This window comes from Panicum virgatum, chromosome 3N (assembly GCF_016808335.1).
Source record: "Panicum virgatum strain AP13 chromosome 3N, P.virgatum_v5, whole genome shotgun sequence".
Classification (NCBI taxonomy): domain Eukaryota; kingdom Viridiplantae; phylum Streptophyta; class Magnoliopsida; order Poales; family Poaceae; genus Panicum; species Panicum virgatum.
In genome coordinates, this window is record NC_053147.1 from 37,209,544 (window position 1) to 37,280,951 (window position 71,408).

The following is a 71,408-nucleotide window of genomic DNA, read 5'->3' on the forward strand; positions in this document are numbered from 1 at the left end:
GACAGTCTTGCTATCAGCTTCCAGTGGCCAAGAGGTTGTTATCAGTGCAGTAGAGCCATCTGGATTTCTTCATCAGATGGAGGCTAGACCCACGGACGGTATTCGCGTGGTGTCTGAATTCCCGGATGTCTTTCCGGATGATCTGCCAGGTATGCCGCCAGAACGCGCCATTGAGTTTTGTATTGATCTCTTGCCTGGCACAGCTCCTATTGCAAAGCGGCCCTACCGTATGGCACCTATAGAGCATGAGGAAGTCAAGAAGACTATTGATGAGTTGCTAGCCAAGGGCTATATCCGTCGCAGCTTCTCTCCTTGGGCTTTCCCATTATTGCTGGTAGATAAGAAGGATGGCTCGAAGAGGATGTGTGTCGATTATCGGGAGCTGAATGCAGTTACTATCAAGAACAAGCATCCACTGCCCCGTATTGAGGATCTCTTCGATCTGCTTCGAGGTGCTCGTATATTCTCGAAGATCGATCTTCGTTCGGGTTATTTTCAGCTGAGGATCCGTCCTGGGGATATTCCGAAGACGGCATTCACCTGCAAATACGGGCTATATGAGTATACGGTCATGTCCTTCGGCTTGACTAATGCCCCGGCTTTCTTCATGCATCTGATGAACATGATTTTCATGGACTATCTGGATATCTTTGTGGTGATTTTCATTGATGATATTCTGATCTTTTCCAAGACAGAAGAAGAGCATGAGGAGCATCTGAGACTCGTATTGTAGAGATTGAGAGAGCTTCAGCTGTATGCCAAGTTCAGCAAGTGCGAGTTCTGGATTGATGAGGTTCCATTCCTCGGACATGTTATCTCTCAGGGAGGCATTGCTGTTGATCCGAGCAAGGTGAAGGATGTGCTAGAGTGGGAGACACCGCAGACAGTAAAGGAAGTCAGGTCTTTCTTGGGCTTAGCTGGATATTATCGGAGGTTCATTGAGAATTTCTCCAAGATCGCGAAGCCTTTGACTTCTTTGCTGGAGAAGAATGTGGCTTTTGTATGGACTGATGAGCGCCAGATGGCCTTTGATGAGCTGAAGAAGAGGTTGACTACGCGCCAGTCCTGACTCTGCCAGACCAGACGAAGAGGTTCACGGTATATTGTGATGCTTCGAAGGATGGTCTTGGGTGTGTTCTGATGCAGGAGGGCAGAGTGATTGCTTATGCTTCACGACAGTTACGTCGGCATGAGCTGAATTATCCCACTCATGATCTTGAGTTAGCTGCAGTTGTGCATGCTCTGAAGATTTGGAGGCATTACTTGTATGGACAGCGGTGTGATATCTACACTGATCACAAGAGCCTCAAGTACATTTTCACGCAGAATGAGCTGAACATGCGGCAGAGAAGATGGCTAGAGTTAGTCAAGAATTATGACTTGGAGATTCACTATCATCCGGGCAAGGCCAATGTTGTAGCAGATGCTTTGAGCAGGAGAAGTTATGTCAACATGGCCGTGGCTCTCCAGATGCCTCCAGAGTTATGCGAGGAGTTTGAGCAGTTGAGTCTGGGCTTCTTGCATCATACCTCCAGTGCAGCATTTGAGGCAGTACCGACTCTAGAGTCAGAGATCAGGCAGCATCAGAAAGATGATGAGAAGCTGCAGGATATCCGTGAGTTGCTCAAGAAGGGCAAGGCTCCTCATTTCAGAGAGGATGATCAGGGTACTTTGTGGTACAAGAACCGGATCTGTGTGCCAGATGTGCATGATCTCCAGAAGTTGATTCTGAGTGAGGCCCATGATACAGCTTATTCTATTCATCCGGGCAGCATGAAGATGTACTATGATATGAAGGAACATTTCTGGTGGTATGGTATGAAGCGTTCAGTGGCAGAGTACGTGGCTATTTGTGACACCTGTCAGCGTGTCAAGGCTGAGCATCAGAGGCCAGCAGGTCTATTGCAGCCTTTGAAGATTCCAGAGTGGAAATGGGAAGAAATCACTATGGACTTCATTGTTGGATTGCCTCGTACTCAGAAAGGGTACAACTCCATTTGGGTAGTAGTGGATCATCTGACGAAAGTTGCTCACTTCATTCCAGTGAACACTACTTACTCCGGTGCTAGACTTGCAGAGTTGTACATCTCTCGGATTGTCTGCTTGCATGGTGTGCCCAAGAAGATCATATCTGATAGAGGGTCTCAGTTCACTTCTCGGTTCTGGGAGCAGCTCCATGATTCGTTGGATACGAAGCTGCGTTTCAGTACGGCTTATCACCCTCAGACAGATGGGCAGACAGAGAGAACCAACCAAGTGTTGGAGGATATGCTAAGAGCTTGTGCCATTCAGTACGGTACTAGTTGGGATAAGTGCCTGTCATATGCTGAGTTCTCATATAACAACAGCTATCAGGCCAGTCTGAAGAAGTCCCCCTTTGAGGCATTGTATGGCAGAAAGTGCAGGACTCCTCTCTATTGGGATCAGATTGGTGAGAAGCAGCTCTTTGGCCCTGAGATCATAGATGATGCAGAGCAGATGGTTCAGGCTGTGCGAGAAAATCTGAGGATTGCACAGAGCAGACAGAAGAGCTATGCAGATGGCAAACGGAGAGACCTGACTTTCAGTGTCGGTGACTATGTGTACCTGAAGGTGTCTCCGATGAGAGGAATCCGCAGATTCAATGTCAAAGGGAAGTTAGCACCTCGGTATGTGGGGCCATTCAAGGTGCTAGAGCGGAAAGGCGAAGTTGCTTATCGCCTGGAGTTACCTCTCAGCCTTTCAGGAGTTCATGATGTCTTCCATATATCTCAGCTGAAGAGGTGTTTGCGAGTACCCGAGGAGCAGGCACCCCTGGATGGAGTCAATGTGCAGGAAGATCTGACTTATACTGAGCATACGGTGAAGATTCTGGAGACATCAGAGAGGGTCACTCAGAACAAGCGCATCAAGATGTGCAGAGTTCAGTGGAGTCATCACAGTGAAGCTGAGGCTACATGGGAGCGAGAAGATAAGCTGAAGAAGACATATCCAGATCTCTTTGCTAGCCAGCCCAGCTAAATCTCGGGGACGAGATTTCTTTAAGGGGGTAGGGTCTGTAACACCCCAATTTAAATTTCAGCATTTATTAATAAATTTAAATGGCTTTATTCAAATTTCTAAGGTTTATTGTGTTTAGTTGGCATTTAATCTAATTTTTGTTCCTTAAGTAATTAAAATTTATCATAGGTTTAATTTTTGGTGTTGCATTCATGCTGGAGCATCTCTTTTAATTGTTTGAGTGTTAGAGTGGAATTCAAATTCAAGTTTGAATTCAACTAGTTTTGGTTGAGTTTAAATAGGAATTAGAATTAGAAAAGAGAAGGAAAATAGAAAACCCCAACCCAACTTGAAACCCGGCCCAAAGCCAACCACCAACCCAGCCCAGCTCCTCTCCCTTCCGTGCGTGGCCCAAACTCCCCGTGCGGCCCAGCCCGCCTACGCCCCGCGCTCCTCCCTCTCACTCCGCGCTCACCCGGGCCCACCTGCTAGTCACCCAGCGCGGCCCGCTCGCCCGCACCCCGCTCGGCCTGCTCCGTTTCCCCCGGCTCAGCTCACCGCGCGCGCCGCTGAGTCTCTGCCAACCCGGGCCCACTATTCAGTCTCGTCCCCTTCCTCCGGATCCCCGCTCGCGCAACGTCCGTGCCGCAATTTTCGGCGCAGCGGCAGGGGATCTCCTTCCCCAAACTATACCCCGCGATCCCCGGCACTCGCCCTTTAATTGGCCCCCCCCTCTGACCCTCATCCATCGCACAGCGCCGCGTAACCATAGCCATCGCCTCCCCCATCGTTCCGCCGGCGCAGAAGCTCTGCTCCCCCCGGCCACGCCACACCGCCGTGCCCCTACGCCTGCAAACCACCGCAGCAGTTCCGCCGCGCGCCCAGGATCCTCGCCAGGCCCTTCTTCCACGATCTCGGCCCGTGCAGCGCCGGAATTGCCCCGGCGTACCACCGCGGGTGAGCCTCGCCGCCGATGACCCTCTGCGCCACGCCCTCGCCTGATCCTAGTACTCGGTGAGCACTCCCCGACCTCTCCTCTCTCTCTTGCACTAGGATACTTAGCCCGTAGGTCACTCCAGTTTTGGCACGGCGTGCACCGGCGCTGCACCGCCACGTGCGCCATGGCTCCGCCGTGGCGGAGCCTCTTCAGCACGGCAGCACCCCGCGTGAGCCTAGAATAGGCATGCCCCGGCACCGCGCACGCGCACGCACCAGCTCGCACCCGGATTCGAGCCTTGACTCGGTCCGAACGTGAACTCCAACGAGGTCAGTGGCCGCCGACCCGCCCTCGCCGGTGAGAACCCCTCTCCCTGTCCCGCACCGCCTCTCCGAGTGTTCCAGTGCATCACGCATGCCGTTCTCGAGCATTTGGGCTAAATTCGAGGCCAAACCATGCACAGGGGCGCCTTTTTGGCCTTCTCCGGTGAGATCGCCGCCGCGGAACTCTGTTCCGGCGAGTCGTGCCGCCCCCCCACACGTCCATCTTCCCCGGACCGTCCGATCTGAAACCCACGCTCTAGATTAGATCAGGATCTCGTTAGATCTGAACCATCCGATCCAAAACCGTCGGCCTAGATTAGAAGATACCCCTTCGCCCTGGTCTTTTTTCTAAAGAACCCCCCAGTTTTCGCGAAATCAACCCGCAGTCCGTCCAGTTCAAAATTAATTCCTGTTAGGTCCCTATTTTAACTCTTTAGCCCCTGAGCTTCTTTAAAATAGAACCCGCCGTCCTTTGTTGCTGATTTTGTGAGTTAGACCCTGGAGTTAACGTTTAATTACGTTTTACCCCTTGGTTTTTGTAGAAAACCCCCTGGAACTTAGTTTTTCTTGCAGATAAGCCCCTGAACCTTGTTTTAGGCCTAGTTTATGCGTTTTAGCTCCATTTTTAGCGTTCTTTATATCCACGCGATCGTTGTAACAAGTAGAACAGTTTAGGCTTAGTTTTTCTTGCTGTTTTTGTGTATTGATGTATTGTTTCCTAGTTTTTGTTAGTGTTTGCTTGTATGCTTATTATCGTGCATTGTTTTGGCCATGTGTTCGTGAGTAGACGTTGATCCATCTGAGGAGCCCCAGTACCAGTACCCAGAGCAGCCGTCTTCCGAGCACTTTGAGCAGCAGCAGGAGCAGTACGAGGAAGGCAAGTATAACATGAACACCACCTATCACCTTTAATTATAATTTCGTACTGCATTTTAATATTGTATGCCTATAAGGACATTCCTAGCCACTTTATATCCTTTATATATACCTTTGGGTTGCATTTTGGTTAGTTGTGCTAGGTGCCGCGCTATAACACATAATGGTCCTTTTTAATTAATTTGATTAATGGTTTACTTGAACTTAATTCTGAGAGTGACCCTCTGTGCTTCGTGCTTGAGTGGCTCACGTCTCGTTAAAATCTGGTTTTTTGTAGAAACATGGTTTAGGGGGCCAGCACGGTGCTTAGTGCTTGGTTGGCCACTCTCAATAAGGACCAGTTCATAGAGCGTCAACCTGGGACAACAGCGCTACCACAAGGCTAGAATGGGATAGACTTGGCGTAATAATTAGATCTTTTTGGTTTGGAGTAACTTACCTGCGGGGCAGGGGCGGTAAGCTTCTATGGCCCTCATGCTGAGTGGCCTCGTCTGTGCTTTGTGTCTTGACGCCCACTAGACCTGCTCCATAGTCGCCGATCCACCCTCGCGGTTACTCGCTACCAACGAGATTCTTTGTAAAGGCCTCGTAGTGAGTCGCTAGTCATGTCACCTAAGGAAGTGTGATGAACCTCTAGCGTAGCTCACGACTTGTGGGTAAAGTTGTGCAACCTCTGCAGAGTGTAAAACTGGTATACTAGCCGTGCTCACGGTTATGAGCGGCCCAGATCCTCCTTTTGATTAGTGGGGTTGTCTCCTTCCGACGAGGGAGGTGCCTCTCGGGGTTACCTTGGTGGTTTCGGTTTGGTTCTCAGTAGTAACTTGTTTAATTCTGATTAATTACTATGTAACTGGGTTAATGGTAATTCATCAACTCGTAGTAAATAGCTTTAATAAAATTTTGCCAAGACTTAAAAGCTAATGCAGTCAGTCAGCCAACCTTAGAGCCTCATAGTTTGTGTTATACTTGTTGAGTACAAGTTGTGTACTCACTCTTGCCTCTTCTCTACTTTTTCCTCTTGGCTACGCTACTGCTGCTCAGTTCCTGCCGACACGAGGGAGTTCGTCCAGCGCTACCAGGACTATGAGGACTTCTAGGTGTTCGTCTCCCAGTCGACGTCCCTGTGGCGCCCTGCTCAGCTTCGGAGAGCTTTTATCGTACTTGTACTTCGCTTCCGCTGTATCAGACATTTATGTCATTAATGTAATAAATAACATTCGTTTTCGCTTTGTTATGTCTTTTACGTGATATGTGCTATGATATGCTGTTCATTCTGTTGTATATACGTGTGACTTGATCCTGGCACGTATATGATTGCTCGGTTTATGTTCTTTTATAAACCGGGTGTTACAGTTCTCACCCCCTCCCCTTGTATTTATAGGAGGGAGCCACTGGCCTCTTCCCCGAGAAATGAGCCAAACCACCATTGGGGACTGACCACACCTCGCCACATGTCATCTGAGAGGTGGTGGGGCCCGTGGGCCGCTACCACTTGGTCGGGCGACCGTGTTGGTCGGTCGACCGTGGGCTGGGCCTGTTTGGCCTAGTTTTCGGTCAGGTTGCTACTTAGTGGACCCCCATGTGATATACATGTGCAAGGGCCTGTCTTGAGGTGGTTTGGTAGCTCGGGTAGGCCCGTAGATCCTCGTGAACGCATCTGATTCGTCGATAACTTGTTGCTTCGGATCAACTACGTGCCACCTTGCTTTTGGGGCTGCGTTCTCCTCTCATTTCCAAGCATAAGCAACCTGCACATAAATGTATACCAACACTCTGTGGAATTTGTTAGTAATAACTCCTATCACTAGTGTTGATGCTCGTCTTTCATACGCTCATGCAGGAGCTGATGGCTTGCTCTGATGGTCGGGTTTGTATCTTGATGCTTGAAGCCTATTTTACCTGTATTTCTGCCTGAATTCCAATGTAGCAATATTTCTAAGAGGAAATGTGGAATTGGCTCTTTCTAGATAACATATGTAGGTATGAGACTTTATTCTCATGATTTCAAGATCCAATTGAACCTTGAAATGAGACATTAGCGAGCGTCAACAAGGGGATGGAGAACCCGCGGAGAGTCTTCTCAGCCATAGCCTCAAGAACAAGTGGTGCTTCCGAACTGGGTTCCTGTGCCGGGAGAATAGCGAGAGGAGGAACGACGCGAGGTTGTGCCCTTCTCACGAGCTACTCTAGATTGTCCGTGTAGTTTTCCGGCAGGGAGAAACCGATCATACACTACCCCTGTCTTCTTTCAAATCAAAAATAAAAGAAGACATAAAGTGACATTAGCCTGAAAGAGCAGTGACTATATCTTGAGTACAAAGCCTAGATTAACATTAGCACAATATCTTTGTTCACATGCCATCCCCGGCAATGGTGCCAGAAATGCTTGTTGGCATTTCTTAACATCGCTACTAGGTTTTGCGTTCCCGGCAAAGGCGCCAGAAATGCTTTTGGAATTTCTTGATGTAATCACTAGGAACGGGGGTGTTAATCCCATCCCTAGCGGCTGCACCAAGAAACGCCACTCCCATGGTATAGTCTATACAATTACAGAAGGATCTGCAAGCGCACGGATATACCGTTGTAGCATTTCACCCGGAGAGTAAGGGTATCGTGATTTATATTTTCCCTAAGGATGGCAGTGGCAAAGGTATTGTACTTAACATTAATCATGACATTGTGCCTCAAGCAATAGGCAGAGCTTTGACAGGGATAAGCCATGATAAAAGATAAGCAAGGGTAATGTGACACAGGCACACAACCACACCCAAGGAGAAAGGAAAAAAAGATAGAAAGAACAAAAGAAAGAACTAATCTACCCCATGTTAAGTCAGCTGGAGCTTAGGCTAGGTTAGGTGTCCTAGTGCTTCTATCCAAAGCTAAGGTCATGTTAGGACATGGTTAGGGCTGCAGGTGCTAGAAAAATGGGATAGCTGTGAGAAGGTCCCGCACCAGAGTACATCCAATCCCGTTACATCTTTGCATAAACTCCTACACCGAATCCGAACGTCGGGGAATACACTAATCGCAACACAGTTGTTACGACGGACAGACATGGCTATCACCACCTGTCGTCTACCCCAGTCACACCGTGGAGCATGGTCATATCCGAAAGATTCAGCATACCCGAGCACCACGCTCATGTATGAAGTCACTACCCTAGCGTCCCCGGGTCTCCCACCCTTCGGATAGACAAGTAAAACGCTTGAGAAAGCCCGAAAGCATAACGAACATCTATCCATACCTAGATCATCTGGCCTAACCAAATCTGTAGTACAACTCATGAACGAACTAAGCATGGACTGATAAACTATCAAGATAGTAAAGCAACCATGGCACAACTCTATATTATGAATAGAAAGCTGACAAGTCGAATACAAAGCCATACAAGGAGCCGAGGATTGCTCAACGACCCCGAGGATGACTTGCTTCGCTAAAGAAGAACTAGCCTAGCTCCACTACCTAGCTAAGATAGCAAGAGAGAGCCTCCTTGGAATGAGAGGTGCAATAGTGTGTGTGTGTGTGTGTGGAGAGAGAGAGAGAGGCCATATTTATAGTCTTGGGGGTCGGTTCCCGCCAAGTGCACATATGGAAGGTGATCAGGAGGCATGGCAGCTACTCTTCCTCAAAGTGCACTTGGACGGGAGGCCAGCCAGGTTCGGCCGACCCAGGGGGTCGGCCGGCCCCACCTGGCTGCCTCTTGTCCTCATCCTCTTTTAGCAGGCTAACATGTGGGCCCTGATCTGTTTCCTTGTATGCATATTGCGTGGCGCGCCCGTTTGCTCTGCTAGATGGGCCCTCCTTGTAAGGGTGTGACGTTGGATATATTATGCGTAGTTGTGTGGCGTCTTCTGCGTGTTTTCATCTTATTCCGCTCTTGCTCATCTAAAATAGTTAATCTCCAAAATAACTGTGGAACTAGGTCAGTGATACAACATATGCGAGTAAGGCGTATGATTTTCCTTTATTATTGAGTTTAGTTGACGGTCAAATTTGGCACTTAACCACCGTCAACAGCGTGCGCTGGCACTTGGCTTGGGCCGAGGCCGCGACACGGCCATGGCGCGCGCGGTGCTCCGGCGAACTGGAGCTCAGCGGCACCAGGCTACATCAAGGGTTTTGAGCGATGATGGGCTTCTGCAGAAACAAGGGAATGGGGATGGTCATTTGGCCGATTCCTACAGAAGGGTCATCGGTGGCGACGTCGCTCACCGGCAGCAAAGATGGTGGAAGACGGCAGAACGGCGCTGGTGACCTACCGGTTCTTATTGGGGAGGACAGGTCGAGGCAGGGTGGTTCGCGGCCGTGACGAGGTGAAGTGTGTAGTGCCGCGCGGGAACATCAACGTCGTGGTACAGGGTGCTGGCGCGGCGTCGAGGTACGGCAACGATGGCTCTGGCTCCTTGGCGTGGCATCCTCCTCCTCCTCTCCTTCATCTCGATCAGCTCTGGCTCCTTCTCCTCCTCCTGTTCCCTTGGCGCTCTCCCTCTCTACTCTCTATTCTTGCCAGTGGCGCACAGATGGAAAAAAGGGGCAAGGCAGCTAGGGTTTTGCAAGGGCGACGGTCGTGGTCTTTATAGGTGGCGGCCGGGCAGAGTTCTGTCACAGACGCCGAGGATTGACCGGGGCAGTTTGGCAGGCGCGTGGGGCGATGTGGCACGCATCGCACGGCTGCAGGGAGGTTTAGGGTTTGGGGAGCGCGGGTGGCTGGTCAAGGGCGTGGTGTGGGATGATGTCGGCGGGAGCAGGTGTGGCCGTTTCGCTGCTCTATCGTGGAGCGGAGGCGATGGTTCACGCGGTGCGGCATGGGCCAGAGGGCAGTGGGGAAAAGAGGCGAGGCGAAGAGGAAGACAAAGGGGTCCGCTTGTCATGGGAAAGCATCGCAGGGGGTGTGGAGGCTGGGCCGACTTGGGCCACGCAGAGCAGGCCAGCGCTAGCGGGGGAAAGGGTGCAGCGGCAGCAGGACGAAAGGCTTACTGGGTTGGGTTGCCCAAGGTTGAGTAGGCCGGGTTGCAGATTTAGTTTAGGGATTGGGCTGGTCCGAGTGCAGGGCTAGGTAGGTGGGTTTGGGCTGGTTTAGGGGCAGCAGGCCAAAATGGCCAGCGATTTTGAGCTGGGCCGGATCTGGGTCTGGTAGAGTAGCAGTCTCAGGTTAGGGTTAGAGCCGGGTTAGGGCTAGGGCTCGCGCAGGAAGTTAGCATTTGAAAATAAATTTGAAGGGCACACTTCAAATTTATTTTCCACACAACTTCAAGCAAGAAAAAAAATAAATCCAAATCAAATTCGAATAAACAAGGTAGATGCAAATAAATCCAAATAACTCTGAATATTTTTACACTAGCATTTAATTCCCTTAATCGAAAACAAAATTTTAATTTACTAGGAATTTAGAAAGGGAGAATTCTTAAGTGAATTTATTACAGCACTGCCACAAAAATTTTTGAAATTCACATTTTTTGACTTTTTAACATTCCGGAAAAATCCGGAATGTTACACTAGCGTACAAGCCACGCATTTGATCAAGCACCACCCTTGAAGCACTATAAAAGGCAGCCCTCACCTCACTTGTAAAGCACGAAGAATTGAAGCAAGTCCAAGGAGAAGCGTAGCGCTCCACATATCTTTAGAAAATAGGGAGAGAGGCGAGGTGATATTCCGGAGAGGAGCCAAAGTGTCGGCCCCTCTCCAACTTTGTGCCTCCGAGGAATGAAGCTTCGGTTCAAGTAATTTCCTCTTCTTTCATTGGTAATATTGCAGCCTAGGTGTGGTGCCTAGACTTGGTTTGTTGCCTTGGGTTGTTCCACCCCACGGATCCGCAGTGGTAGGCGGTAGGTGGTGACAGCCCTGTCCGTCCTTTGTTGTCCACCATGTTCGGGTGCTTTCATAGCAGTAGTTGCAGGTTGCTGTTGGACTCCCCTCTCACCCCTTTCTAAAGTCCTTCCTCTTCCAGCCGCCGAAGCAGCTTGAGTATAAAGTCAAGTACTTTTGATAGGAGTAGTTGGCAAGACGACGTTAGACCACCTCTACCTATCTTATTTGGACGTCTTCACTCTCGTCATATCCCCTGGATAAACAAGAGTCACCACTAGTACACTTCTCATTGCTCATGGATCCGATACCCTGGAATACTCTAAGGTGAAAGCTACATCGGTATCCATATGCTTGCGGATTTATTCTGTTAGGCTAACAACCACCAACAAGTTTTCTGGCGCCATCGCCGGGGAACGGTAGCTGTACTAGTATCGATTCAAGTTCATCCATGTATCATTCCACCTTCCACATGGATTCCATGACTATCCATAATTTCTCTACTCCAGGGCCTCATTATTTTGAGCTGCAACCTTCATCTCACCCCATCCTTACGCCAGGCTATGAGATCCGCCCTAGTCTCGTAGCCATGGTTCGATCACAATCTTTTTCTGGGTGCAAGGATGAAAATACTTACACTCACCTACATGAATTCGAGCAGAACTGCTCTATCATCTCAATACCAGGCATGCACCATGAAACTGTGAAAATGGAAGCTTTTTCCATCCTCTTTGATGGGTCGTGCCAAAGAATGGTATTCCCTAACTGTAGGAATGGTAGAGGGCAATTGGAATGTTTTAAAAGAAAAGTTCTGTTTCAACTTCTTCCCCTCACATAAGATCGTGTACCTTCGCATAGAAGCTCTCTCTTTCAAGCAACAAGAGGAAGAATCTCTAGGAGCAGCATGGGCTTGTTATACCGAGCTGATTTCTATAGGACCAGACTTGAGTATACCCAAGGTTATGCACCTACAGCACTTTGCCTATGGCCTTAGAACGGATAGTGCCATCTCTCTAGACAAGGCCTCCGGGGGATCCTTTGGGCACAAAAAACCGTAAGTGAGGGAAAAGCCATCCTTCATAGGATCCTTAAGAATACCGAGTATAACGGGATATATGAAGACCCGCCTGATGAATCTCAAGAGCCTGCTAAAAGAGTAGAACCTTTTTGTCCAAGCTCCAACACCCTGCCCACAAAAGATTGCCGAACCAGAACCTCCCGCCTTAGATCCTAAACCCTTCAGCGAAGATCATCGACCTTTCTTCTTGTCCATGTTTGATGATGGTGAATCGACAGTGGACAGTGATGTCTCACCATTAATAAGATAAGAAAGTGATGCTTATGGAGAATCTGAGGTAGTGCCTCCCAATCTCGATGAAGAATCCTTGTCCGACACTAATCAAGTAAAGGAGGATTCATCATTCCACAACATGTAGGTCCAATTCTTGGAGGATAAGTTTGAATTTTCTGAGGAGGAGTTCAAAGCTCCTATCTCTCCAAGTTTCTCTAAACTCCAAGAATCATATCAATGCCTTGATCCATTTTGTGACTCCGAGGAAAAATCTATTCTTCTTGACCCAGAGCAAGCAAAGGACTTCCATATCGAAGGCATAGATCATGATACACCACATGAATACTATAAGCTAGAACATGATGTCAAAAATGTCTGCTCTATGGATACTCTTGAGGCAGCAAACTCCATGTCGGATATGGAAGTCAATGACGAGCATGAAAGTTTCATCTTGGTAGAACCACAAGATACATGCTCCTTCAAGGAGATTCCATCTCCTCCCGCCATTAACACACATGCCGAGTCCAACCATCTCATGCCCCTCTATCAGAAAATTTCAAAAGGGTGGTTGTGGATGATTTTGTCTATCATAAATATTGCATATCTCGTGGTTTTGCCCATCTCATACCAAGCTAGCTGCAACATCAAGAAGAGGCGCCCAAGGTCGAGCTTTTGCCCATAAACAAGCACTGCCAGGAGGTAACCCGTAATTTTTTAGTTTTCTCAAAAATAAAAAAATCACTTCTATTTCTAAAAAAGAGAAAAATATATAATCTTTATTTTTAAATAAAATAAAATCAAAAAAAACTTTAGGACATAATTCTAGGACTCGCTCCCTTCTGGTATTTTTGTCACTAACCTTCCAATCTAGGACTTAAATGAATGAAGAGTTGGCGCAATCGGATGAAAGACCCACTTCCAAGCTTAAATGGGGAAAGATCAAAGGAGACTACAACCTCAGGTGCTCAATTTTCGGCACCAAGTGTCGCAAAATCTGAGCGTGGGGCAGGACATAGTTTGAATGACAAGATGCTTCCATGACTTTACAAGTGAACACGAGTCTCGGTACAAATGGCAAAGCTCAGGCAAGTTGTCAATGTTGGTTTTCACTTCTCACTCTCCCAACTCCAGGTTATTTCATAATGTTCATATCATTTGTTGAAGCCTCTTCTGCATGATAAAATTAACCATGTGCCACAAACTTGATCACAACTCCGCGTCGCACATGTTGGCAAACATAAGTTTTGTTCCATAAACTAGTAATCAATTCTTGTGGGACCATCAATTTAGGAGTATCTTGCCAAAGTTGTTGAGATGTGTGATATAACAAGATAGAAGTATTTCTTTCCTTCTTAATTGAGCATTTCTTTGAGAAATTTTTTATTTTGGAAAAAAAAATCCAAAACCCTTAGTCTCACAATTCCTCAATGGTTCAAAATTCCTACTACAGCCAAAATGTTTTAAATGATCAAACCTATACATACGCCGCCAATATAGTTGAATTGAGTTTTGGCAAAACTTGTGCCCATATGGAATAGTAACATTTCAATACCAATCATTTCCACCTTTGTATTTGTCCATGATTACTATCATTCCCATGTCTGGTTATGCTAAGTCCCACATTGGATATATATATATATATATATATATATATATATATATATATATATATATATATATATATATATATATATATATATATATATCAAAACTCCAAGTATGGTTGATTAAGAGGGAGGTCATGCTTTCATTCGAGTTGTTCCACTTTTAAACCGCCGAAGGCAAGCATCATAGCCACCTCAAACCCCACAGGTATGGGAAATGTTTTGGAATAAAGCTTATGCTAGCCATTTACTTTGAGAAGTTGAGCATCAAAGTCTACCTTAGTTCTTGCTCGGCCCCATATTCTTGATCATAACCTTTGCTCGGGACGAGCAAAGATCTAAGCATGGGGGTGTGTGACGGCCATTATACGCTCATTTTGGCCGCCAACCATTGACATTAATGAGGGAACTTGAAGTAGTTTTGATATAAAGTTTTATTTATACTAATGAGTTCCATGAGTTTTGTGTCCCAACACATTTTGCAAGAAATATAGGTAATATGGTGCACAAATACCATTTTTTGGTGAAGTAGCAGTTGAGGCCATACAAATGAAGGTTCACTCAAATGTATCGGCACAAATGACACTTGGACATGGTGCAAAGGTTACTCAAATAACATATTTGACAGCACCATGTTGATGATCTCTTTGAGATGATCAAAATGGACACCTGGATCACCCAATTCGGAGTCTAGACGGAAAAGTTATGGCTCCGGGAAGGTCACCGATGTGGCCCTGTCTGGCCGACCGGCCTAACATAGGCTGGCCGGCCTGGCACCTCCCTCAAATCACTCTCCACTTAGTATCATGGCCTTGGGGACTCACCAATGGACCCCTAAACACTTGGGAGACAAGCCAAAAGTTAAGCTAAGACCGAAAGGCCCCATATGTTCCTCCAATGTGTTCCCGAAGTGGACACTCGAAGATTGGGCTGATCATCCAAGGTTGGACTGCATCTGCATGCAAAGAAACACAAAGAGAATCAATGCCAACCATTGGATGGAAGTTAACACAAGTGGAGGGATGGATGAGCTTGTTACATGGATAAAAGGGCCCACCTTCCGCATGAATAACGGCCAACCAACTCCAAACCGCCTTGCAAGAGCTACTCCACAGCGTCCATCACACAATGGCTATTGATTTGACACCTGGAGATGAAATCCCATGCTGGCCGGCCTCACCTAGGCCAGCCGGCCTCACTTTTCGGTCGATCGAACCAAATCAAGTTGGAGGTTGCTGCAACCGGCGTTGCAAGAAGGAATATTGGGCGTAATCGGAAGGTCGTCGGACTAAGGGAGGCTGGCTAGCCCCACATTTTGTCCTCTCATCTCCATCCTTTGTGTAGAAGCTAAGCTACTGAAGTACTAGCATACAAGCCACACATTTGCTCAAGCACCGCCCTTGAAGCACTATAAAAGGCAGTGCTCACCTCACTTGTAAAGCGCGGAGAATTGAAGCAAGTCCAAGGAGAAGCGTAGCGCTCCACATATCTATAGAAAATAGGGAGAGAGGCGAGGTGAGAGTCTGGAGAGGAGCCGAAGTGTCAGCCCCTCTCCAACTTTGTGCCTCCGAGGAATGAAGCTTCGGTTCGAGTAATTTCCTCTTCTTTCGTCGGTAATATTGCTTCCTCTCCTTTACTTTATTAGTACATGAATACTTGGTCTCTCTAGTTGTGGGATCCCTTATCTGCGTAAGTAGCAAGTTCTACTTATTTGAGGTTGCTCTTTATCTTAATGTGAGATAGGAGTAAGTAACTTGATAGTTTAGGCATGGTGCCTAGACTTGGTTAGTTGCCTTGGGTTGTGTTCCACCCCACGAAACCGTAGTGGTAGGCGGCAGGTGGTGACAGCCATGTCCGTCCTTCGTAGTCCATCACGTTTGGGTTCTTTCATAGCAGTAGTTGTAGGTTGCCATTGGACTCCCCTCTCACCCCTTTCTGAAGTCCTTAGTATTCCAGCCACCGAAGCAGCTAGAGTATAAAGTCAAGTATTCTTGATAGGAGTAGTTAGCAAGATGACATTAGACCACCTCAACCTATCTTATCTGGACCTCTTCACTCCTGTCATACCCCCTGGATAAACAAGAGTCATCGCTAGTACACTTCTCGTTCCTCGTGGATTCGATACCCTAGAATACTCCAAGGTGAAAACTACATCGGTATCTGTATGCTTGCGGATTTATTCTATTAGGCTAAGGACCGCCAACAAGGCATAGAGTGTACACCCGGGGTAGACCCTCCCATGTTGGTGGCGCCCTGGTTCGGCATGTGCGCCCCTGCGCCGGTATGAGTCATCATCTCTGGAGGCATCCCTAAAGATGAGGCAGAAACATAGCCAGGCGGTGTACTGAAGAGACCTCCCGACGCCATTGATGTCCTCATCGGCGTGCTAGGAGAAAACACCGGGGCCGACTAGATTGGAGAACCCACTGGCTCAAACATCAGTGGCTGGAAGAAGGGCAGCATGGGATAGAACCCTATGCCTGGCTACACCGTGCTGAGCGCCGGAGGATGTAACACCCGGTTTATAAAAGGACATAAACCGAGCAATCATATACGTGCCAGGATCAAGTCACACATATATACAACAGAATGAATAGTATATCACAGCACATATCACGAATAAGACATAATAAAGCGAATATGAATGTTATTTATTACATTAATGACAAAAATGGCTGATACAGCGGAAGCGAAGTACAAATACGAAAAAGAACTCTCCGAAGCTGAGCAGGGCGCCACAGGGACGTCGACTGGGAGACGAACACTTAGAAGTCCTTGTAGTCCTGGTAGCGCTGAGCGAACTCCCTCGTGTCGGTAGGAACTGAGCAGCAGTAGCGTATCCAAGAGGAAAAAGTAGAGAAGAGGCAAGAGTGAGTACACAACTTGTACTCAACAAGTAAAACACAAACTATGAGGCTCTAAGGTTGGCTGACTGACTGCATTAGCTTTTAAGTCTTGGCAAAACTTTATTAAAGCTATTTACTACAAGTTGATGAATTACCATAAACCCCGTTACATAGTAATTAATCAAAATTAAATATGATACTACTAAGAACCAAACCGAACCAAGCCACCCGGGGAAACCTGCCTCGTCAAAGGAAGATAACCCCACTAATCAAAAGGAGGATCTGGGCCGCTCATGACCGTGAGCACAGCTAGTATACCAGTTTTACACTCTGCAGAGGTTGCACATCTTTACCCACAAGTCGTGAGCTACGCTAGTTGTTCATCACACTTCCTTAGGTGAGATGACTAGCAAACTCACTACGAGGCCGTTACAAAGAATCTCGTTGGTAAGGCATAACCGCGAAGATGTAGATCAGCGACGATGGGGCCCACCTCACGGGGGTACAAGCACAGGTGCGCAAACCAAGCATAGACCAAGCCGGAGGAGCAGGGACCATTGAAGCTTACCACCCTTTGCCCCGCAGGTAAGTTACTCCAAACCAAAAAGACCTAATTAGTAAGCCAAGACCGTCCCATTCCAGTCTTGTGGTAGCGCTGTTGTCCCAGGTTGTCGCTCTATGAACCGGTCCTTATGAAGAGTGGCCAACCAAGCACTAAGCACCGTGCTGGCCCCCTAAACCATGTTTCTACAAAAACCATCTTTTAACGAGACGTGAGCCACTCAAACCACACAGAGGGCCACTCTCAGAATTAAGTTCAAGTAAACCATTAATCAATTTAATTAAAAAGGAACAGAATGTGTTATAGCGCAGCAACCTAGCACAACTAACCAAAATGCAACCCAAAGGTATATATAAAGGATATAAAGTGGCTAGGAAAGTCCTTATAGGCATACAGTATTAAAATGCAGTATGAAAATGTATTTAAAAGTGATAGGTTGTTCATGTTATACTTGCCTTCCTCGTACTGCTCCTGCTGTTGCTCAAAGTGGTCAAAAGACGGCTGCTCCGGGTACTGGTACTGGGGCTCCTCAACTGGATCAGCGTCTACTCACGAACACATGGCCAAAACAATGCACAACAATAAGCATACAAGCAAACACTAACAAAAACTAAGAAACAGTACATCAATACATGGAAACAGCACACTAAACTAGTCTAAAACTATTCTACGCATTACAACGATCGCGTGGACATAAAGAACGCCTAAAACGGAGTTAAAACGCATATTCTAGGCTAAAAACAAGATCCAGGGACCTATTTGTAAGAAAACTGGAGTTCCAGGGGGTTTCTGGGCAAAACAGAGGACTAAAACATAATTAAACCTTAGATCCAGGGGCTAACATGCAAAAACACCAAGGCTGGATGGCGGGTTAGATTTCTAGAAAAGTCAGGGGCTTAAACGTTAAAAACTGGGCTTATCTATAAATACTTTTACACTGCATCGGAGTGCGGGTTTATTTTAGTAAAACACAGGGGGGGTTTCTGCAAAACAGCCGACGCTGACCGTTTTCTGGGTTCTTTGACTTCGGCCCGATCAGATCTGGGCCGTTGATTTTCGATCGGACGGCCCAGGGCATTTGGGCGCGCGGGCGGCGGCGGAAACTCGCCGGAGGGCGTTCTCCGCGGCGGCGCCGCGTGGGAGCTCACCGGACATCACCGTAAATGGCGCTCCGGGGGTCAAATTGACCCAGGTTTGGATCTAGGACGCTCAGCATGTTATGCGTGGTCCACCTAGACACTCAGTTGAGTTCGGCAGGGCTCTGGACAACGCGGGCACGGGCAGCGGCGGGTCTGGCAGCGGTGCTCGACGGCGTGCGGTCACGCGCTTCTAGGGCTCAAGTCTGGCGCAAACAAGTTTGTGAGGGGCACAGTGCTAAGGCCAGTGCAGGCAGGGCCTGCGCGGAGCTGTGCTGCTCTGCGGGGTGCCCGCCACGATGGAGCGGCGGCGGGGAAACGCCAGCGGCGGTGCCCGGCCAAAAGAGTGGCCTACGGCCTAAAGCATCTAGTGCAAAACAACCAGAGCGGAGAGTGGGGAGGCCGTGCAGGGTGGTCGTCCGTGGAGACCGGCGGCGAGGTCGACATGGGGTTCGTGGAGGAGGTCGGTGCAGAGGGGTCCGGCCCTGATGATCCAATGGGAAGGTCCACGCCGGTCCTACGGAGGTACGGAGGGGTCAGAACGGGCCAAAGGGCCACTGGCGGCGAGAAAAACGAGACGGCGGCCGAACTCACCTGCATCGGATCCCGGCCAAATTACGGCGAGGACGCGGCTCGGATCGGGGCAAGATGTGCGTCTAGGGTTTGAGGGGCGGCGCGTGGGGTGGATGGGATGCGGGGGTCCGCTGGGCGGTTTAAAGGGGCTAGCGCAGGGATCTCGACGTGCGTGCCCGCGGTGAGTGCGGTGAGGATTGCGGGTGGCGGCGTGGCCGTTGCGCATGAGGAAAGCGGGAGGTGGGGGATGACAGGCGGGCCCGGCCTGTCAGCGTAGCGGGACGGTGACGCGCGGGCGGCCTGCGCTGGGCGAGCGCAGCTGCTGGGCCGGGTGCGCGGCGCTGGCGCGCTGGGCCAAGGTGGGTTGGACCGGCGTTGGGCTTTGGCAGGGAAGGGGAGAAGAGTGCGGGCCGGACTGAGGGGTGACCTGGGCTGCTGCGATCCGCGGGCCGAGTGCTGGGAAAAGGAGAGGGGTGAGCGGGCTGGGCTGAGCTGCTGGGTTGGGTTGGGTTTGGCTGGGTTTTGGGTCCGGTTTAGTTTATCTATTTTCCTTTCTCTTTTCTATTTCCTTCCCTACTCTATTTCTAACCAAACTCAAATCTATTTGAATTCAAAAGAATTTGAATTCAAACTCCTATACAATCAAACAAAATAAAACCATGCACCAGCATGAATGCAACAACAAGTTTAAACCTAGAGAAAAATTTTAATTACTTATGAAACAAAATTGGATTAAATGCAAGACTAAGCAAAATATATCCTAGAAAATTAAATAAAACAATTAAATTTATTAAAAAATGCTGAAATTTAAATTAGGGTGTTACAGAGGATGGGTGCCAATGCTTGATGTAGCAGAGGCTACCGCTCTACTTGCTGTTGCGGCTGATGACTCTGGCTGAGAGTAACACGGCCCTATGTATCTAGGTTGATAATTGCCAGTCATCATCTGATAATAAATGGCATTCTGCATTGAGTTCCTCAAGACGTTCGACTGATTGATCATGGCGTGGTGCATGGCTTGGTCGAACATGTCGTGGAATTTCACTGAGTCCTAGGTGACGGTGATCTGACGCAGCACAGGAAGGGGAGTCTTCTAGATAACCTTCCCTATCGTGGTGGCGTTGAAGGATTGGAGACACATACGCTTGTAATCTTCTATGGCCTTCTCCATTAGTTGCTTTTGCGCGTTGTCGAGATCTTCCATGGTGAAGTGGTTGATGTTCGCCGGGTCAACTTCTGAGCTATTGTCCTATTTCCTATCAACCATGTCAAAGTTGTTTGACGTGTCCCACCGGGCGTGCCAAAAGCGTGTTGACCCAAAAATCCGTTGATCGGATCACTGCACAGCCACATGTGAGGACTTCGGAGATCTGCTTCACTCTGTAGTACAGAGTCTACTTAGCATCGCGCAGTTGCTTGGCATGCCAGTCAATTTAATCTGCAATTGACAAGGGATATAAAATATCAAATACATGAACGTATTAGCTAGTGTTCCGAATCGTTCCACATGGATATTGGCTAGAGATCCAATATGGGTAAGCAATCGGCTAAGTAACAGCCAATTCAACTGTGCAAGCTGTGTTAATTGCTTAACAAGGCTTGTGAGCAACACCTAGATCTAGATTCAATCGGCTATAGTGATGAAATCATGGTAAAAGCCGATAGAGGCGTTAAACCTAGGCTGGATAACTGTGATAAAAGCTAAAAGCAAGCTAGACTAAATAGATTAATCTAACAAGAAATAGCTAATATCAATAACTTGTGAATAAACTAGATCTAAACTAAAGCGATACGCTATAAATCTAAAATATAAGATATTCGATAACTATGAGTAAAATAGATAGAGGAAGAAGTGATGCGTTGTCAACCTTTGACCTATCTACGTTACTTGACTTGGAACTTACTAACGAGTTGGAGATCGAAGCAGATGCAGCCCTGCTAGCCAGGAAGAACTCGTAAAAGGAAAAAGCTACATCAACTAGGGTTTGGCGAAGTCACCGACAGAAAAAGTAGATGCAAAAGGGTTTGTTTGATGTGTTGATGGTCTTTTACAAAAACCCTGAGGTCTGTTTTTTATAGCCGAAGCCTAGACCCCTAGTCGATCACGACGATTTACATGACTTGACTCAAAAGAAAACAAACTTTCTTCTAAACAACCATTCGGACTCAACATGATAACTTGCTAACGTAATCTATCAGCCCAACTTTTGCTCCACCGGTTGCAATGCCTTATCCGGCCCATGGGCCAAGCTTGCTTCATTTGTTCCCTTTTCTTCCTTGACATGGGCCAACTTCATTCGGCTGCCCATTCCACTAGATCGACTAGACATGTGCCAGAAAATGGTGTCAGCAAGGATTAAATTGATTGGTGTGCCTGAACCTCAATAAGCTAAGGACCAGCACTAGAGTTAAGCAGATCTCCCAGGCTGTTGTGTTGCGTGCGAGGGTTCATCGCCAGTCGATTTTTTGTGGCATCACAAATTGGAACGCCCAGTGGGACACGATTAAATTGAGCCAACCTGTCTAACGAAGAAGTCACGACGGAATGTTTGACGAAAGAATAGAAGCAACAGATGGAGCAACAAATCATTGGTTTTCAGAAGCGCGCTTTGCTTAGATTCCTTCATCATGACATGGCAAGGGCCAATTCAGGAGAAGCCAATGATGATGATATGCCTCAGGGGGCAACCCGATGACCAAGTATGACATCATCGGCATGAGCAATCGCATCGGTATCAGTGTGAGGAACCACATCAATCAGTTGCTGAAACAAGCATGAAGCTGATGGACACATTAGATCAATCGGTTGCCGAAACAAGCAAAGAATAGATGGATGCACCAGAGTTATCGGCTATTGTAGCAAGCAAAAAGTTGATAGTTTTGCTGGAGACATTCAGGGCCCCAGAGATGATGACAGTACAGCAGTTTATAATGCAAGATCATTGATTGTTGTTGTCGTCTCAATTATATCAGCATCGACCAAGAGGGTTTCAAAGGAACCAGTACAAGCAACAACAAGGTGATGATTTGGCCGATGCCATTACTAAGATGATGTGGGAACAGTTTGGGGTCAGACCTATGGAATATATTCATATGTGGATAGGGTTCCAATTCCACGTCAATACAAGGTTCCAGACTTTTTAAAATTTTCAGGGCAGGACATTATGTCTACAGTTGAACACATTAGCCGATTCTTAGCTCAATGCTGGGAGGCATCAGCTGAAAAAGCTCTGAAAATTAGATTATTTCAATTATCCTTAACTGGATTGGCTTTCACATGGTTTTCATCATTATTGCCACCAAATTATATCAGAGGATGGGCCGACCTTGAGAAGAAATTTCACCGATATTTCTTTACTGGAAACGATGAGATGAAGCTTTCAAACTTAATATGGGTTGAGCAGCAAGATGGTGAATCGGCTTCAGAATATATTCAAAGATTTTGTAGCATCCGCAGCCTATGTTATAGCCTCAGCTTAATTGATGAGCAATTAGCAGATCTTACATTCCAAGTGCTACCAACGACTATCAAAGAAAAAACTTTCGCTCAAGAGTTTGACAGCCTAGCTCATCTAATGCAGACAATATCGGGTCATGAAAGCCGATTGCAAGATATGGAGGAGGAACAATTTTGGAGTTATCAAGACCAGAAAGAAGATAATTTGGAAGCATGAGTTCTCGAACTCCAAAATTGTTAAATTTATCTCGACATTGACATTGCCGATTGGACTGTATCGGCTCTTGAAAATTCCAGATTACCTTAGTGTGCCTGCGCAGGACTAATGTGCAGGACCAAAGACCCTTTCTGTAATAGTGTGCTGACTTCTATTGATTACGTGGGCAACAAATTAAAAAAATAGTATTGGCTACCCATGTAGTGATTTTTAGTTGTTTCTCGATCAAGAAGTTTCCACATGGATATCCTACGGGCAAAGGGGGAGCCGATGGGATACATAGGCCAAGTGCAGCCAAAAGATTGATCTCTACATCTTTACCATGATCTATAAGCTACTCTACTACATATCAGCTTTTTTGATGATTAACAAGGCAAATCGGCCTTGCAACACCTCAAAGCCATGGAGATAGTTGACCGTTTTCTAGGCCGATCCAACAACACATTAAAGACATCAGCTTAAGAGACAAGCATCAGACTTCAATAACGACTAATTTCGAAGCATGAAGTATTCATACTCTGAAATTGGGAGGGGGGGGGGGCTGTGTTCGCACCAAAATTTGGTAATTTCATGGCCAATGGAGTATATGAATGGAAGCCAGTGATTTAATATCAAGGAAGGACAAGATCTGTCAAGAAAGCTTTATTAGCAAGTACACTACAAAAAGGAAATTTCATTTTGTTTAGATATTTCCTGTTAGGCAAGTTTCGTGTCAGCCCAGGGTATAAATATAAGCTCTGGCTATTGTATCAGATATCTCTCGATCAATACAACTTTCAGCGCATCACCACCCTCTCATGAGGTTTTCCCCCGATGAGTTCTTGTCTTCGCACATGGGCTGCATCGATTGAGTTCAGCCTCCATCGAGAAGTGAGATCCATCCTCTTCGCTTGCGCTGCCATGGCTAAGACTTTCTCGGTTGGGTCTGATATTCTAATCGGGTGGATGCAAGCATTGCTTATCTTGTATATCATCTCTATCTTTAATTGCATTGTGTTTAAAGATGCATCGGTTTAGTTAGGACCTTCTTAGAAAGGTTCGATCTTCTATCTTAATCGATACATCTCTACAATCGCAATGCTATTTTAAATAGATATGTTATACCTATCACACTAGACAGATTTATCGGCTCACTAAGATCAGAATATTAAATGCAGTCTCATACTGTCTCGGTTAGGTCCGATCTCCTAGATTGTGTTTAATAATCAAAGTCTTATTAAGCCGGTAGGTTCATGCTAATGTTTCATCAGAGGGTTAGCCATTATCTGGATATTGTTAGGATTGGCTTACAAGTATTACATACAAGATGATTTTAGCTGATTGCAGCAAGAGTTTTATTGATTACTTAATCATTTGGATTTAATTTCTAGCCGATATATGCTAGAATTAATATTATGTATCAACATCGGCTGAATGGTTCATACCATTATTTTTTATTAGGGTTTCCATCATATATATCGCTGATTGTTTCAAATCCTATCGACATTGGCTGATACCGCTACTTCGGCCCTTTTGCCGATCGGCTCTTTGATCATCAATTTATCTATCTTGTCAGTTGCAGGATCAAACTGACTTGCATGCCTCAAGAAGCTAAGGAGCTGCACTGAGTTAAGCAGATCTCCCAGGCTGGTGTGTTGCGCGCGAGGGATCATTGCTGGTCTATTTTTTCCAGCAACAGTATGTAATGACAAGTCTACGGTGGCTTTTGTTTCAAATACTTTTCTTGGTTATGATATTTCCAAATGAAACTCGTGAAATGGCTACCAGCTCTAATTATGTTCAACGTTGTTGAACCTTTGAAACTGAGTTTTATGGTGTATCAAATTAATATAAGCCATCCTTGTGGGGAGTATTACAAAGGAAAGTCAGCATGGACTAATTATTTATATCTCATAATCTTTATTGTTTTCCCCTGAGGTGAAGATGGGTTTATTATTCTTGTCGAGTTTACTGATATAGCCATAAACATGATAAAGATGGTGCCTAGTTTCTCGGCAACAAGCACATTATTAGCTAGTGTGCCATGAAACTCTTCTAATCCTTCATCCTTCACAAGAAATGTCTTTGCGTTGTAGATTCATTGCAGCACCTAATGCACCAAAGTATGGTTTGGCTACATATCTTTGAAAGATGCCAAGTGCAAAAACAGCTTATTAACATGCAAGCCTATCGCCAAAAAAAAAAACAAAAAAAAGCACTAACCATGCAAACAAACGTCTTGCCAAAGCACAAATGGGCTACCATCACTGTACTCCAATTGACAGATGCATTCACATTGTCACAAGCGACCATCTTCCGGAAAGTGTGCGATCATCATATGACTAGACTCTCGATATATATATATATATATATATATATATATATATATATATATATATATATATATATATATATATATATGTATGTATGTATGTATGTATGTATATATATATATATGTATGTATGTATATATATATATGTATGTATGTATATATATATGTATGTATATATATGTATGTATGTATATATATGTATGTATATATATAAGCGCTGAACGATTGATGGATGAGTGAAGGGAAGCGTGTGCGTTTCAGATCAGAAACAAAGAAGTTCATCAGTAGTAAATATATATCTCTGTGTATCTGAATACATGACTGATTGTTTAATACAAATAAACAATATTATTTGATAAACAGCATTAAATGACACACACAGAACGAATTAAAACGACAACAAAGTGAAACAATCATTCTATGCAATAGCACATCTTCTGCTTGGGTTAGCTATGAGCTCTAATAATATGTTTAGACAAACCAGCCCTACTCCACATCATTGGGTTGATGGCCACTCCTTCCTAATTTCAAAATAGTAACTCATCTCCAAGTAGCACTTGCCATCATCATCAAAAAACTATAAGAGAACACATTACATTAATGATTGATTAACCAATGATCTTGGAGCATCAAAGAGAAAGTTGGTAAATAAAAATACCTTTAATTTAGCAGAATAGGAACCTCTTGCAAAAATGCCAGCTGGAGTAGTCTCTTCTTCACCCTCGTAGATGTAGGGCTCTTGCTGGGGACTGAACGTTCCGAGCATCATCTTCTGGTTCTCCACTGCAATACAAGGAAAAAATTATTAACAACTTAGAAAGGACAATCGTAGAAAGATTGTGAAGGTTACACCCTGATCCTGTACCAGATGGTCGTGTTCTCATGTACTATCATGTTATTTTTTTGGATGGATGTACAATTTCTTTTGTTGGTTTTCACAAGTAATGTATCACATTATCATTGTTACATAACTTAAACTGATTGCACAATAGACACTACTACAGATTCAGCCTTTTGTCCCAGTTCCAAACTGGCTTTTGTCCAGGTTTTGGAACCAGGACTCGGCTTTTGTCCCGGGTGGCAAGAACCGGGACAAAATGTCCCTGACGCTAAAATTTTTTTTGTGTCCCGCGGGATTCGATCCCAAGACCTCTTGCCTAGCGCATGATTTCCTTGCCAACTCACCTAAATAGTACATGTGACTCAGTATAGAATAACTTCCTTTTGAACTATCACGTGAATGGGCCTTTTGTCCGGGTTGGTAATACCAACCGGGACAAAAGAGGCCTTTTGTCCCGGGTGGAGCCACCAACCGGGACAAAAGGCCCATGTCCCCCCTGCTGGCCCGGCTAGCCGTTGGACTCGGGACAAAAGCCACCTTTTGTCCCGGGCCCAAAGGCAGCGGGGACAAATGGCCTGGAACAAAGACCTGTTCTGTAGTAATGATAGTGAATTTTGCAATGCCTGCTAACCATGAGACATCAATAAAAATATTAAATTTCTTCAAAATGTGACTAAAGTATCAAACTGTGTGCTGCAAATTTTAGAAGACAATGATGCTCAAAAAAAAATTTAGAAGACAATGTACTTGAGAAATAGCGAGCTACTCGATCAAATAAAAAAGAAATAGCAAATTCACGCCGCTATACTGTTGGTTGTAATTTTCAGTCGAGATGAGATTCAAACAATCCTGTTATGTGATCTGTATGTGTTTATTGTTGAATTCATCAAATAGTGTGTCCACACAAAGAAGCAGATCTGATCATGATGAATTTTGTGCTAATATGCATGATGCATTTTTGGTGTATTCACCTCTTACTCCTGTCTTCCAAACAGTGTTTGTGTACTTGAGGCCCGACACAATGTTGTTGGAGACGATGAAGGAGAAACGAAAGCTGTAGGGGCTGCCATCCTTGAGTGCGAATGCATAACCCTTCTCATCTGCCTGGAATGGGATGGGCAAGACTAGATCTGGTTGGCCTGGCGATAAGATGGTTAGGTCCAACACCTTGACCTCTGGCTCCGCAGTTTCTGCACCAAAATTGTTGATGCGTTCAGGAATAATGTACCATGATAGTGTACGTATGAGGAAGAGGTGGTCGAGAAGGGGTAACAATCACCTCCAAGCTGCTCTGTATCGACTTGCCCAAGCAGTTGCTCCTTCCACCTCCTGAGGCTCTCATCATCCTACCCAAAGAAATAAAAGATAACATTTTTTTTCAAGTGACAAGAAGCATTGAAGATATGTTAACGCAGATACCTTGTCGAGCTCGAGCTGTTCCTTGAGGGGGACCTGGGGTCCAAGCACGACAGTACGCTTGTTACCTTCTTCATCCTCTTCTTCATCCTCATGGTCGATCCCCTCGTGCTTCTCCTTCTCATTCTCATTCTCTTTCTTATCATCCATGGGCTAAACACTTGCTGGCCCTCCTAACACAATCGATCTGGGCAGCTAGCTCGTGCAAAAGGATCAATATGAATGGGCAAAGTAGCACTACTTAGAGTTTTGGAGTGGGTGTGAGATGCGTTTTGATTTGTTTTTGAGCAGCATAGGGTGATGGTGCGTGGGGTATTCAGACTGGTGGAGGTGGGGAGGGAGGAAAGGTTTGTAGTGTACGAGACAGAAGCCTAGATAGGCAGCCACAGGATAAGCACCAGATGTGTGCTCAGCCGTGCCTCTCGTAAGCGCCTCTACCGGGAGACCTGGCAACCGGCCGTTGCGTGGTGCCTCCCATCACTCCTTGTGCTTTCTGTTGTGGTTTCTGAGGTTAGCACGCCTTTACCGGTACCTTTTTTAGTACCTTCATTAATTTTTCTCTTTGCAGCATTAACTAAAAATAATACATTCAGTTTTAGCTCTTCCCTTTAAATAAGGAAAATACAACTGGTGAGGAAAACAATGCATGCTTGCATGTAATTGGGATGGTGCACATTAAATGCCATTGTTGTATTATTTTTTTGAAAGATATTAGCTCAGTAATTAAATTTGTGTCATCAAGATAGTTTGGCTCATGGCCATTTCATTTCTTACTAGCCATAATAACCATAAAACAAGATTCTTGATGCATGTGTTCCGAAATTGTGTTGCATTGTACTAGGTTTTTTTGTTGTATGTATCAACTTAATTATGCAGTGGGTTTGTAGAAAGTGATTGATATTATATGTCTAGGTAGTCCATATCTTGACAGATTTCATCATACTCATTGTCACGACCGGAACAAATTGAATAGTAAAGCATATGTGCGTCAAGATGAAATTACATACATGTAGCGACAAACAATGAATAACAGAAGCAATTTCATAAATATTTCATAATTTAATTATTACAAAGTATTGAAATCGTAATGAAACAATAATGATCGTATTTGTTCTAGCAGTGAAACAACCAATCTCCATAGGTACTTGACTGGAGGAAAATATGCCTAGAACACCTAAGGTGGCTCTTGTTTTGAGCAGCATTGATTAAGAGAGAGAATACTTATGGTCGGTACTCAACAAGTGTATAAATAAATAAATGCCATGCAAGGCCTAAACAAGGAAAAATGTTAGCTAACTAACTGCAATTACCATTTTATTTGATAGCAAGTTATTAGAAACCTAATTAATACGATAATAGTCTTTTCCATCCCACAATTATGACAAAAGATACTCCTTTCGTCCTAATAAACAAGTCATTCTAGGATTCAAATTTTGTCCCTAAAAACATGTTATCTTACCCTATTTAGTCTGTGCATGCATATGTAAGAATCAATTAGTGCTAAATATGGCTAATAAATAGGGGCAAGTAAGGTTATTTAACCACTTTCTTAATCTGTCCTAAAGTTTCTAAAGTGACAGTTTTTTTTGGACGAGGGAGTAGATAAACAAGAATAAATATCTAACTTAAAGTACTGGTTCGACTAAATTATCATGTGATGGTTCAGGTTACTCTTGACCATGAGCACAACTGATATATATCGGTCTTTAAAACTCTGCATAGGTTGTACATCTTTACCACAAGTCATGATTTCCTTAATGCCCGGGTTTGTAAGGCCCATAAACATTGAGAGGCAGGATCCAGCACAAAGCCATTCCACGGGCTTCTTAATAAGCCAGTATAACTACTATAGAAAAAACTAAACTGTGACCTTAAAAGGCTCTCGGAATTGGCTACGAAAAATAACCGCCGATTAATGCTAGGCATTAATCGAGGCGATCATTTTTTATTAATCGAGGCAGTTACGACAACTGCCTCACAAAATATATTAACCGAGGCAATCACTCTTAAAATGCCCATCATAGTTAATATATGTTAACCAAAGCGATCATCCTAAAGTAATCGAGGCGGGCGTTGTGACTCAACCACCTCGGTAAATTAGGCCCAGCCCGCTAGTCCAAAAGTCCAAGTTGCGAGCACACACATATATACAAGACTTTTGGGTTTCTCACACTCATTCCTCTCCTCCCTCTCCCTTAGCCTGTCAGCTGGTGACTGCGTGCGGGGATGGAGCCCGTGCTGGCGGCGGTGCAGCTTGGAGCGGCACGTGGTGCTGGAGCAGCGGGCAAAGCCCGCGGCGGCCTGGAGCGGTTTCCTAGAGCAGCAGGGCTGGAGCGGTGATCTAGAGCGATGACGCGTGTCGGCCAGGCAGCAGCGCCACTAGTGGCGGAGGGGTTTGGCTTGGCAGGCCCATCGATGGGGTCCTTACAGCAGCATCTTGATGCAAGCTGAGTTCGTGGCATGTTATGAGGCCATCGGGCAAGCTGTATGGCTTAAGGGCTTTTGTTCCCGGACTAAGAGTGGTGGACAACATAAGTAAACCACTGATATTGTACTGCAATAATAAGGCCCTAGTTTTCTATGCTAACAACAATAAATCAAGTGGCGCTGCCAAGCACATCGAGATTAAGTATTTTGTTGTGAAGGATAGAATCCAAGATCATACTATTGAGTTAGAGCATATCAGTACTAAAGAAATGCTCGCAGATCCACTAACGAAAGGCTTATCTCACAATAATTTTCATGAGCTTATTGCCGGCATGGGATTATTGGATAGCCTGTGATCTTGGAGATAAGAGGGTCATGAGTCAACCATCTCCCATTAGGATGAGTGGTTTATGCACTGTGGACAACTGTGTTACAATAGGATTGGTTTATTATTGTAATGCACTGTCTCCTTGCATAACTCTACATTAAGTATGGCATTAGTTATCGGCCTTTAGACCAAAGGGGAGAATGTTGGAATTTTTTGTGGTCAAAAACTCTGAAAATACAAAAAATAATAAAACAAGAAAAGAAGGATAAGAACTCCAAAAGGAGGCCCGTTTAGCACCCTGATCGGGGGCCCAACCAACCCATGGTTGTGACCCCAGGCCTCCCAGGGCCACTTTAAAAGGGGGGTCCCAGAACCTTTTGTTGTGAGGTGATGAAAACCTAGCAAAAGTAAACTTAGTACCCCCTACAGCCGCCCGATCTATGGCGGCGCTAGAGTCGCCTGAAGGTCACAGCCCCTCCGCCCCCCCTGCCGTCCCTGGGTCGTGCCGCTGGAGGCCGGAAGAACGCCGATACCCGCAGTGACCTTCGTCGAGCTCGACATCGCAGGGGACGACTCCAGCGAGTACTACTACTCCAACTCCGGCGAGAACAACTACTTCGCCTACTTCGCCAACCAAGATGACCGGAGGATCTGCTACGTCTGAGATGGCACTTCTCCCTGGTCTAGATCTAAACCTCTTATATATTTTAAGGGTTGTGCTTACTTGATTAGATGTAGATCCTGTATAAGTTAAGTTCTAAGTGAAGTTTAATTCCTACAATGAATGCCAACTGCCAAATGTTTAATTACCTTAAAAGTAGACCTGGTAGCTATCACTGCTAGCTTGTCTATAAAACATGCATTAGCTGGCATGTTATTCTTTCAAACCATTATTCAGCATAAGAAATGGCTTGCAATGTGGATTTGTAGTATTAGCACCTAATGCACTAAAACTTGTTGTGCCGCAGCAGCAGCAGCCACATAGGAAAGATGGCAAGTGCAAAAATATCATCACATGCAAGCAAAATCCTTGAGCTTATTGATAGGAAGGCCAGGTTACTGTGAATGCAGAAAGTAGCTATACTCTTTATCTATCAAATTCATTCATATTATAAGCAGCAAAATGTTCTGAAACTTTAGTGATAACCCCATGACTAGAGGATAAGGAAATATATGCAGAAGAATCGATGAATGAGTAAAGGAAGTCTGTGTGTTTGAGGTTAAGAACGAAGCTCATCGATCAGTACGTAAATATATCTGAATATATATATCCACACAGTATTGATTATAGGATGTGAACAAATAATATTATGTGACAAACATCATGGTCAATTGACGAACTCCAAACAAATTAGCCGGCTGTGAGTGAATCATATTCTAGAAGCGATAGCACATCTTCTGCTTGGCTTAGCTATTAGCTCTAACATATTTCAACAAGACGGCTTCTTGCTACATCCACATCATTGGGTTCCCGGCCACTCCTTCCTAATCTCAAAGTAGTAACTCATCTCCAAGTAGCACTTGCCATCATCATCAACAAACTACAAGGGCATACGATATGATTGCTGAGTGATCACCTTAAAGCATCATTTGTAAAACTTGACAAAATATAGTTACCTTTAGTTTAGCAGAATAGGAACCTCTTGCAAACATTCCAGCAGGGGTGGTCTCTTCTTCACCCTCATAGACGTAGGGCTCTAGCTGGGGACTGAATGTCCCCAACATCATCTTCTGGTTCTCCACTGCAATAAAATGAAAAATGTCAGCAATTTCAAACGGAGGTTAGTAGCTAGAAAGAATGTGAAGGATAAAGCCATACTCCTATGTCAATGGTCATATTGTCTTGTACTCATGTTATTGTTTTTCGTTGTATAAGCAATGCAATGAGTGATATATCATGCAGCATGAGCCTTACTACCTTAATGTTTAGTAGATCACATTAATTTAAGTAGAGTTGAATTGTTTTTTGTTTCTAGTAGTAATATATGCATCAGATTATCAGCTTTCTATCTGAACTGATGACAAAATAATGCAAATCCAGGAAGAACTTCCAACCATGAGCCATAGTAAAATAGAAAGTAGTATTTAAATTTCACTGATGTCGCAAATTACTTTGTGACTGTAAGTAAATCTTGAACTAGAGAAAGAGCAGTTTTTTTCCATTCATTCTCTGTCCCTCTGAGAGAGAGAGAGAGTTCATTATTAGTGGTTTTAATGAAGTAGAAGATGGGATTGAAACATTCATTTCGATGAACAACATTGAACAGAGTACTAGCTAGTGAGATGACAGCAGATCAAATCAAATTGAGTTGATGCATGAGTAATAGTAATGCATTGAGGCATTTGTGGTGTCCATACCTCTTACTCCAGTCTTCCAGACAGTGTTCGTGTACTTGAGGCCCGACACAATGTTGTTAGACACGATGAAGGAGAATCGAAAGCTGTAGGGGCTGCCATCCTTGAGGGCAAACGCGTAGCTCTTGTCATCAGCCTGAAATGGGATTGGCAGGACCAGATCCGGCCGGCCCGGTGACAAGATGGTCAGGTTCAGAACCTTCACCTCTGGCTCCGCAGTTTCTGCATGAAAAGTTAATTGTTCCTTTGCTCAAGGTACGGTTGGACATATGTTTGATTCCATATTTAACGTCAAGAGGTTACAATCACCTCCAAGCTGTTCTGTGTTAACTTGCCCAAGGAGTTGCTCCTTCCACCTCCTCAGGCTCTCATCATCCTATACAAACATGAAGATCAAAATTTTATAATTGCTAAGAACAGAGATGAACATATATATCAGCACTCATGAGGCAATGTGCACCATTTAATATACCTTGTCGAGCTCGAGCTGCTCCTTTAGGGGAACCTGGGGTCCAAGCACGACAATGCGCTTGTTACCATCTTCATCCTCTTCTTCCTCCTCAATGTTGTTCTTGTCGTGCTTCTCCTCTTTCTCTTTCTCCTTGTCGTCCATAGCACGTGCTTGCGCTCCTGACGCGGTCGATGGGAAAGACCGTGGTGAGTTAATGGACCAATGCCAATGAACAAGAAGATGAGAGAATACTCGAAGATTGGGAGCGTGTGTGTTTCACTAAGTTTTGTATGTCTACTGCATAGGACAATTGGTGGTTCAAGGGGCGTTTGGAGTGGTGGAGGTAGGAAGGGAGGAAAGTTCCATGGCTTACTAGAGAGCAGCCCGGGCAGCCGCAAGAGGGGCAACAGGTGTGCGCATCACCAGTTCTCGCGTAAGCGTCCCCACCGGGGGCCCTGAGAGCCGGCCATTGTATCGCTTTGCTGGTTGCACCTTGGAATGGTGGTTTCTATGGTAGCACGGTTTTTCCGTTACCTTTCTTTCTTACCTTCAGTGTCCCTTGAATATTTCCTTGTACTTCTATATGTTCCCATGCAGTCTTGGCTCAAAACTAATGCATGCATGCTGCACTAGCTCTTTCCTTGATTAGGAAAAAAGATGATTATTGGGTGATAATTGCATGCATGTAGCTTATTTCGGATAAATCTCATAAAATGTCAACGTCACTATGTATTAACCCTCTCATGAAGCATCTCCTTTCCAACCATTCGGATCATTAAGTTTCTTTTTTTTTCAAAGGGCAGGCTGCCGAGGAGCATCATTGAGTTTCTAATGATGATATTTCTGAAACAAGGCAGATAATAGACATATTTCAAAATTGTTTAACATGTACTAGCTTATTTTATGTTGTATACATAATAGCAAAATATGTATTGTGTGTACAAATCTATATGTTATATGATTATGTAGTAACTTGTTTTGTATAGCACACATTATCTCAATAAATTTCCTAAATTAAAGAAAATTTCATGATTCATAGGATTCACAAGGTTATGGGCCACCACGCTAAGCCCACACAAATTATTTGTCGTAATGGTGGGACGCACCAGAATGGGCCAAGCCCACTCCATTCAACATTGTGGCGTGACATATGCAATATTGTAATATGTATGTTGAACACCATATGCATTCAAGTGTTTTAAAAACATATTCAATACAATTTATGGAATCGTAGTTCTAAATTTCTAAGTTTAAATTGTTCACTATTTTTCAAGAATTTATACAAAATAAATAATAAATTTTATGGAAATAAAATATTTTCCACATAGATTTTTTGATAAAAATAAAAATACAAACTTTCAAATTGGATTGCATTTTGGCAAACTAATTCTAAGACAAAGTAATTAATATATTGACTTATATGGAATAAGAGAATATCGTGCCTAAGTTTTAATTCCACCATAGCCTAAACACTAATACCTGCGAAACCCTCTAGTCTGCTGCAACGGGCACGTTGCCTATGATTCTTTCCTCTAGTGGTGGGTGTCCATTTACAGAGTGGTTTGTGAAGCCCTAGATCTATACGGTTGCGATTGGTTCTCTGCAAGCTATTGTCACTATGTAAGAACTGCCCCCTGTAGTGACGAACACAAAGGTGACGTGTCTTTGTCACGCATCACACATATACGAAAGGTGACGAGCACAGATCAAGCGCGTCACCTTTTACTCCTCTAAAGGCACCTGATAGAGGAACCTGACAAAAAGTGGCCCGTCACCTTTGACAGAGCAAAGGTGACGCGGCTCATAAAGCCTATCACCTATATTATAGGTGACGAGCAATATACGGAGCCCGTCACCTGTAATCAAGTCTTAGGCTACGGGCCTTGCCCATGTAAGCATAAGCGACGACCTTTCATGATGACCGTCACTATTAAAGGACATATAGGTGACGGGTCCAATTGATGCCCGTCACAATTGATCTTGACCTAGTATTTCCCTCTGGCAGCCGCCACTCGAGCAGCCAGTTGCCAATAGGCAGCGACTGCGGGTGGCGGCGGCCATTTTGGGCCATTTTGAGGTCATGCAAGGTTAGAGCTCCAAATTGTTCCCCTCTCCCTTCTCTTTTCTTCCCCATTCCCTCTCCTTCCACTCCTCCCCTCCTCTTCAATTTATTGCTGAAAATCTTGTGTTTTTGCGGATGTAGATGGAGGATAAAAGTCTGATGGGCCTTCCTAGTTATTGTTGTCTTCAGTACTTGAGAGGTTTGAAGTCTTTCATGGAGATTACGAGAGCCGACATGGAAGCGAGGTCTAAAACAACAATCTACTGGAAGGGATTGCAGAAATGATAAGAAATACTCTGACTTTGAAGTAGTATATGTGCATTTGATCATTTGTGAATTTCTACCAAATTACACTTGTTGGAATAAGCATGGAGAGGAAGGGCCTAACGAAAGGGGGAAATGGATCGCTGATCATTAAGAAGGGCCCAACCGTAGGAAGGCAACGGTGATGATGGTCAAGCTTATGATGATATCACTGAGGAGTGCATTTTGGAGTGCAATGATGACCAGTTTGATGTGTTGGTCGACAATGTTGAAGACATGATCCGTGATGTAAGGGGAGAAGAAGTTGAAATGATGGAAGCTGAGCTATGTAAATATATGCAATTTGTTGAAGATTTAAAAAAACCTTTTTATCCCCATTGTGAGAAGTACTCGTGGGTAACCGGGGACCTGAAGCTTCTGCAACTAAAGGCTGCTCATGGTTGGACGGATAAGAGTTTCAAAGCATTGCTTCTTCTCCCGAAGGATATGCTACAGAGGGAAACTTGCTCCCGGATACTGTATATGAGGCCAAGCAGATTGTGCGTCCAGTGGGATTAAAAATTGAAAAAATTCATGCATGCTATCATAATTGTGTCCTATTTCATGGAGGGAATGATGATCTAAACCGTTGCCCTGAATGTGGAAACAATGAGGTAAAAGCGATGAAATAATGGTGGTGATGATGGAGAGGACATCAATCAGGAGAGGAAGAAGGGGACTCCTATGAAAGTTGCATGATACTTTCCTCTGATTTTCAGACTGCAGTGGATGTTTGCAAATAAGAAGGAGGCAAAGTTGTTGCATTGGCACGAGGAGGGTTGTAATAAAGACACAATGCTATGTCACCCTGCAGATTGTGCTCAATGGAGATATATTGATAACACATATGGCTGGTTCGATGATGATCCTAGGAATATTAAGTTTGCTCTGAGCACAGATGGAATGAATCCCTATGGAAACATGAGTACCTCACATAGCACGTACCATGTTCTATTGTCAATCATGAATCTCCCACCATGGCTATTCAATAAACGCAAGTATATCATTTGTCAACATTAGTCTCTGAACTGAAACAACCTGGTTAGAATTGGTGTGTTCCTCTGACCCCTCATAGATGATCTCCAGCATCTTTGGAAAGGTGTGGTCGTTAGGGATGCTATCGTCAAGGACCGCTTCACTTTACATGCTATGTTGATGACTACCATCAGAGATAATCCAGCTCATCGCAATTTGTCCGGGCAGAGCAAAAGGAAGGGTCATGGTTGCTCCCACTGCTTCTCAGAGACATGTTCCTAGTGGCTGCAGAACTCGAACAAATTTGCATACATGGGCCACAGGCGATCGCTGTCGAGGAGTCACCCGTACAGAAGCATGGACAAACAGTTTGATGGTACAAGGGAATCACGAACTCCTCCACCATATCTATCAGGGAGTGATGTGTACAGCCAGCTTAAGGATATCCCTCCAGATCTTGGCAAGAAGAAATAGGAGTTCCTGAAGATGATGAAGAGATCTAGAATAAGAAATCCATACTATGGGAGTTAGAGTATTGGCACATCTTAGCAGTCTGACATTCAATTGATACCATGCGTTTAAAGAAAAACCTTTGTGAGAGCCTTGCCGGCACAATGATTAACACAAAGGGTAAAGGAAAGGATCATGAGAATGCCAAAGCTGATCTGGAAGAGATGGGCATTCGTCTTGAACTTTACATCCAAGAAGCGGAAAATAAAAAAGACCTTCCTGTAGGCACCACCACAATGTCCGAAAAGGAGAAGAAAGAATTATGCAAATTCTTGCATAGCGCAAAATTTTCCTTGGGATATGGTTCCAACTTTACTAGGCTTGTCAACATGAAAGAACAAAAGCTTAATTTCGACATGATGAAGTCTCATGACTGTCACATGCTTATGAAGTCATTACTACTTGTAGCAATCAGGAATGTACTTCCTGTGAAGGTTTGTGAGACTGTCATTAGCCTCTTCTTCTTCAATGCCATAAAGCAATTGGTCATTGATGTTGAACCACTACCAGCTCTAGAGAGACGGTTACAGGAGACACTTTGTCTGATGGAGGCCTTCTTCCCTCTGACATTCTTGGATATTATGGTTCACCTCACGATTTGCCTTGTAAAGGAGGTACACTAGCTTGCCCCCTCTTACCTCCACCTGATGTTTCCTTACGAGAGATACATGGATATCCTGAAGTCACTTGTAAATAGTCATACATATCTTGAAGGAAACATCATTAGCTGATATAGGATCAAGGAGGTTGTTGAATGGTCAATGAGTTACTTGGATTGAGATAACCCAATTGGAATGCTGCATTCGAGACACAAAGGGAGGTTGGATGGGATTGGGACTCAGGGGAAGAAGACCACGAATCCGGAATGGAAATCGTACGATCAAGACATTTTTCTTGTCCTAGAACACATGGAGATGTTGGAGTCATATGTACTCGAGCACAAACAACTTTTAGTGCAGCAAAATCCTGAAAGAGGTGATGCTTGGGTTTTTTTTTTGAGAAGGAAAATGTATTGATCTTACCGCATTATACCGGTTCTTTTACAACAGGACCCCAAAAAAAGGAAAATTACAAAGAAGTCCAAAGCTCCTATTCATCTTCCTCGAAGCCTTCAGAGATCCGTTCGTCACCGCCACCGAAGCCGCTTCCCAATCGTCGTCGGGCACCAGAGCCAATCTCCACAAGGTGGAGGCCGCAGAGGAGGGCTTACTTCTAGGCGAATCAGCCGAGTACACTGCCTCCTAGGCACATCGGCCAACTCCCGTACCCACGACGCATCCTTCGATTCCACCGCTGGCAACCTGAGCAAAGCTCAGATTTTCACCAAAGATCATCTTCCTCGAGATTAACAGGGTCAACAACATCATCACCTGAAGAAGACGACAATGTGCCGGCCCTCGAACTCCTGGACAGGTCTCCCCAGTCTCTCCGTTGACGTCGGAGTAGATTGCCATCGGAGAATGGAAGAGGCTGGGAGAAATTATTCCGCTGCGCCGCCGTCGCTTCCGCATCGCCGGCGTCACCAGGAAAAGCAAGCCGTAGAGGAGCCGCAGAGGCTTGGGTTGCCAAGAAGCACATGAAAGAGTTCAACGATTGGTTCAAAGACTGTGTGAAAGCAAGCGACGTATCGACTAATGAGATTAGGATGCTAGCTGTAGACCCTATATTCACTGTGACAACATATCAAGCTTATGATATCAATGGATACACATTTTACACAGTAAAGCAGGACCTGAAAAGCATCTACCAGAATAGTGGGGTCTGCATTGATGCTTATGATAACAACATGCAAAAGGCCCCATACTATGGTCAAATAGTGGAGATTTGGGAGATCAAGTACCTTGGATTCAAGGTTGCCCTATTCAAATGTCACTGGTTTCAAGGGTCACAGGAGTGACACGTGACAAGAATGAGTTTGTCAGCATTGATCTTCGCAACATTGGGTACGAAATAGAACCATTTGTTCTAGCAAAAGATGTGCTACAAGTTTTTTATGTGTCTGATACAATGAGGAAAACATGATATATTGTCCTTCTTGGCAAGTGAAGGATTGTTGGGGTGCAAAATGAAGTGGATGAGGAAGAGTTTGATCAGTTTGTACACATCAATGCAAATTCCATACAAGGAAAAGTCGAGTGGCATATGATCCATTACGAATTGTCCACTAAAAGAAGATCTACTCTCGCTGCTCAATATCATCTTCAATTTTGTTAGCCACAGGCCGAGCCTCCTTGATAAACTCCTCGAACTGCTCATTAGAGCAGTCGGAGGGCAGTCCCCCAGCCAGCAGCTGCAAGTTGGTCCCGCCATACCAAGACATGAGGAGGCTAGGGTAGTCACAACATAAGATTTGGTGGTCTCCATCACGTACGTAGTGAATTTCTGAGGATCTCCTTGCGAATGCTGTAACAAAGTTCTTTGCTCCTTAGATTCGCCAATGACTGGATCCACCATATCAGCAATGATCATCGCTGCATCCTTGAACTCCTGAAGTTCAGCCGATGAGGATTGGATCTGCTTCACGGAGTCCACCATTTGGCGATCGGCGTCTTTCAGCTTCTTTTCCAAGTCTTGATTAGCATATGTGTACGATACTGTTGACGGTCTAATTCGACACTTGGAGCTTGGAGTTCTTCCTAGGAGCTTGGAGCTTGGAGTTCTTCCTAGGAGCTTCGAGCTTGGAGTTCTTCCTAGGAACTTAGGCAGCATAGGAGGTCAAGGAGAAATAGGGAGAGAGTGAGGAGAAGCCGGGGGAAGTGCCGGGCCTATCGGCACTCTTCTCCGCTTGTACCTCGACAGATGTTTATCAATCTGTAAGTTCTCAGTCTGTATGTGTTCATGACTATCTCAGTTTCATAATTTACATTTCAAGTTCATGTTAGTAGTTTCATGTTGTTTACTAGATTGAGTGTCCACTAGTATATAGTAGTTATCTCTAGACTAAGACTCCTGATAGAGACAAATGTTCTTGGCCGAGACTCGAGTTAGTAAACGATAGTGTAGGCGTGGTGCCTAGACTAGACAGTACCATTCTATTGTTGTGCCTCCCACGGTTTGTAGAGGTAGACAGCAGGTGGTGATAGCCCTGTTTAGTGCCATCGTAATCCTCCATGTTCGGTTGCATGATAGAAGCCTATGTCGGAACTTCTGGTTTGACCAGGCGAAGCTGGCGCTTGACGTTTACAGCTGATTCTTAGTCTGATCTTACCTTGATTCTGAGTAGTCCTCTCTACCCATTGATCCTACCAGTGTTGTGTCCTTGGATGAGCCTGATCCTTAGATATCGTACTCATGTTCCCTTGGATTCGATAACCCTTGGGATACTCTGAGGTGAAAGCTATAGCGGTATCCGTACGCTTGCAGATTCTTTTGTGAGGTTCTGTTACCCAAGACTGCTTTCTGGAGTCATTGATATTAAACTAGTAGTGACGCTAGTAAGTGCCAACAAGCTTTCTGGCGCCGTTGCCGGGGAACAGCAGCTATTTTATCTTCGGACTCAGCTCGTCCTCGTATCTTTTTTCATTTTCCATGATTCTAGCCCTACCCCCGTTACCCATGGAGAAGCTATCCTTCAAAAGCCTCTCTATCCTAAGGGATGTATTCACCATCCTTTTTAATTTTCTTTCTGCTATCTTTACCCCTGCTACCACTGAGCATCCTTCTATCCACAACCTTTCTGCTCCTAAGGGCAAGTTCTCTGAGCCATCATCACCTACCTCATCTGGCTATGAACTCGACCCTTGCTTTATAGCCATGGTTCGAAAGTGACCCTTCTTTGGAAAAAATTAGTGAAGATCCCTATGACCATTTGCAAGAATTCAAGGAACTATGTTCGGGCCTGGTAGTCCTAGGCATGACAAAGGAAGCCTTGTGATGGAAATTGTTTCCCTTCTCTCTTATAGAGAGGGCGGAGCAATGGCACACCTACACGATAGGGAGTCTGAGCGGAGATTGGGAAGAACTTTGAGATGACTTTTGTTACTCATTCTCCCTCGCCGAACACCTAGACTCCCTACCAATTGACATCCTTGACTTTGAGCAATTAGAGAAGGAGTCCATAGGTGAAGCATGGGCTAGATTCTTACACCTTTTAGCATCTAGCCCAGACTTGTATATACACGAGGATATATCATTGAATATATTTTATTCGGGTTTAGACATGGAATCTGCCCTAGAGCTTGGCATTGCCGCCGGAGGATGGTTTGCATGTGTAGATCCAATGGAAGAAAGAGAGATCTTAGATAGCCTCTTAAAAAACTCTTTCTTTCCTACCGCCCATAGTGAACCCCGTTAGGAGGAATCCATGTCGAGCCACCAGAGTTTCTCAACACATGGATCTGAGCTTTCATCCTTCACATTCTCATATTCATCTATTGAGCCCTCTCCTGAACCACGAACACTGAAAGAAGAAGAAATTCAACCCTTCGGAGTTCTCTTTCTGATTTGAGGATGATCATTCAAGAAACATCAAAAACACCTCGAATCATTCTAGGCACGAAGGGCCTACAGAATCGTTGTGTCTTTTTGAGACCTTCGATGGATTTCCCCACCATACACCCGCAATGCATTGGTCGAAGGAGGCAATGCGAATTTCTGAAGCAATTCAGATTAGCCCAACCTCCACAACCATCCCTTGTTCTATGAGGGGAAATACCGTTGATGCTCTTTATGATCCTGCTGCTGGGGTTTGCATCATACCCAAGTATCTAATGGATACTCATATGGGTAATGTTGGCGGTTGATATCGATGATTTTCACCGCCAATGCTCCGCCTGATTTCATAAAACATAGGATGTAATCATGCCATAATTATAAAATCTAATGAGTTCCACAAGTTTTGGTGTATATTTGGTTTCGGGAACAACATATCCAAAATTGAGCCAAAACGGACAATGTTTAGACCGGAAGGCCTGAGCTCGACCGACCGGCATATCAACTGTGGAATTTCGGCATGAAACTTTACGAGAGTGATCCTGAGGTAAAATCCAAGTCAATCAAACAGGAACCAACTAAGAATTTACAAGTTATGATTGGAAGGCTTGAGTCCTGAAGTATGAGGAAGACATGAGCCCACAATCGAAGAAATTGATCGTGTCAAGCTCGGGACCACCCTCAGGGACAAGATGTAATAATAACGAATGCAACGGTGCAGCGGCAGATCGAGACGAGCTAGTGCCAAGCCGCCCGGCCTAGGTGAGGCCGGCCGGCCCAATAACTACCGTTGTTGGAACTACACAACCACTACCAACTTCAGGAGAAGATCAGGAGCGTCAAAGAAGAGGCGGTGGGAAATTGACGGCACCCCTAGGCCAGCCGGCCCCACATGTTAATGAAACACTGCCAAACATTATGTGGAAATCAAGCATAACCGACTTACCTGTTTACAATTGATGCCAAGCTCAGAACCTACTTCAGGACCCTATAAAAGGAGCCTCACTCCCTCAATTACAACACACCCCACTTGGAGCAAGAAGAATCTCAAGTTTAGTAGCCTCCTAGTTTGGAATAGGGAGAGTGTGAGGTGAGAGCTTTGGCGGGAGCCGGGCTAAAGGGGCGGAGTCGAGTTCTCTTGACCTTACCCAACTTTTGTTGCCATCTCAGGGGAATATATCTTTTCGAGTAAGTTCCTCATTTATCTTCAGAGTCTCCCTAGTTTTTCTTTTTACTTAAGTTACTTGTTTAGTTACTTTATTTGATCTACGGAATCTTGAGTCTACGTAAGTAGCAAGTTCTACTTATCTGAGGTTTTTTTCTGCCATTGTACACAGTAGGAGTAAATAGCTTGATAGTTGTAGGCGTGGTGCCTAGGCTTGGTTAGCTATCTCAGGTTGTGATCCACCCCATGGTACCACAGTGGTAGGTGCCAAGTGGCGACAGCCTTGTCCGTCCCTCGTAATCCACCACATTCAGGTGCTTTCATAGCAATAGTTGTCGACTGTCATTGGACTCCCTTCTCACCCCATTCTAAGTCCTTCTCTGAGACCGCCGAAGCAGATCAAGTTAGTAGTCTGGCAGGATAGCATAGTATTAGGTACTCTATCTGGAGTTAAGCCCTCTACCCTCGTACCTCTTCCTCCTTGGCGGGTCTGGCTGAATCGTTCTAGACCGCTAGTCAAAGCTTAAGATTCCTTGGATTTGATATCCTAGGTATACTCTCTGGTGAAAGCTACAATAGGTCTTTGTGCACTTGCGGAGTAATTCGTATTAGGTTAAGGAGTACCAACAGGCAACAAGCCTCTGACCCTGGCCGACAAATACTTTAGAAATCTCTCAAGACTCTTCTTTGAATGTCGGGGGATTGCAAGGGACGTGCCTGTTACCATAGACAAAATCGAGGTGCATTTAGATTTCCATGTCTACGACATCCTCGATTTTGATCTTCTCCTAGGCTGCCCGCTAGAAAAACTTCTGGCATCTCATGGGAGCCTAGGTGAAATGCTAAGGGAAAACGCTTCTGCCACTGCTACTCCGTGCTTAGAAAATTCTTTGGCAAAGCTACTTCCCGAGCAAAACCCGTTTGAGAAGATGATGCATACATCTCCATTCGTATCATCCGAGCCTGTTCTCTTGGAAGTTGCAAAATCTTCTGAAGAGTGCAACTTGGAAGATACCCTTCACTTTTGTGAAGATGAACGATCATCATTATCCTCGATCGAGTTTGGGCCTCCTTCCTCTGGCCTAGAGTATGTTGTTCTCAACGATGATCTTTCCACGATGCATCTCTTGAGATGGAGAACCAACAGGCCATGGAGTATGAGGCGCCGACTCTGAAGTCCAAAGAGAATGATTCCACACATGAGCATAGGAACTTCAGTTTTGAAATACCACAAGAACCATGCTCATTCAATACTACTGTATAGTCAGGCATGCTTAGTGCCCCACGCACACATGAGAAATGCAATCACCTCAAGGTCTTTCCTTGCAAAATCTTCAGGATGGTGGTTGTAGATGCATCTGTTTATCGTAAACATTGCAGATTTCGTGTTGCACTGTGGCACTAACCTTGTAACTAGCTTCAACAATTGGTGGTGAAACAATGACACATCACCAATGATAGCTGCAAGATCTCCCATGGTCAAGCTTACGACTATAAATAAAGCACTATCGGGAGATAACCCGGATTAGCTATTATTTCCCTATTTGATAAAAGGCAAGAGCATGTTCTAGAATATAGCTTTCCTTCGGGTATTTTTGGTCACTAACCATTCCAGGTGGAGATCAAAGAGAACGACGGACAAGCGACGCCTACGGAAATGTAAGCTACACTGACCACAACACCATGGTACGTCTGGGTGAGGAAACAGCTACAAAAGGAGACTTGAACTCCACACACTTGAGTTTTGTTGCCCAGCAATGTAAACTCCAAGTGTGGGGGAGACATATGAGTATCCCAAGTAAGTTCCCTCATACCAATTCTTATCATCATGGTTTGGGAATAGTGTTAGCTCTTGCATCTTGCTATCTATATAAAAAAAGTCCTGCTTTCGACATTAAACAAAGCCCTCCTGGGAGGTCGCCTGAGGATCGCCAGGTACATGCTCATGCTTATTTCTCTTCGATTAAAGCTCAATCATGCTTCGTGTAAACCTTTATCTGTTCTTGTATGCTTTGGTTTGAATGTGTCTTGTAAAACACAATCATAGGCCTTTCAAATTAAGCATGGTGCTTAGGTTAGAATGCCCTCTTCAATTAAACAAGACATGGAGTTAAGTATGATTAATGAACCTAGAGTTAATACTCTTATAAATATTGATTGTATATGCATGGACTAACCCTTGCAGGAAATTCATTAATTCCAAGAGGGAGAGTCGATGAGCCGAATTCAAAGGGTAAGGTAAGTCAAGGCACCTGATTCGTGTTGCAAAACATCGTCATGTTGGTGCAACTTGAATTGAGCCTTGATTGAGTAAGCATCAAGGTGAGAGTAAATTTTAGCCGCAATAAACTGTTGGCTCACCGGTGTTAATGCTGGTAGAGTCCCTTCGATTTTACGTTTTGTCTTTTCTTTGTCCATGATTTGATAAGAACGTTGAAGACAAGTGTGGGGGAGATTCCCGTGACGTTCCATACCTACACAATGCGATCACATCCGACGTCACGTGCGCGTCTCGCTTCGTACTCCGAGTTTGCACAGTCCCACTCATTTTCTCCCTTCATGCTTTAAACATGATATAAATTCCAAATTTAAAAATTGCTTAAAACATGACAATTTTTAAGTGGGGTTCTTCATCTTGTTAAACAACTACATATTTTTTATTCTCTGCTAAACCTGAGTTTGTGAACCATATCATAAGAACCCCGAACTGTTTAAATTGCCGGCTTTTGTGATATGATCTGATTTTAAGTTAATTAACATGTTTTGTTTGTGAGTTTGGGAATTTATTTTAAAAATTGAAAAATAATTCATGGCCCTACCAGAGCCATATGATGAGCCAAATGAAATAAACCATACCCATATGCACCTTGCCATCACTATGAGCTCTATCAAATTTTGAGACCTTTGAGTGATATGCTGAGTTTACTTCTCTGATTCAGTTCTTGTGCACAAGTGTTTAGTCATTCCGCAAAATAAATGCTCTGAAATCTTAGACTGATAATCTCTCTTCATCTAAAACAAAAGAGAGAGGAAAGATGACATGCCAAAGAAGCATGATCCACAGTGAGCGAGAGAGAAGATGGCATGCCAAAGTAGCACAACCCAAAAAAAGGAGAAAAGATAGCATGCCAAAGAAGCATGACCAAAAAAAAAGTGAAAAGATGGTGTGCCAAAGAAGCACAACCAAAAAAAAAAGGAGAGAGAATCAGTCAAGATAAGGAGTCGTCACCACCTTGTGCACCAGTCTGATCAGGTAGTAAACATAAGCATTATTTCTCTACGGATCCAATCTTTGATCTTGCAACAGGAGTGATGCAAGTGTGTGCCTTCATACTCCCTACCAAGCTCCACCTCAGCCATTTGACAAGTAGGGAAGAAAGGGCAAGTTCTGGTGAGGATACACATTTGAGTGACATTGAGAGATCCAATAAAAAGGGTAAGGCCATGAATAATTTTATTTTGTGCAAAACTTCAAAAAATCCCAAACTTGCAGCAAAATATGGAAGGTGCTTGGATCTGGTTGTTCCAATCATCAACATTCCAAAACAGTGAGGAAGAAATTCAAAGGTTCACAGGCGAAGGCAAGGTAACGAGTAACTTTTATGCAGCTTGTCTTATCAAGAAAAGGTCTTCTCTACCTTAGTTCTAACCTTTACTCGAGACGAACAAAGGGCTAAGTGTGGGGGATCTTGTTGACGGTCTAATTCAACCCGTTTTGACCGTCAACTCCAGCAAGAAAACCATGCATAAATGGGGAATAAATGGTAGCATTTGCCGTGTGAAGGCCCTGTATTTGCTGTGTGAAGGCTCTGTAGCTTCACTAAGTCGGTTCCTAGTGCCTTCTCTGCTGCATTTGCCGTGTGAAGGCCCTGTAGCTCCTCCCTATAAATATGAGAGGGGGGCTAGAATAGGACACACACACATTTCACACCCCTTCTCTCATCCTTCACTTGGAGTTTGGAGTTCTTCCTCGGAGCCTGCCTAGCAGCCTAGGAGGTCAAAGAGAAATAGGAAGAGAGTGAGGAGAAGCCGGGGGAAGTGCCAAGCCTGTCGGCACTCTCCTCCGCTTGTACCTCGACAGATGCAATATCGAACTGTAAGTTCTCAGTCTGTAAGTGTTCATGACTATCTCAGTTTCATTATTTACATTTCAAGTTCATGTTAGTAGTTTCACGCTGTTTACTGGATTGAGTGTCTACTAGTTATAGTAGTTATCCCTAGTCTAAGACTCCTGATAGAGACGGATGTTCTTGGCCGAGACTAGATTTAGTAACCGATAGTGAGGCATGGTGCCTAGACTAAACTTTACCACTCGATTATTGTACCTCCCACAGTTTTTAGAGGTAGCCTGCAGGTGATGACAGCCCTGTTTAGTGCCATCGTAATCCTCCACGTTCGGTTGCATGATAGAAGCCTATGTCAGAACTATAGATATCCATTCGGGCCGCCCGGGCCTGCCCTAGCCCGTTCACCTCTAGGCCGTGCCTGGCCCGGCCCTATTCCTAAGCGGGCCATGCTGGGTCAGCCCATGGGCTGCGCCAATGGCCCACACACGGGCCCACGGGATTGTTTCGTGCCGGGCCAGCCGGCGGAGCCCGGCCTACTTATCGGGCTCGGGCCCCCCGCGGCCCACGATGGGGCGCTGGTACTCGGCCGCGGCGGACCTGCCACCATGCGCCGCCACCATGCGCCGTTGCCGGATCTGCTACCGGGGAGGTCGGATCCGGGCCCTCCACCATGCGCCGCCACCGGGGAGGTCCATGCGCCGCCACTATCCGCCACCGCCATCGCTGGAGGTGGCCTCGGCGCGGCTCCAGGCCGCTCGGCCACTACCGTGTCCGCCTCGGGGCGGCTCAAGGCCGCTCCACCGCCGCCGCCGCTAGGTGAGAGAGAGAGGAGTGTGAGAGGGAGAGAGATGAGTGGTGGGCGGGGGTGGCAGCTGGCCAGGCGGGTTCGAGGGAGGCTTGGGGTGCTGCCGGCCTGTCGCCTGTGCGGACGGTGCTGTGCGGGCGGGGTGACGGGGTCGCTAGGGTTTGTTGGGGGGAGTTGGCGCTGGGTCATGGGTGGAGTCTGGAGTGGGGGCATTCCGGTGGGCTGGGCTATGCCTGTGCGCCTGTGCATATTTGGAGTTAGCGGGCCGCCTTCGGGCCGGCCTGCTAACTCCGTGCTAGGCCGTGCCCGCCCACGGGCGGGGGTTACAGCCCAAGCCCAGGCACGGTTGGGACCAGGCCGGGCCGTGCTTGGGCCGGGCCAAAATCATCGTGCTTGGGCCGGGCCTATGGGCTTCGGGCTGCATGGCCATCTATAGTCAGAACTTCTGATTTGACCAGGCGAAGCCGGTGCCCGACGTTTACAGCTGATTCTTAGTCTGATCTTATCTAATTCTGGGTAGTCTTCTCTACCCATTGATCTTACCGGTGCTGTGTCCTTGGATAAGCCTGAACCTTAGATATCGTACTCACGTTCTCTTGGATTTGATAACCCTTTGAATACTCTGAGGTGAAAGCTATAGCGGTATCCGTACGCTTGCGGATTCTTTCGTGAGGTTCTGTAACCCAAGGCTACTTTCTGGTGATGTTGCTATTAAACTAGTAGTGACGCTAGGCAGTGCCAACAGATACACATCAAGTTAGTAAGGTAATTCTCCTTAGCTTCTAGCTAGGCCTTCAGCCCTGCGTCAAGATGCACAAGCTCAACGACTACTTTCAATTACAAAACTACTCGAGCTAAGCAATGGAGTCAAAGGATACAACAAACATACCTTTCTGCAACTAATGAACTTATTTTTGGTGCCCCGGAGCTTTTGGAGCTCTCGAACATGTTGCTCCTGGATTTTCTTTAGCTCTTCCTCATGTCGATCCTTCAGCTCCCGGACCACCCTGGCATGCTCATCCGCGGAAATAGCCATCACAGACTTAAGCTGCTTAAACTTTTCTTTGGACTTTGCCACAAGTTCTTGCACAACAATTCAAGCTGTCAGCAATAATAACCATGTCCAAAAACAGAAAGCAAGAAACCACTCACATTGGTCAATTAATACATGCGGCAGAAGCGATCTTTCATCTTCACCAACCCCGCCTCCGACAGCATGGGATCGTCGGCTAGGTCCGGCTTAATGCTACTAGTCACTGATCCATGCTGATGTGCCTGGTCTTCCTCATCCTGGACAAAGGTGGCCTCAGGAAGATCAAAACAAGATGAGGGGTCAGTGGTCCGCACTCCTTCAGCAACTACTATGACGGTTATCCCTATCGCAGCGGAAGATCTGAAGGATCATTGATAGGAAACATCAACAGATGACGATTCAGTTAAAGGACCCGATACAACAAGACAATCTCACCTACAGTGAACATCGCTTTACGGCCGAAATTGGAACAACCTTTGGGAGCCTCAGGACGCTAGCCGCCTTAGTAGCATCATCCCCGTGCTGGAAGAAGCGAAACATCTAGAAACAAGAGGTTGTGAATGATAACCACGCAATCAGAATGGGTACTTACCTTCCCGACTTCTTTTGGTCCCTGCCCGTGGCGAGATGACTGGAAGTCCTCTTCCTCTTTGGGGGAGGAGAAGCCCCTCCATCACCACAAGGCCTCGCAACCTTCTCAGTAGACCTCTTGCCCGGCTCACATGTCAAAACAGTACCAACACAAGAGCCACACTCTACTGCAAGCAAGCTCGAGTACTTAGATGGTACACACGGGTGGACTCTACATGAGGAGGGTGACTCTGATACAAATCGACTTGTTCCTACACACTAGAGGGCGGAAATCAGAAAAGAACACAAAAAGGTCGAGACAAAGCACTCGGACTCAAGCAAAGAACTCAATGGATCTGGAGGCCTCTTGGCACAAAACAAGTCGGGGATTATGGGAAGAGCTCGAACGCCAAGTAGGGCTCTTTTCCCGCCGTCGCGGTGAGGCCGCGTGCACAGGATCTTCCCGGAGCTTGCGTCGGCAGTTGTGTGCCGGCGGCAGCACGCAGAAGGTCCCCAGAGCTCGCGCGGGGCCTCGCGACCCCGGACGCTGGAGGACCTGCGGCCGGGCGCTAGAGGACTTCGCGACCCAACTCGATCAGACGCTGGAGGACCCCGAACGCAACTCGGCAGAGGCACCAAGGAGAGGCGGCGCAGCGGAAGGGGCGTGGAGGCCGGACAGCGGCACTCCAGCGGATGGAGGCGGCGCGGCGGAGGGGGCGCGAAGGCCGGACGGCAGCGCTCCGGTGGATGGGGGCGGCGCTGCAGAGGAGGCATGGAGGGGGCTCTCCAGCGTGGAGTGGGCGGTGCAGCAGAGGGAGTGCAAAGGGGGCGCGCTGGCCGGGAGGGGCGACGCGGCGGAGGGGGCGGATGGCAGCGCTCCGGCGGGTAGGGGCAGGAACCGAGGGGCAGGAGGCGGTATGGGGCGGGATACCGACCTGATGGCTCAGCATCTTTGCTAAGCGAAGCTACCGAGATAGCTGATAGGATAGCTAACGAGTATGTTTACAGAGTTTGTTCGATACAATTTTTGAAGATATTTTTTTTATTAATCAAACCAAAATAGCTAGCCTATTGGAGATGCTCTTAGTTCTTGTAGGCGGTTGCTCGGCATTCTCGTTCTCACATCTAAAGTTGCTAAGGTGATCCCGTTATGGTTCTTAAGCCTCGCTCAATTCTGATAGGCGGTAGTTCGAAGCAGGATCCCCTGATTTTGTTGAAAACACCAAGTAACTTTCAAGTGAGGCTGTGTGTGCCGTGCACATCTTCAGTTCTTTCTTGGAGCGTTGGTCGGTCTATCGCTGTCCACACCATGAACTCGTGAACTCCACGTATTACCATTGTTTCAAAAAGAGATTGGGGTTACGCTTCGCGTTGGAAAAAGCAAACCGAACCGAAAAATCATAAACGCTCAAAATTGCATGCATGTATTGAATTCCGATCCATATGGCTACAAGCAGCTAGTAAAAAGAACAATATTTTATTCGTCATACTGCCTGTTATTCTTTTTTTTTAGGAGCATACTGCCTGTTATTCGAAAGAGTAGCAAACAAAGCAATACAATTCTCCAAGCAAATGAAGCTTGCACCAAGCCTTCATTTTCCTGGATCGCCCTCGTCGATCACATACGACTCTTGTACAAGCTCACACAGACCAGGAAATACCCAAAGTTGACCGCCGCCATAACTGCCACGGCCCAGTACACGTTGTCTAGCCTCCCCTGGTTTATGTTCCCGGGCAGCCACGCGGTGACCCGCCTCACCACGTCCACGAACACCGTGCTGAGGTAGAACCCCATCGCAATAAGAAGCGGCGCCATGGCCGTCGCGGTGCTCCGCAGCGTCTTGGGGAACTCCTGGTAGTAGAACGCCATGTTCCCGGGGAAGTGCAGGGCCTCCCCGACGCCCACGACGCCTAGCGGGATGATCAGCCACAGCACGGACATGGGTGTCACCCACCCGGGCGCCTCCTCGGCGCCGTGGTGCGCGCGCACGATGCGCAGCCGCTGGCGCTCCACCAGCGCCGCGGCCACCACGCCCGCGAGGTTCACGACGTGCCCCATCCCGACACGCTGCAGCGGCGTCGGGAGCGCGCCCGTGGCCCTAAGCCAGAGCGGGAACAGGGCGCGCTCGAGGACCGGCGTGGCGGCGATGAAAGCGGCGAGCGAGCTGACGGTGATTGACCCTGCTGGGATCTTGAACCTCGGGCCGAGGGACCGGTCCATGGCAAGGGCCTGCAGGATGGCCAGCCCGATCATCACGCCGATGGACACGCTTATGAGGATGCCCGACGACCACAGCGGCAGCACGCCGAGGAGGGACTTGAGGTCCTCGACTTGCTGCACCGTGCACAGTCGCCAGCGGCTAGGTCGATGGCCGCCACCTGGTGAATCTGGCGGACCTTCGCTGGCCGTGATCAATGCAGCACGGTTCAGAAATCTGCAAGGTCACGGAAGACTCACGAACATGCATCATGACCCAAGTAAATCAGACGTTTCAATCACTTGAATGCAAGAACACGCAACGCACCCGAGCCTCTTAGTCGGGGCACCGTCACTGCCAGAGTCCACGACGGTTCCATCGCCAAGGTAATATTGCGCTCGTCCGGCAACATCGACGCGGGCCTTGCGCACGGCGGCCACCACGACGCGCGCGAACTCGGTGTACGGGCTTCCATTGGGCGCGGGCATCCTGTAGTAGCGCACACCAAGTACCAGCATGACCAGGCTTGCCACCGCAGAGCCGAGGCAGACGCTGAAGCCGAGGACCCAGGAGACTCCGTCCTGGAGGTAGACGATGACCGTCTCGCCGACGATGAAGGAGGCGTAGAGGAAGACGAAGTACCAGTTGAAGAAGGTGTCCTGGTCGCGCGCGCTGCCGAACTGGTCCGCGCCCAATGTCGCCACGTTGAACCGCGTCCCACCAGTGCCGATGGCCAGCAGACACACCGCGGCGTAGAGCACGGTGAGCTGCCCAGGAGTCCCATGCTGGCACGCGGCGGACGGCCAGGTGCAATGCGGCGGACGCAGCGATGGCAGCGCCGCGGTGAGCGTGAGCAGAACGAATGCCTGGGCAATAATAGCATAGTCTTCACATCAGTTTTTTTCAGGAGACACAAGGGGTATATATTTTCCCCTACTGGGTATATATTAAAGAGTTCTGCTAATTATCTGTCAACAAATTTTCTGAAGAAAATCTGTAAAATTTTGGACCATTTGATCGCTTTAAGATTTGTGGAGTGTTTCTTTAGTTCAGTCTTCCTTCCGCACTGATTTGTTGGTTTTAACAGGTTTGGATATCCAAATTAGCTATCTTGTATCCAACCGAATCTCAGATATCTGACACTGCTCTTCATATAATCAAATCCAGAATTGACAAAAGATATTAAAAGTTCGTATCCGATATCTTAAAGGTATCCTAACATCTAAAATATGGCTTGAAAAAAAGTATTTGAGCCTCTCGGATCAATGGGACATTCGACAAAAATATCTAGACCATTTACCTAGAACTTTACAATCCTTGCAAATGTATCAAGCAGTACCACTAGTTATGACATGATAATTTTAGTAAAATTTAGTAATTTAGAGCATCTACAGCTGGGGTTCCCTAATAAATGATTTCCAATAACCAGCTAATGACGATGTTTCGATATCTTTTTTCATGGTTATAGGGGAATTACTTTTGTAGTTCCCCAATAATAAACTCATCCCATCCAACTATCATATTAGGAGTGCTCCAGCTCCCCCTCCATTTCGGGTGAATTATGATGGAATACTGGCTCATCTCAATAATTATGTGAAAAAAGAGAGAAAAAGGTATCTTCTAGAGCACTTGTTTAGTACCAACTCCCTCCCTAGTATAGTAATTGGATAGGGTAATTGGGATATGTTGGAATAGGATGGATTATTGGTTCATCTCATTAATTATTTGAAAAAAAGAAAGAAAAAATTATCTAGTGGAGCAATAATTCTGCACGAACTCCCTCCAATATTGTAATTGGATTGGGGATTTTGGATCTGTTCCATTAGCATGGATTACTGGCTCATCTCAGCAATTATTTGAAAATAGAAATAAAATGGTATCTACTGGAGCACTAATTTTGCACCAACTCCCTCCAACCCAACTTGTATTTTTGGTTCTTGAGGAATGTAATACCTACTGAACCAGAAAAATAGTAGAAAACAATAAGCTGTAGAGTAGCTTGGGATTTAAACAACACCATTTTTAGTTATGGACAAATTGATCCAAGAATTGAGGTTGCCTTATGTCATCGTTGAACACATATCTGAAAAGACTCTGGTCTATAATCTACGTGGAGGACTCATGGCGATAATGTAACTTTTATTTGATGAGATGATAAAGCCATATTATTGTGCCAAATTCCTATAAGTGTGGTTGAATCAGACACAGAACTTCCTTAGGACATGTGCTACACACAATTTAAATCCTATTTGGTGACTCATAAAACTAAAGCTTTCGGTCTGAAAATTAAAAAAAACTCCAAGCTGAGTTGAGTAATTTTTCAAACATATGTTTGAAAGATTGAAGACTGGGGTACTAAGACTATCACTTGTAACAAAGTACCTTAAGAAGTTAATATCATTCCTTTGGAAAATTATTAGTACTAGTAATAACACCCTATCATTTTCTGTAGTTTTCGTTTGAAAAATGAACGGTGGAAAAGTAGTTGTTAGTTGTCGGTGTCATAGCATCAATGCACCATTATCCTTGATGCAAAATATATAAAATTTATTTATGGAGTGATACTAACATGTTAATTATTTGTTGATTTCTTATATTATTAACATGAGAAATCAATAAATAACTAACATGAGAAAAGAAGGTCATGTTTGGATCCTCCATACTAATGTCCAGCTAACTAAAAAACTCGACCGGCAGGAAAAAGCCTCGCGGCATTGCACTAAGTAGAAACCTCAACCAAGCTGACTGACAAAACCCCTAATCCAAGCTGGCCGACAAAACCCCTGAATCCTGGCTTCACTCTATGGGGCTGCACCGCAACCTAGGCCGATCACGACCCGCTGCCACTGTGTTAGGGACCACCGCAACTACTCATGGTTAGGAGGGTCCGAATCAACCACAAGTGCCACAGGCCAAGGCCCCGCCACTATTTTTTGAGTTGCCAGCCAGGAGGTTCTTTAGCTGCCACCAGGATTCCAAGCCTGGTTGATGTCTTCCTCAACTGGAAAGCTTACCACTACAATACAAGGGTGTTAGCTAGCTACATTTTGCTATTAGGGATCCAAATAGGTCAGTTAATGAACCAGTTAATGATATCCCAGCTAATTGACTTATTATTACCATAGAATTATTAGCTGGTTGAACCCAGCTAATCTCAGCTAATAAGACCATATTACCCCGAACTCAAATGTTAACTTTCCCAACATAAGGGTAGCATGGTCTATTAATATTAATAATTAGCAATTAGTTGGTGGATTCAAATTAAACACACCCACATAATAGCTAGTTAGCTAATGTTTAGCTATCTGAAAGAGACTATTATCAATTACCTAGCTAATCATTAGTTGGGGAGGATGGTAAAAACGGGCCTAAACCAAGGGACATATGAATATCAGACAAAAAGCACAAATGTAACTGAGATGCTACTGGACACTAGTACACGAAGCCATTTTATTTGTTTGGTGATCTCTAAAGATGCAGTTTATAAATATCTAGGCCGCATAGGACAGATATAAGTTTCACTGAAAGAAAATGTTTCTTGCTGCAGAGATAAGAATGCTAAAACTGAAAGCAAATGAAAGAAAATGTTCCTTGCTGCAGCTAGAAGAACGTTAAAACAATGAGGTCATTCTCTGAGTGGCTGATTTTACTTTTACAAAGAAGACATGTGCATTTGTCCCAAGCTCATCGCCAATCAGAAAATCCCCGCGAGAATCGTGAATAAAGTTCTACTACCTTATTATCGACAATCATAGTATAACTAGTCCTTGTCCCACGTGAAGACACATTCCAATCAGCTAGGAAAGAGATATTGGCCAATCACCAAGAAACGACGACAACACATTAAAGGCCAGTCATCTATCAAATCAAGAAATTAAAGTAGGTCATTTGACTTCTAGGGACACGCAGTTGCTTGGTATTTACGAGTGAAGTGTGTACAGTACCTACCAGTAGCAAATTATGCTTATTATGCAGAAGCAGGAAGCATGTATACACCCACGCACCAGGACGTTTATAGCTGTGCCGGCGAGGATGACGGGGAAGCAGCCGAAGTAGGAGTCAGAGACGACGGCACCGGCGACGGGCACCAGGTTGAGGGAGCCGCGGACGATGTTGGCGATCTGCGCCGCGTCGATGCTCTCCACGTTGTACTCCTTGAGCAGGTACACCAGCAGGTTGCTGCTTGTCCCGTTGATGGCCAACCCCAGCCCCAGCATGCTCCCTTGTTCCATTCATACGTGCAAGCAGCCAAGCACAAATACTCATGAAAGACAGAGAGATCAGAAGGAGAAAGGGAGGTGATCAAATTATATGCACCTGCAATAAACGGGAGGGTGATCCATCCTCCCTTCATTCTGCCTTGTCTTTCCTGCGGCTCCTGGTCGACGGGCTTGAGCTGAGAACCAGGCGAGCTCTCCATCTCCATCTCCATCTCCAGCTCCGCGCTCTCTCGCCAGATTGGGCTCAGTACACACTTCACAGGGACCATGGGTATGGTTTGTATACATTGTCAGCCGTGTATATATATAGACATGTGGAAATAAAGTCATGCGGGACCGATAGCAACATGCTCGAGCCTTAAAATTCATTCGTTGTGTTCGAAGTAGGTGCGCGAAACTTATATGGTTTGGTACTAGCTGTTGACAGCCAATTCTGGCAGTTCAGAGGCCGGCCGGTCTGACCGGTCGGACCGACCGGTCAGACCGGTCTGCCCAGTTGTAATCCGAGTAGGCTTCGTTTTATTTTGAAAATTCTTGTATAAACCGACTTGGGGAGGAGTACGACTTCCCCAGCCTATAAATATAAAGGCTAAGGTCGATTGAGGTATTCCCAATCGAATCAAATCAAAATATCGCATTACTTTTTATCTCTCAAACCCTAGTCTTTTCCAACCCTAGATTGCTTTCTTCCTTCGTCTCTACGGCGTTTGAAGACGTTCTGAGTGGCCTGCCGACCTCAGAGCAACCCTAGCCACGCAAGCTCCGACGGGGTCCCTCCCGAGTTCGTGTTTCTAGGTATTCGTGGTTCTCTGCTCCACACTGGTCAGACCGGTCTGTGGAACCGGTCAGACCGTCCACTAGAGCATCATTGGTTCAGATCGTTTTGACAATCTCCTGCGCGTTCTAGCACATTCGAGTGTGTTGGCGCGATTCTATGTCAACACATTTTTTGGCGACTCCGCTAGGAAACGATTAATCTGATTTTAAAGCCGATCTAATCTACTCCTTGAAGAAGATGGGCTCTTCAGAGATCAACAAGGAAAACATCATCACGGCTACAATGGAGGAGCTCACCGAAGAGGAGCGCAAGGCCTACCTTCTTGTGGAGGAGCACGTCAAGGCACAATTCTTGAAAGGCTTCAAGAATGATCGTGGTGGCCTCGTCAAGAGGGTGGAGGAGTTCATACTGCTGTCTCTCAAGCTTAGCAAGGATAAGATTGAAGAGATCCCCAATGTAAGCCTCTCTCCCTCTGATGTGTTTGATAGAATGTCATCCATTATGGATCAAAAGATTGTTGCTGCACAAGCTGCTGCGGGTGACATTTTGATTAAATTGAGTAGCGATCTTGATGCGCTTAAGGGTAAACAACCCATGTCAGACCCTAACTCATTAGATCCGAGTTCGGCTACCCCTGAGTTCACATCTGAACCACTCTATGGTATGTTGCCGAACTCGTTCCCAGGCCAAACCCCACCACCGTCGACCGTGCACACTGCGCCTACCGGACCGGTCCCACAGACCGGTCAGACAGGTACGACCGGTCAGACCGATTATCAGACCGGTAACTCAGTACCGTCACCGACGCCTATTGAGACAATTCCAGGTTTGGCTTCCCCTAGCCGAACTAATGAATTGTCACTGTATACACCACCTCGCACTACTACTGTAGCGGGGAGAGCCACGAGGATCTGGACCTAACCAAGGACCGATCCCGACTTCTTTACAGACGATGGCGCATGGAAATTCTAATGCACATCATTTTTCTGAGTTTTATACCAGGCCGATCTCCTTAAGTTCAAAGAGGATCTGGCAAATGCGATTAAAAGTAAGCTTGGGGTGGATATGGGTACTACACGTTTATATCAAAAACCTTATCCCGCTGAGTTTGATTTTACTCCTTTTCCTGCTGTTTGGCGTATTCCTGAGTTTACTAAATTTAATGGTGATAATTCTCATATGACTTGGAAACACGTTAGTCAATGTCTTGCAGTTGGGAGAAGCCGGTTCAATGACGCTTTACATGTGCGTTTATTTTCTTTATCTTTGACTGGAACGGCTTTCTCTTTGTTTTCCTCGCTTGCTCCTAATTCTATTCGCAATTGGGCTCAGTTGGAGCATAAGTTTCATGATCACTTCTTTAGCGGGGAGACCGAAGCGAAATTATTAGACTTAACATCGATTAAGCAAGGTCGTGATGAATCTTCTTTAGATTATTTCAAAAGATTTAAAGAAATTAAAAATTGGTGTTTTAGTTTGATGATTTCTAAAAAAGATTTGGCGGATTTGGCGTTTAATGGTTTACATTCTTATTTGAAAGAGAAACTCGAGGGCTTTGAATATCATACTGTGAATTTCTTGCAAGTCAAAGTCATGGGTTTAGAGTTTAAACTTAAAAATGTCAAAGATACTTTCAAGCCTCATCGGTCCAACACGCATATTCTTGATCATGATTCGGATAGTTCGGACGATGATAGCAAGGAGGTATACGCTGCTGAATTTGTTTGGCCATCAAAGGCCAAACCCGGTTCAGTTCTGTCTCTCAAGCCGATTCAAAAGAATCGGCAAGAGGAGTTGAAATATACTTTTGATGTTTCTAAATGTGATCGGATTTTTGATGAATTACTTAAAAACGGTAACATCCGATTGTCACATGCTATTCCATCTCCCGATGAGCTCAAACGACATGCATATTGTAAGTGGCATAACTCTACATCTTATGCTACTAATGATTGTAATATTTTCCGTCGACAGGTATAATCGGCCATTAATGAATGACGATTGGTACTTTCTGAGATACAAATTGACAAAGCTCCTTTCCCTGTTCATACGCTGGAATTGAACAATCCAAAGGTGCTCATTCGGCCGGAACAAGCCGAAGGAGCTAAGGGGAAGCATGTTGTCATCGGTGATCCAAGACCGATGAATACAAGTGACAAGATCCTTGCCCGGGAAGTTATCAAAGAGAAGACTGATGATGGCAAGGATACTCTGAAGATCATTGTCAGAAATCCCAGACTCGGGGGGGGGGGGGCAATGAAGTGAAGCGTCCCCTCATAAGAGAAGACTTAAATGTGTTACAAACATCAGTCCCAGGAGGCTGATGACACATTTATTACATCAGATGGTTCATTACCGTACAACTCTACGCGGTAGTGAGCAGAGAAGCGCCACTATCGCGAGGATTACAATCTACACACACGCAATGATGTTAAATATAAAAAGAAAATCATCAGAGTCTTGCGCCATGCGGTATCTCCTCCGGGTGACCCAAATCCACAGGCAAGGCTGGGTGCAGGACGGTACCCCTACTCAACGTCGTCGGGTACAAAGTCTGGATCTTCTTCTGTAAAAACAAAGAATGGGGTGAGTACAAACGTACTCAGCAAGTCCAACCACACCCACGGAGGGGGTATAAGCAGAGTAATATGCAAAGGGTAATTCAAGGATAAGGTTAGGGTTTACTTTTGCGGAAGGCAATATTTTATGCAAGGGTTCATTTGAAAACAAGCATTTCGAAAACCAGTTTTCTTGTACCGAGTAACACGAGGGGTTGATCCGCACAGGATCCAAGTTTTAAGCTGCTACCGGACTCCTCATCCGCCATAGCACACGGCACAACTGCCGGACACTTTTCCAAAACAACTCACGCCCACCCATCCATTCCCAGATGAAACACTAGTTGTGAGACCACATCATAACTCGCCCAGTACCGTGGGCACGGACTATTCGAATAGGTTTCAACTCTACAGAGGTGTGCAACTTTACCCACAAGCGGGGTACCGCAACTCGATCACCTTAGTGTCGGTGCAGATCCGAACAAAGCCATTACCCACCTTAGCTAGACCTGACTAGCCATCACGGGATGCACCAAGGGGTCATCGACCGTTCACCTAGGTTTAACCGGGGCATAAGTCACTCGGGGCTTATCCCTACTCCTTAGTCACCCGTTGCTCTCAGCTCTCCTGATGGCTATCAGACTAACTAGTGGGATTTATGCTAAGCTGTTGCCCATACAATGGTCGAGTGGTTTGCACGATAGTGGAGTTAGGTGAGATGTAACACCAACTCGGTCCTTAGGGGTGACAAGATGCATATCTCCCTTCCTTGCCCTGTCACACCAGCACGAGCACACCAAACGGCAAATCACACTAAAATGCCATCCATCCCATCTAGACTCATCTTTCAAAAATCCACTTTTATCCCTTCCCACACACACACCTTTTCTTTATAAAACAAGTTGTATAAAGTAGCAGATCCTAAGCGTTCTAGTATCGATTAACGTCCAAGCAAAATCAGACATTGATCTAGGTGGTCAAGGAAAGGTTATCACAAATCAAGGGGTGGCTATCCAACCATGTTTTCATGCAAGCAAAACATATGCAATTTTGTAAAATAGGCCAGTAGGTTGTGTTTATAAAAACTAGGACAAAAACATGCATCAAATGATGGGATTGAACTTGCCGTCTTCGAAGCCTTCGGGGAGGTCCAGGTCGAAGCACTGTCCTTTGGGCTTGGGGTCGCAGAATTGGTCCTCGTTCATGGGCTCGCAGTACTGCTCGTCAACGGGCTCTCCTTCGTTCACACCGTGGTCTACGACACGTACAAACAAACACACAATCAAGAAAAAGAAATAAGAGTTTTATCGTTGAGCTTGAATCGGGAATAATTAAGATATGGGGTTCGAGGTAATATTTTTGGGTGGTTTCCTAATGACATGGACAAAATTACGTCGTGAGAGGCATGGTAAAGTTTTAGATTGATCCGAGGTCGTCTGGCACATGAAATGATAGGTTACAGGGAGAGTTTAGGGGTTAAACTGGAACCAGGGGCTTATTTGTAATTATTTTTGAGGGGCTAAGGGCTTGGTGGTAATATTTGATAATGTTAGGGTCAGTCTTGGAAAGAGCAGGGACCTAATTGGAATTAATTTTGTTTGGTGGAAAGGATTATTTGCAAAAAGGGAAAACAGAAAGGGCCTTTTTATAAAAAGTTTATAAAGAGTCGGGGTTCTTTAGAAAATAGAGGAAAGGGAAGGGGGCTCAAGGAAAAATTGCCTTTCCTCTTCCTCCGCTCGACACAGAACAGGGGAGGGGCGCTGGCTCGCCGGCAGCGGCCTGATTCGGGCGCCTTGGGCGATGGCGGTGGCCGGGAGAAGGCAAAGAGAGAGAGGACCGAGAGGATTCGATTCCCCCTCCTACCTCGGGCTGGGGTGGAGCGTGGAGGGCGGTCCACGAGGGCCGGCGGCGGTGGTGCTAGGCGGTTCTGGTGGTGGCGCTAGGGAACTGGAGAGGAGAAGTGCGGGGCGGCGTGGCTTGTGGTGGCGATGAGCGACGCGAGGGGCCCTTTTATAGGCCGAGTAGGTCGGTGGAGGGGAGGGAGCGTCGGTGGCGGCCGGCCAACGGCTCAGAGTGCCTTTAATGGCGTCGCGATTTGGCGGCACGGGCGGTGAGGCCAGTCACAGGATGATGTGACGGCTCGGGCAGGCATGCGCGGGGCAGGCGGTGCAGAGCTCGACGGCGGGAAGCGCGGCGAGCAGTGGCGCGTGCTCCACGTGGGTGCAGTGCTCGCACAGGCGGTCGGCCGCGATGGCGGCACAGGAAGGCGGTGGCAGGCCGGTGAGCGGCATGGCAGGGCCCGGAGTACGCGGAATGCGTGCTACGCGCGGTGGTGCAGGGCAGGATGCTGCGCGCGGGCGGCCTGACGACGAGTGGCGCGGCGGGCGGTGCACGCGCGAGCTGGGAAGGGCGGTGGCGGTGCGTGCGCACGGAGAGCTGGCTTGGCACGGCTGCGCGCGGGCGGCCGGTGCCGTGGGCGAGTGTGGCTCCGTGCGCTGCGGCGCGGTGAGCGCCTTCACTCGCTCGCGTGCGCACGAGCCGGCTCGGCATGGCGCGTCGCTCAGCCAGGGAGGGGGTTCGGGAGTGGGCCGCGCGGGCTGGCAGGGCGCGCGCGGGAGTGGAGCAAGGGCGAGCGGCGTTCGGGGCGCACGCGCAGGAGCGGAGCAGAGGAGAAGGGGGAAGCAGGAGAAGGAAGGAGGGGGAAGAGAAAAAGAAAGGAAAAAGAAAATTGAAAATGGAAAAAAGAAAAGAAAAGGAGGGGAGAGAGAGAGAAAAAGGAGAGGGAGGTGGAGGGATTCGCGCCGCGATCACGGCGCCCGATCGGCCACGCGCGGCGTCGGGCACGCGTGCACGGTCGAGCGCGACACGCGGGCCGAGGGCGAACAATGTGATGGATTTAGATGTCGGGGTCGGGTCTTTCGGAGATCGGGAGATGGAAAATGGTTTGAGCTCAACGACAAAAAACTTTTTAAACCATTTTATCGCGTGAATTATTTCGGTGGATTTTGGGATGTTACAAACCTACCCCACTTAAAATGAATCTCGTCCTCGAGATTCGGCTGGCTGGAAAACAGATGGGGAAACTCCTTCTTCAGAGCGTCTTTGCGTTCCCACGTAGCTTCTTCTACTCCGTGTCTGCTCTACTGGACTCTGCAAATCCGTTCTTCGAAATTTCTCGTTCTCCTGGTTACAGTATCCAGAATCTTGACCGGTATCTCCTGATATCGCAAGTCTGGCTGCAGATCTATTGTTTCTATTGGCACGTGTTCTGCCTCGGGTACCTTCAAACACCTTCTCAACTGCGAGACATGAAACACTGGGTGTATGTCCAACATTTCTTCTGGTAGCTCTAAACGGTACGCTACTGCTCCGACTTTCTTCAAAACTCGGTACGGTCCAATGTACCGAGGGGCCAACTTTCCTTGCACCTGAAATCTTCAGGTTCCTCGAATGGGTGAAACCTTGAGATAGACGAAATCTCCTGGGTTGAAACTTATTTCCCGTCTTTTCTTATCTGCGTAGCTCTTTTGCCTTGACTGGGCTGCCTTCAATTTTCTCTAATCTCGGCAACTCTTTCTTCAGCTTCATTTATAAGGGTGGGTCCAACTAGGGCACGTTCTCTAACTTCTGACCACATCAGAGGAGTTCTGCATTTCCTTCCGTAGAGAGCTTCGAACGGTGACATGACTAAACTCGCTTGATAACCGTTGTTGTATGAAAATTTTGCATAGGGTAAGCTTTGTTCCCAATCCTTGCCATAGGTGAGAACACATGCTCTCAACATGTCTTCCATAATCTGATTCACTCTTTCTGTTTGGCCATCCGTCTGTGGGTGATAAGCGGAGCTGAAATCCAACTTGGTGCCCATGGCTTTATGCAAACTTTTCCAAAACCTAGAGGTGAACTGGGTCCCTCTATCTGAAACAATGCGGCTGGGCACACCATGCAACCTCACTATGTTCTCCACATAGAGCTTAGCTAGCTTTTCTCCACCGTAGTTGGTTCGCACGGGTATGAAGTGAGCCGCTTTAGTGAGTCCGTCCACTATTACCCATATGGAGTCATGTCCTTTCTGGGTCCTAGGCAAACCCACTACGAAATCCATTCCTACCTCGTCCCACTTCCAAATCGGGATAGGTAGGGGTTGCAACAGCCCTGCTGGCTTCTGATGTTTGGCCTTGATCCTTTGACAAGTATCACAACGGGCGACAAACCGTGCAATGTTCGCCTTCATCCCGTTCCACCAATATTTTTGTTTTAAGTCCATATACATTTTGGTGGATCCTGGGTGAATGGAATATGCCGAGTTGTGAGCTTCATCCATGATTATTTGCCTGAAGTCTCCCTTCTGGGGCACACAAATTCTATCTTTATACCATAAGGTTCCCCTATTATCCATCCTAAAATCTGGTGCCTTATTCTCTCCAGTCTGCCTCCGGATTTCCATCAGCCCCTTGTCCGAACTTTGTGCCTTTCGGATTCTGTCTTCTAGCGTGGATTGGACGTTCAGCACTTGGCTGGAACCTCGAGGGACAATGTGCACATTTAATCGTGCCATTTCCTCTCGCAGATGATCATCCTTGGGTCCATAGGATTTCCGGCTTAGGGCATCGGCTACTACGTTTGCTTTCCCCGGGTGGTAATGGATTTCCAAGTTATAATCCTTAACTAATTCCAGCCATCTTCTCTGCCTTAGGTTCAGATCCGGCTGGGTGAAGATGTACTTCAGGCTCTTATGGTCAGTATAAATCTCACACTTATTTCCAATCAAATAATGCCTCCAAAATTTGAGAGCGTGCACTACAGCTGCAAGTTCTAAATCATGGGTTGGGTAGTTCTGCTCATGAGGCCTGAGCTGGCGGGAAGCATATGCAACGACTTTCCCGTCTTGCATCAGCACACAACCCAATCCTTGTCGGGATGCATCACAATAGATGACAAAATCCCGATGAATATCCGGTAGGGTTAGTACTGGAGCGGTCGTCAGTCTTTGCTTCAATTCCTGGAAGCTCCTTCCACACAACTCCGTCCAGGTGAATTTCTTCTCCTTCTTGAGTAGCTCTGTCATGGGCCGGGCTATCTTGGAAAATCCTTCAATGAATCTCCGATAATACCCAGCTAACCCAAGAAAACTTCTGATCTCACTGACGTTGGTCGGTTGCTGCCAGTTGGAAACTGCTTCGACCTTCTCGGGGTCCACTGCTACTCCTTCCGCGGTCAGAATATGACCAAGGAAGGCTACTTTCTCCAGCCAGAACTCACACTTGCTGAATTTGGCGTATAGCCGATGCACTCTCAGCTTTTCCAAAACTACCCTCAGGTGCTGCTCGTGCTCCTGAATACTCTTCGAGTAATTAAGTATGTCGTCGATGAAGACTACGACAAACTTATCTAACTCGTCCATAAACACCTTGTTCATGAGGTTCATGAAATAAGCCGGTGCATTAGTCAGTCCAAAAGACATCACCGTGAACTCAAACTGCCCGTAACGGGTGACAAAGGCTGTTTTTGGGATGTCGCTCTCCCTAATCTTGAGCTGAAAATATCCTGACCTCAGATTGATCTTGGAGAAGTACTTGGCTCCTTTTAACTGATCAAAGAGGTCATCGATTCTGGGGAGGGGATACTTATTCTTGATGGTTACTTCGTTCAGCGCCCGATAATCTACACACAGCCTCATACTCCCATCTTTCTTCTTGACGAACAGGACTGGGGCTCCCCAAGGCGACGAGCTTGGTCTGATGAAGCCAATTCATTGTAATTCTTCTAACTGCTTCTTTAGTTCTGCCAATTCGGAGGCTGCCATCCTATAGGGTCTCTTGGCTATAGGGGCGGTTCCAGGGACAAGGTCAATAACAAACTCTATGTCCTTATCTGGTGGCATTCCAGGGAGTTCCTCCGGAAAAACATCTGGGTATTCATTCACTACTGGGACTTCTTCCAAGGACTTGGCTTCCATGCTAAACACCATCGGGTCTGATCCTCTTACCCGGGTATGGCAGGTCACTCGTACTCCTTCCGGGTTTGTCAGGTGTACTACTTTGTCCGTACAACCTATGAGGCCATTGTGTCGGCTTAACCAGTCCATTCCAAGGATCATGTCTATTCCCTTGGACTTTAGTACTACTAAGTCTGCTAAAAATTCTACCCCACTTAAATTGATCCTTACCCATAGACAACCTAGTTGACACTTGATGTCACCTCCAGGCGTCCGGGTTATTAGGGGTGTTTTTAGTAGTACTGTAGGTATTTTGTGCTTTTCCACAAAACTCGAGGATATGAATGAGTGCGATGCTCCAGAATCAAATAACACTGTTGCAAGGGCTGAGCTGACTAGGTACTCACCGAGCACTACGCCCTGAGCTCCTTGAGCCTCCTGTGCGTTGATATGGTTGACGCGGGCTCATCCAAATGACTGTTGGGGCTGCCTCATCTGCTGACTGTTGTTGTTGGCGTTGCTATTATTGTGGATGGGCACTCGGTTGGCACCTGACAGGACTGGCCTTGGTCCATTCACTGTATTGGAGAAGGCTGACGTAGCTGACTTGTTCTTGGCATAGGGACAGTCGGTGATGAAATGTCCCGTCTCACGGCAGTTGAAGCAGGCCCTCACATTGCTGTTGTTGGTGGTGACCTGGCTTGCATTACTTTGCGGGGCCCTCATGGTGTTCTGGCTTCTGGGCTGGGTGTTAGGGGCCCGTGGTCCTGTCACTTGAGACTGGGTTCTGTACTGCATTGGGGCTTGGGACCTTGGTGCGTTGTAGCTGAAGCTTCTGGGCTTTTGGAAACGATCCTGCTGGCGTGACTTGCTCTCCAGGAACTTGCGCTTGTTATCCATTCTTTCATCAATCTTGGCCTTCTCTGTGAGGATTGCCTTGTTCATCAAGGTGTTGAAATCAGGATAGATCTGAGGGGTGAGCAGGGTCCTGAGTTCTGGGTTTAGTCCCTTCTTGAACATATCTTGCTTCTTCTCGTCGTCGTTCACTTCTTCTGGTGCATAGTGAGCCAGTTCCATAAACTGGTGGGTATACTCTTCCACTGACATACTTCCTTGCTGGAGAGCGTGGAACTCATCTGCCTTGCGCTTCATGGTCGCCGAGGGGATATGATATCGGCGGAAGTCCTTCACAAATTCCCCCAAGTGATGGTGGAGGCATCTTTGGCAGCAGCGCAGTAATTCTCCCACCAGGCTAAGGCAGACCCGGTGAGTTGGTGGGCTGCTAGAAGAACCTTGTCCCGATCCTGGCACTCGAATGGCTCGAGCTTCCTCTGAATCACACGAAGCTAGTCGTCTGCATCTAAGGGGTTGCTGGATCCAGCAAAGGTGGGTGGCTTGGTCCTCAGGAAAGCTGTCAGCTTGTCATTTATGGTTTGTCCTCGTGGCTGTCTGTTGACAAGGGCATTGGCCAGTGTTTCTAGGATGAGGGTCTGATTGTCGATTATTTGTGCCAGGTCTCCGAGGGGTGGAGGTGGTGGCAGTGGCACTTCTCCTTGATTCTCTCCTCGGTTCTGACTCACTTCCTGTTCATCCTGGGGAGGGTTCTGTCCATTCGGTTGCATTCCCGTTCCAGCGACTGCAGGGTTCTGAATGCGGGAGGCCCTCGTAACGCTTCGGGAAGCCATCTGTAAATTGGGTAGTGTTTCTGTGAGATTGGGATTAAGTGATGTTTAAGTTGTTTACATCGTATTTTTGAAAAGGCAGAATCTACCTTCTGCCAATAACCACACAAACAACAAGCACACACACATAGCAACAAGCACAAACAACTTTATTACTGGCAGACAGGGTACAACACAGGGACACGACTAAGACGCGTACTACACGTCCGGGTACAGGATACAACTTAGACCGTAAGGGCTGGAAGGGTACAACACTAAGATGGCATCGGCCATTGTAAATCTTATGCCCTACTCGCTGTACAAGAAGCTCGGTGGCCAATACGAGGACTTGATCAAGACGAACATGACGGTCAGTGGTGTTGGAGGGAGCGAGCCCCTTACCGCCAAGGGAGTTGCTTCCATGGAGCTCACCATTGGGAGCAAGACGCTTGCTACGACTTTCTTCGTCTCGGAGGTGCAAGGTAACTAAAATTTGATTCTTGGGAGGGATTGGATTCATGCAAATCAGTGTGTTCCTTCTACCTTGCATCAGTTTCTTGTTCAGTGGATCGGCGATGAGGTTGAGATTGTCCATGGGGACACTTCATCCTTTGTTGCTTTAGCCGATTCGAATTATATTAGTGCACACGACAACGTCAAGTGTTTATCGGGCGTGGATCTGTCCGATTATGATTTGATTAGTTGCACTAAGGATGGTTTTGTTTCTGCTGTACTAAAGCCGATGGATAATCGGCTAAATCATTTAATATAAATCAGATGAATACAACAGAAGCTCCAGAAGCAATCGGTCAGACCGCTTGTGCCGACCGGTCAGACCGGTCCAATCCCGTTCGGCGCACAGAGCCGACCGGTCAGACTGGACACCCCGACCGGTCAGACCGGTCCAACACAGAGTGGTTACAGCAGAGGCTAGATCAGTATCGGGCGCGTACGAACGATATGTGTGAAGCCATTGAAGATTCTGATGATCTAGACAAGCTGGGCCAAGTGTTTGCATCGGCCGATCCTTTAGAAAAGGTAGACATTGGTGATGGAACTATCCCTAGGCTGACCTTTGTAAACAAAAATTTATCGGCTGAATATAAAGCCGATTTGGTTACTTTATTGAAGGAATATGTTGATTGCTTTGCTTGGGAGTATCATGAAATGCCTGGTTTAAGTCGTGATCTTGTTGAGCATCATTTACCGATTAAAGCCGGTTTTAGACCTTATAAATAACCGGTTAGGCGTTTCAATCCCATTATTTATGACCGAATTAAAACTAAAATTAATCATTTACTTGATGCTGGATTTATTCGGTCTTGTCGTTATGCTGATTGGATCTCTAATATTGTGCCCATTGAGAAAGAGGATTCGGGGAAAATTAGAGTGTGTATTGATTTTAGAGATCTTAATAAAGCTACTCCTAAGGATGAATATCCTATGCCTATAGCCGATATGTTGATCAATGAGGCTTTCGGACATCGTGTCATTAGTTTTCTTGATCGTAACGCCGGTTACAATCAAATATTCATAGCCGACGAAGATATATCTAAAACGGCCTTTAGATGTCCAGGATTTGTCGGCTTGTTTGAGTGGGTTGTTATGAATTTTGGTTTGAAAAATGCGGGTGCTACTTATCAAAGAGCTATGAATTTAATCTTCCATGATTTGCTTGGTGTCATCTTGGAGGTGTACATTGATGATATTGTCACTAAATCGGCCGGTTTGGATCATCATTTAGCCGATTTGAGACTTGCTCTTGAGAGGATGCGCCGGTATGGTTTGAAGATGAATCCACTTAAATGTGCTTTTGGTGTATCGGCTGGAAAGTTTCTTGGCTTCATTATTCATGAGAAGGGAATAGAGGTTGATCCTAAAAGAATTGAAGCCATGCGGAAGGTTGAAGCCCCTACATGCAAGAAGGATTTACAGAAGTTCTTGGGAAAGGTAAATTTCTTGAGAAGGTTTATATCTAACTTGTCCGGGAAGATCGATGCTTTTACTCCTATTCTTTAGTTAAAAGATGAAACCGAATTTACTTCGGGGGCAAAACAGCAAGAAGCATTTGAGAAGATCAAGATTTATTTGTTTTCGCCACCCGTACTCAAAGCACCTAGGAGAGGAGTACCTTTCAGACTTTATGTGGCTGCTGAAGACAAGATTATTGGGGCTGTTTTGACTCTAGAAACCGAAGGGAAGAAGTATATCATTACATATTTAAGCCGACGACTTATTGATGCGGAGACGAGGTATACATTTATTGAGAAGTTGTGTTTGTCTCTTTATTATGCTTGTACCAAATTAAGGCATTATCTACTATCTAGTACTTGCATAGTAGTATGTCAAACCGATGTGATCAAACATATGTTACAAAAACCGATTTTGAGTGGTAGAATCGGCAAGTGGGCTTATGCTTTGGTTGTATATGATTTGGCTTGTGAACCTTTAAAATCTGTGAGAGGCCAAATTGTAGCAGATTTTATTGTTGAGCATCGGATTAATGACAAGCATGATCTAGAAGTCAGCTATATTACTTGCACACCATGGAAGTTGTACTTTGATGGATCGGTTTGTGATGATGGTCAAGGGATTGGTGCTATTCTTATTTCTCCGAATGGTGCTGTTTTTGAATTTTCAAACCGATTGGAAGAAGAGTGCACAAATAACCAAGTTGAATATGAGGCTCTTCTATTTGGCTTGGAATTCTTGCAATCCATGGGCGTGAAGCATGTTGAAGCCTTTGGAGATTCTCTTCTGGTGGTGCAGCAAGTATCTAAGGTATGCCAGTGCTATAATGGTTCTCTAAATGCATATCTTGATAAATGCCTTGATATTATTTCTTCCTTCGATGAATTTATTATCAAACATATCCGAGGGAGGAGAATGGAAAGGCAAATATTCTGGCTCAGCAAGCATCTGGCTATAATGTTACGAAAAAATATTTCAACAATCGCAAGCCGATGCAAACGAAAGCTGAGTGTCTGGTTCTGGACGCATCGGTCCGACCGGTAAGCGAGACCGGTCTGACCGCCCAGACCGGTCCGGCCGGTATAGAGACTGGTCTGACTGCCCAGACCGGTCTGACCGTTCCAGAGACCGGTCTGACCGGTGATGCAGCTGCTGGTTCTGATTCGGCCAAGAAAGATGATTCAATTGTCTCGGCCGAAGCCCAGGATTGGAGGGTTCCTCTTATATCGTATTTGAGAGATCCTGGTCGTGGTGCAGAGAGAAATATTCGGTGTTTGGCTTTCAAGTACGTTTTAATTGATGACGAACTTTATCGTCGAACTGCTTCTCAAGTGTTTAGACTCGGATCAGGCCCGGGTTGCTGTGGGTGAGGTTCATGAAGGCATTTGTGGTACTCATCAATCGGCTCCCAAGATGAAGTGGTTACTTAAAAGAGCCGGTTTCTATTGGCCTACCATGCTATCCGATTGTTTCAAGTACTATAAGGGATGTGAGGAATATCAGCAGTTTGGTGATTTGCAATTAGTTCTTGCTGCGTTGATGCATCCTATTATTAAACCATGGCCATTCCGAGGTTGGGGGTTGGATTTCATTGGACAAATTAATCCTCCATCTTCAAAGGGGCATCGCTTCGTGTTGGCTGCTACGGATTATTTCACTAAATGGACCGAAGCGGTTCCTTTGAAGAATATGACACATAAGGAGGTAATTGAGTTTATTACTGAGCATATTATTCATAGATTTGGCATTCCACAAACTTTGACAACGGATCAAGGTTCTTCATTTATATCAAAAGAGGTGCGTGCCTTTGCCGAATCTTACAAGATTAAGTTGCTCAATTCATCTCCATACTATGCTCAGGTCAATGGGCAGGCCTAGTCTAGTAATAAGATTTTGATCAAACTTATCAAGAAGAAGATAGAAGAAAATCCTAAGAGGTGGCATGAAGTGTTATTCGAAGCATTGTGGGCTCATCGTATATCTAGACATGGTGCTACTAAGGTTACTCCTTTTGAGCTTGTGTATGGTCAAGAGGCCGTTTTACCCGTTGAGGTAAATCTAGATGCATATAGATTGGCAAAGCAAAATGACATCTCTGCTGTTGATTACCATGATTTGATGATGGATAATATTGATGAAGTGACCGACAAGCGTTTGAAGGCTTTGAAGGAGATTGAGAAAGACAAGCTTCGGGTGGTCAGAGCTTACAACAAAAAGGTAAAACTTAAATCTTTTCAGGTTGGGGATCTGGTTTGGAAGACAATTTTGCCTCTTGGGATGAAAAGCAACAAGTTTGGCAAATGGTCGCCAAGTTGTGAAGGTCCATACAAGATTATCAAAGTTATCTCCAGTAATTCGTATATGGTGGAGACGGTGCAAGGTGAGCGTCTACCAAGGGCTATCAATGGGAGGTACTTGAAGAAGTTTTATCCTAGCGTATGGCAAAGTGCATGAGGACGAAGATGGCCGGTATTAGGTATCGCCCTTAGTTTTATTTTTTAGATAGTTATGCTCTGTGTAAAACATGTACATCAGGATAGTTCTTGCTTTTTGGCTTGTGAAACTCACCAAAAAGCTGGGGGGTGTTGACAGCCAATTCTGGCAGTTCCGAGGCCGACCGGTCAGACCGGTCTGTCTAGTTGTAATCCGAGTAGGCTTCGTTTTATTTTTGAAATTCTTTTATAAACCGACTTGGAGAGGGGTACGACTTCCCCGGCCTATAAATATAAAGGCTAAGGCCGATTGAGGTATTCCCAATCAAATCAAATCAAAATATCGCATTACTTTTTATCTCTCAAACCCTAGCCTTTTCCAACCCTAGATTGCTATCTTCCTTCGTCTCTACGGCGTTCGAAGACGTTCTGAGTGGCCTGTCGACCTCAGAGCAACCCTAGCCGCGCAAGCTCTGACGGGATCCCTCCCGAGTAACGTTTTTAGGTCTTCGCGGTTCTCTGCTCCACACCGGTCAGACCAGTCTGTGGAACCGGTCAGATCGGTCCGCCAGGGCATCGTTGGTTCAGATCGTTTTGACGATCTCCTGCGCGTTCTAGTGCATTCGAGTGTGTTGGCGCGATTTTGTGTCAACACTAGCATTGTGCATATCTAATTATATTATAGCAAATATAATGCAATGAGGTGCACAAATTCTTGGAGTAAATGCAACAAGGCTAAAATGCAACAAAGTGCATTTATACATGGGAACGTATCTAGTGCAAACCACAGCCTTCGTGAAAACCCGTGCAAACCATAGCAAAAAAGTCGTCTAAATTCACCAAAAAAATCAAACATGTAGATGATATGATGATACAAAACCTTGTAAAATATCTTGTCCAAACTCGACTTTATTTGTGAGATATAAAAATAACAAATTTCTAACAAATCACTTGGACAACTTTCTGGCTTGAAATTTGTTATTTTTTTATCT

At 46.0% G+C, this 71,408-nt stretch overlaps 3 protein-coding genes across 6 annotated transcripts; all 3 read right to left on the minus strand.

Annotated features, from left to right (window-relative positions):
- Positions 1–25,417: 25,417 nt before the first annotated feature.
- On the minus strand, positions 25,418–27,328 carry LOC120668148 (rho GDP-dissociation inhibitor 1-like). The gene is made up of 5 exons (XM_039948066.1): positions 27,182–27,328; positions 27,042–27,108; positions 26,734–26,952; positions 25,580–25,704; positions 25,418–25,498 (listed from the first exon to the last, which is right to left on the minus strand). Exons 1-5 carry the CDS (start codon positions 27,326–27,328, stop codon positions 25,418–25,420), a joined length of 639 nt encoding a protein of 212 aa, XP_039804000.1.
- Positions 27,329–31,146: 3,818 nt separating this feature from the next.
- On the minus strand, positions 31,147–49,594 carry LOC120665877 (rho GDP-dissociation inhibitor 1-like). Of its 4 annotated transcripts, XM_039945578.1 has the most exons (9): positions 48,526–49,594; positions 48,210–48,450; positions 47,947–48,140; positions 33,113–33,379; positions 32,761–32,918; positions 32,598–32,664; positions 32,292–32,510; positions 31,551–31,675; positions 31,147–31,474 (listed from the first exon to the last, which is right to left on the minus strand). In XM_039945578.1, exons 5-9 carry the CDS (start codon positions 32,899–32,901, stop codon positions 31,394–31,396), a joined length of 633 nt encoding a protein of 210 aa, XP_039801512.1. In that variant the 5' UTR covers positions 32,902–32,918; positions 33,113–33,379; positions 47,947–48,140; positions 48,210–48,450; positions 48,526–49,594; the 3' UTR covers positions 31,147–31,393. The 4 variants fall into 4 exon arrangements, with proteins under 4 accessions (XP_039801512.1, XP_039801514.1, XP_039801513.1 ...); XM_039945580.1 differs by lacking the exon at positions 33,113–33,379 and having other exon boundaries at positions 47,947–48,362; positions 48,526–48,612; positions 48,683–49,594; XM_039945579.1 differs by lacking the exon at positions 33,113–33,379 and having other exon boundaries at positions 48,210–48,347.
- Positions 49,595–50,118: 524 nt separating this feature from the next.
- Positions 50,119–55,390, minus strand: LOC120665878 (protein NRT1/ PTR FAMILY 2.7-like). The gene is made up of 4 exons (XM_039945581.1): positions 55,176–55,390; positions 54,863–55,080; positions 51,186–51,724; positions 50,119–51,095 (listed from the first exon to the last, which is right to left on the minus strand). The coding sequence occupies exons 1-4, from the start codon at positions 55,345–55,347 to the stop codon at positions 50,279–50,281; spliced, it is 1,746 nt and encodes a 581-aa protein (XP_039801515.1). The 5' UTR covers positions 55,348–55,390; the 3' UTR covers positions 50,119–50,278.
- Between the last annotated feature and the right edge of the window lie 16,018 nt (positions 55,391–71,408).

Coding starts and splice junctions, on each gene's coding strand:
- LOC120668148 (XM_039948066.1), bottom strand. CDS start 27,328: ATGGATGATAAGAAAGAGAATGAGAATGAGAAGGAGAAGCACGAGGGG. Junction 27,109..27,181: donor AACAGCTCGAGCTCGACAAG/GTATCTGCGTTA, acceptor TTCTTTGGGTAG/GATGATGAGAGCCTCAGGAG. Junction 25,705..26,733: donor TTGGAAGACAGGAGTAAGAG/GTGAATACACCA, acceptor CTTGTATTGCAG/TGGAGAACCAGAAGATGATG.
- LOC120665877 (XM_039945580.1), bottom strand. CDS start 32,901: ATGGACGACAAGGAGAAAGAGAAAGAGGAGAAGCACGACAAGAACAAC. Junction 32,511..32,597: donor TAACACAGAACAGCTTGGAG/GTGATTGTAACC, acceptor CTTTTCATGCAG/AAACTGCGGAGCCAGAGGTG. Junction 31,475..31,550: donor CCTATTCTGCTAAACTAAAG/GTAACTATATTT, acceptor ATGCCCTTGTAG/TTTGTTGATGATGATGGCAA.
- LOC120665878 (XM_039945581.1), bottom strand. CDS start 55,347: ATGGTCCCTGTGAAGTGTGTACTGAGCCCAATCTGGCGAGAGAGCGCG. Junction 51,725..54,862: donor GCACAGCTATAAACGTCCTG/GTGCGTGGGTGT, acceptor ATTATTGCCCAG/GCATTCGTTCTGCTCACGCT. Junction 51,096..51,185: donor GCCCCGACTAAGAGGCTCGG/GTGCGTTGCGTG, acceptor GTGACCTTGCAG/ATTTCTGAACCGTGCTGCAT.